The sequence below is a fragment of the Salmo salar genome, chromosome 07 (assembly GCF_965601325.2).
Source record: "Salmo salar chromosome 07, fSalSal1, whole genome shotgun sequence".
Taxonomy (NCBI): domain Eukaryota; kingdom Metazoa; phylum Chordata; class Actinopteri; order Salmoniformes; family Salmonidae; genus Salmo; species Salmo salar.
The window spans coordinates 28,706,201-28,778,289 of NC_138297.1; the positions used below are offsets into that span (position 1 = coordinate 28,706,201).

The window sequence follows — 72,089 nt, forward strand, 5'->3', positions numbered from 1 at the left end:
CCTATCTGCTGCTGGTTGTGTGGTTAATGGTCATGGTGTTTCACAGATACCGGTAGCTTTGTTACTTTATGAGCAGACCACTCAATGTTGCAGAGAAAGGGAAAGGAGGGAGATAGAGGGCTCGGAAGAAGAGAGAAAGACAGAGAGCGAGATTGAGAGAGAGACAGAGAGAAAGAAAGACAAAGAGCGAGGGGGAGAGAGACTGTGAGGGGGGGTTAGAGAGAGCGAGAGAGAGCAAAAATGTCATAACAGTGTCTGTGCAGTTTCCTCTTGGCTTCATATGCCTGCAGAAGTGTTTGCATGACTTCTTCTGCATGCTCATAGGTCAGTGTGGCTGAGGGACATGAAACACCTGCCAACCCTTTCGGAAGGTAGTGGGTCCCAGGTTACTGATAGAGGCCTCCCTTCTACGTTTCAGGTAACATCTCTTGGTGATGCCACTTCCTGTGACTGTTTCTCAGGAGCAGTGACAATGACCTGGCTGCCTGCTGTCTGTCTGACCACATAGACATAAACACATAAACACAGAAACCCCCTAACTGGAACAGTGACCTTCCTGACCATGCAGGGACACTGAAGATAGCAGTCAGAGTCATACACCACTAATGTCATTAATCGTTATGTCCTGTCTGTAGGATGAGCAGGTAATATGGGAGAACAGGTACTCATTCATACGTAGGTTACTAGATCCTCAGAACTCCTGCGGAGTATATGACATCACAAACCTGAGAAGAACTATTCTATTCAGACACACTCTTCCCCCAAAAGTCATTCTGAAAATACCAATAGGTCTTCAGCTGATGGGGTACGGCTTTTGAACTTTGCTCACGGGGCATTTATGTTATGTTCTTCAAGATTCAATGGGTAGATATAATTAAGTCCAAAAATGGATGCAGAAATAGCAGATTGCCTTTTAACTCACACATTGTGGAGCCTGAGATCTATACTAGGCTGAAAGGAGGTTTGACCAAATTAGGTTGTATGGAAAAGTTGATGATGACAATATCCATGTACTGTAAGAAAACACTCATACCATCTGGTGGATAAAAAATTGTTTATTAAAAAAGCACAATGCAAAGACATTGTTAAAGTACATTCCATTAGAAGGAAACATGAATAATACTTTTTGGAAATTCACATACAAATATGTTATTCTATGATCTGAATGACAGACATAATAAATCGAAGATAATACGTTTTAATAAATTTACAACAAAACACTACAATTCAATACACAACAAAAAGCAGATACAATTTCTGTTGCTGCAGATAAGATCCATCATCATTAATCCATGTAATTAAAAAAAGCTGTTAAAGTAATACACAATTAAACCATGCTTAAATAATATATCTGTTGGTAAATAAAATAAGTAAGAACTCTTTAATGTACAAGGTGTTATTGTGTGTGTGTTTGTGTGTGTTTGTTTGCTTGTGTGCGTTGAGAGTGCAAAATCCATGTTCCGGGTTCCTTCTACTCCTCCTCTAATGTTGTGTCCTTCCATCCCTCCATCCATCCATCCTTCCATGCCTCCATTCCTCCATCCCTCCATCCCTCCATTCCTCCATCCCTCCATCCCTGACCCCTCAAGTACCTGCAGCATATCACCACACAAAGTTGTTTAGGACACGCAGTCAAACAAACTCTTAAGAATCAAACAAAGATACATACTTTAAATAGATACAGTATACTTTGATATCAGAGCATTAGTTCCATATTAGTATCATATAAGTATCAATAGCTTATGGCTATTAGTCTTACCTGGGGCTGTACATGGCTTCACTTGAGAATAGACCGAATCTGCCTCAGGTGGGGTTGCTGTTTCTTTAAGGAGTGAGGATAAAACATCAGCATAATATAACAGTTATATACAGAGTATTATACAGCTAGTCAATATGGGGTCAGAGGTGTGATGTTATGATAGGGGGAATATGGAAGGAGGGATGTCCACATCCACGTCTTCGGCACCTGGGGAACAGTGGGTTAACTGCTTTGCTCAGGGGCTGAATGACAGATTTTTACCTTGTCAACTCAGGGATTAGATCCAGCAACCTTTCGGTTACTGGCACAGCAACCTTTTGGTTACTAACCACTAGGCTACCTGTATTTTAACTTTAGCATGAATACAGTATAGAGTTGTTGTTGCTTTTGTTCTTCATATGTTTAATATTACTAACATATTAACAGTAAGTAGAGATATTAGTGTATTACCTGTATATTTCAGATGCTGGTGCTGCTACTGCTGGATCAAGTGATGTGCGCACAGATTCAACTCAAAAAGTTGGACAAGAAAAAGAAAAGAAATTCTCAACTGTCACATAAATTAATACAAAATGTAGCAGTGTTTTTTACTCATCAAATTTGATAAAAATGAACAAATTCTCTCCTCCTCCTCAGAAATGACAGCTGATCCAGAAGAAAATCCAGTCTATTCTGAGGTCAAGACCGGGAAGACCAAAGGTGAGACCCATTCTACAGGTTGGCAGTCAGTGAAATCTAAATGTGTGTTTTTGGAGTTTCAAAAAAGATGCTGAATAATCTAATTCCTTAATTTATTGACTGGAAATGTCCATTTTCAGCAGCAACTGGATGTGATGTGACCTATGCTGAGGTTGACCTTAAACAGAAGGCCAAAGCCAAGAAGAAGAAAGGTAAGATTGGACATCCCTCCTTTCATTTTCCCACTATCATAACCACACACCTCTGACCCCAAATTGACTAGATGCATAATATTCTGTGTATAACTGTTATATTATGCTGATGTTTTATCCTCATTCCTTACAGAAACAGCAACCCCACATGACGTAGATTCGGTCTATTCTCAATTGAAGCCAGGTACAGCCCCAGTTAACCTCTCTGGGCCAGTGGGACGCTTGCGTCCCACCTACTCAACAGCCAGTGTAATCCCGTGGCGCGATATTCAAATACCTTAGAAATGCTATTACTTCAATTTCTCATAGATATGACTATTTTACACCATTTTAAAGACAAGACTCTCGTTAATGAATTTCCTTAGCCCCATCCCTCAGCCATATACAACAAAAAGTGTCAGGGTGGCCATTTTGTGGGAGTTTGAATTACGGACTGCAGCTTTAAATGGCCGCTGACTTCCCATGTTCTGCACACAGAGAGTGTACAGAGACCAAAAACACCAAAACACCACTCGTTAATCTCTTAACACAGTTTACTATAACTGTAGCAAAGGAACCCTCAACCATTTACAATAATCACAACTTGATACAACAACACATCCAACACATATTACATTTTATATTCATTGTCATTGACAGCACATTTTGCAACCACTGAGTTAGCACCACTCTTTAGTTCCTGAGTGATGACCTGGTTAAATGCACACCACACTAACCAGGTCTGCATGGCATCGGCTATACAAGCTCAGGTTCTCACAGTGTTGCAACATCGATGTAGTAGGGTGGTCACTTTCTTTCTTCATATCTACACCATATTTGCTGATATTTCCTTTGAGTGCCATTTACTAATATTTTCCCAATAAGGGCTAAAACACCATAAACAAAGCTAAAGCATGAAACTGTCTTCATTTCGATTAATGTCTTATTCCTTTTTCCCTTAAATTCTTAGTAAATCAGGTAATTAGTGTTCATAAACAAACACACTAACTCAGTACTTACATAGTAGCAAACAGAGCAAGGTGTGCTCCATTCTGTCCCCACAGACAAGTGACTTTCTCTACAACTACAGTCCTTCTAACAAACCTCTCTACTTCCTATATGATGACAGTCTGCTTAGATCACAAAAACTTCACCATACACAGAAAAACAGAGAGAAAGATTCTTGAGAAATTTAAAAATAGATATGTAAGTGTAGGACTTCCCTCAAACTTTCACTCAGTTGTCAGTTGGCAAGCCAAGCCAGCAAACCTCTGTTGGGGCACAATGGAAATGGACATCTCCAGCCACCCTTCACATCTCTCTCTCTCTCTCACACACACACACACACACACACACACACACACACACACACACACACACACACACACACACACACACACACACACACACCTCAGATGGTTCTGTTATAAGTAATACATTTAGTTAGCTACTGTCTACATATATATGTTTGTTATTGTGTTGTATTTCAATTTGTCTGTATACAGTATGTGATGTGTATCAGGTCTGTTGTTCATGTACTGTATTATGTGTGTGTTGTTTGTGTGTGTGTGTGTGTGTGTGTGTGTGTGTGTGTGTGTGTGTGTGTGTGTGTGTGTGTGTGTGTGTGTGTGTGTGTGTGTGTGTGTGTGTTGTGTGGTTTGTTTGTGTGTGTGTATATTGTTTGTTTGTCTATTGTTTATTTTAGTCATTATTTGTTTTACTTTTTTCACTTGATTTTCTTTTTGTAAATTATTTGCTTTACTTATTTAATAATACATTTTTATATGCATTATATATATATTTTTGTGTGTATTTTCTTAAAACCGCATTGTTGGTTAAGGGTTTGTAAGTAAGCATTTCACTGTTGTATTCGGCGCATGTGACAAATAACTTTTGATTTATTTGCGTTATTTATTACCACTGACCAGAGATGGGAGGAGTTTCAAAGCTGTAACTGGGGAACTGGGTTTCCAGGTTAAAGTCTAGAGTTTCATTCAGCTTCACATCATTACATGTTGAATACATGAATCTATTTTCTTTAACTATTTACCTCTAAAAATATCTAAGTGGTTTGTTGTAGAGTATGGGACACGTGTACAACATGTGTGAAGAAACCAAGAGAAAGGTTACAGGGGAAAGCAGTTACAGACTTCACCTTTAGTTGGTATCCTATGGTAAACATCTGGGGTTTCTTATCGCACCCTTCAGGGACATGCTTGTAACTACTCCACATTTTTTTGGATCACAATATCAAAACGAATCAATCAAATTTATTTTTAAAGCCCTTTTTAAATCAGCAGATGTCACCAAGTGCTTCACAGAAACCCAGCCTAAAACACCAAACAGCAAGCAATGCAGATGTAGAAGCACGGTGGCTAGGAAAAACTCTAGAGAGGAACCAGGCTCTGAGGTGTGGCCAGACCTCTTCTGCTGTGCCGGGTGGAGATTATAAGAGTACATGGCCATTAAGGGCTCAGTTCCTCCTGGGGGAGGGGAGGGGAGGGGGGGAGCGGGAACGAGAGAATTAGTGGTCAAAAAAAGTGAGGCCCGCATCCATAGAGACACATACCAGCTCTACTGGTATTACTAATACTACCAGCAGTACTACACCTGCACCTGTCAATGACACAAGTTGTTCTGCTTCCACGAGCACATCCAATGCTAGCATCAGTAATTCTACATTTATTGTTAGACCAGCTAGCATGGACACTGACAGTTGTGAATCTGATGCAGCCCGAAGAGCTACTGCCCCTTTACCCCGGGTAAGAACTGAACAGACAGGGACGTTGGATCCTCAAAGAGGCGCAAATATGATGAGATTTCCATTGTTTTGAGGTTCATTTATATTGGGAGTAGTGCCTTTGCTCAGCCACAGTATGTTATATGTGCAAAAGTACTATCTCACAACTCGATGAAACCTTCACTCTTGCACAGACATTTAGAAACAAAACATGCCAGTTTGAAAAATAAGCCACAGGAGTTTTTTGAGCGAGAATTAAGACGACTTTCGAGTAGTAAGACATGTATAAAAGCAACAGATACCATTAATAAGAACGGGCTACAAGCATCTTATATGGTGAGCTAAAGAGTGGCTAGGACAGGCAAGCCCCATACTATTGTGGAGGACTTAATTCTTCCTGCTACCGCGGATATGGCTGGAGCATTGCTGGGGGAAAAGGCCCAAAAAACTATACAGGCAATTGTCACGTCCTGACCAGTAAAGGGGTTATTTGTTATTATAGTTTGGTCAGGACGTGGCAGGGGGTATTTGTTTAGAGTGTTCCGTGGTTTTTGGTTATGTTATATGTTAGTATATTTCTATGTTCTGGTCTAGTCTTTTTAGTTTTATGTTTAGGGTTATTTAATGGACCTTCAATTGGAGGCAGCTGTTCCTCGTTGCCTCTGATTGAAGGTCCTATATAGAGGGGTGTTTTTGTAATGGGTTTTGTGGGAAGTTGTTTTTGCATAGCTGTGTGTAGCCTGCATTACTGTTCGTTCGTTCGTTCGTTCGTTCGTTTTCTTGTTTTGTTTTGTTTTTCAGTGTTCAAATAAAAGCAATCAACCCGCTGCGCCTTGGTCCATTACATACAACGACCGTTACAGCAATGCCTTAATCAAACAATACTGTTTCGCGCCGTATCAGTGACATGGCAAGAGATGTTTTGAAACAATTACAGCTTCGCATACAAGCCAGTGAATTCCATGCGTTACAGCTGGATGAGTCAACAGATGTGGCGGACCTGGCACAGCTCCTGATATATGTCCATTACATTTATGGGGGGGGTCAATACATTTTTTAAGTACTGGACAGCTTTGTGACATCAAATGGACTTTGGTGGTCAAGATGTGTTGGTATCTGTACTGATGGGGCAAAAGCCATGACAGGGAGACATAGTGGAGTGGCAACGCGAGTGAAAACAGTTGCTCCCGACGCTACTTGCGTACACTGCAGCATCCACCGAAAGGCTCTTGCTGCCAAGGGAATGCCTGATACCTTGAAAGACGTTTTGGACACTACAGTGAAAATTGTTAACTTTGTTAAAGCAAGGCCCCTGAACTCTTGTGTATTTTCTGCATTTTGCAATGATATGGGCAGCGACCATGTAACGCTTTTGCAACATAGAGAAGTGCGCTGGTTATTAAGGGGCAAAGTATTGACACATTTTTTAAAATTGAGAGACGTGCTTAAAGTTTTCATTACTGATCGTAATTTTCACTTGTCTGACCACTTGCATGATGAAGAGTTTCTCACACAACTGGCGTATCTGGGTGAGGTTTTTTCATGCCTGAATCTAGAAGTACAGGCTCTCAGCAACTATATTCTATGTGCGGAAGTTGGAGCTCTTCTCTGTCTGTATTAACAAGGACAGCACACAGGTCTTTCCACCGTTGTATGATTTTTTTGTGTGAAAATGAACTCAAGCTCATGGACAATGTCAAATGTGATATAGCGAAGCACCTGAGTGAGTTGGGTGTACAATTATGCAGGTACTTTCCCTAAACGGATGACACACACAGCTGGATTCGTTAGCCCTTTCATGCCCTCCCTCCCTCCCTTTCATGTCCACTTACCGATATCTGAACAAGAGAGACTCATCGAAATGCCAACAAGCGGTACTGTGAAAATTGTATTTAATCAGAAGCCCCTGCCAGATTTCTGGATTTGGCTGCGCTCAGAGTATCCTCCCTTGCCAAATCAAGCTGTTAAGATGTGAGAGGGGATTCTCGGCCCTCACTAGCAAGAAAACTAAATACAGGCACAGACTGTGTGTGGGAAATGATTTAATACAACCCAACATTGCAGAGTTATCCTTTCAAGCACAGCCTTCTCATTAACATGTGATGAGTTATTCACAATTTTTGATGAACAAATAAGGTTTTATATGTTTATATGGTTAAAGAAAGAGCAAAATCATTGATTATTATTATATTATTATTTGTGTCCTGGTCCTTTTAGAGCTCTTTGTCACTTCCTACGAGCTGGGTTGTGAGAAAAATGCACACTCATTCTTATGTTTAATAAATGTATCGTATAGTGTGTGTGGCAGGCTTACAATGATGGCAAAAAACAACATTTGAGAATGCGCTAACCCTGGTGCTAGAAGGGGCTACGCAGCTGGAGTTTGAATGTTTGAAGGGCTACGCGACTATAAAAAGTTTGGGAACCACTGGTGTAGACCAATTAGGGTTTCCAATCTCTCCAAAATAATGTGGTGATCGATGATGTCAAAAGCAGCACTAAGGTCTAGGAGCACAAGGACAGATGCAGAGCCTTGGTCTGACACCATTCAAATGTTATTTAGCACCTTCACGAGTGCAGTCTCAGTACTATGATGGGGTCTAAAATCAGACTGAAGTATTTCGTGTACATTATTTGTCTTCAAGAAGGCAGCGAGTTGCTGCGCAACAGATTTCTCTAAAATGTATGAGTGGAATGGGAGACTCGATATAGGCTGATAGTTTTTACACATTTTCTGGGTCAAGGTTTGGCTTTTTCAAAAGAGGCTTTATTACTGCCACTTTTAGTGAGTTTGGAACACATCCGATGGATAGGGCGCCATTTATAATGTTCAACATAGGAGGGCCAAATACGGGAAGTAGCTCTTTCAGTAGTTTAGTTGGAATAGGGTCCATTATGCATCTTGAGGGCTTAGAGACCATGACTATTTTCATAAATGTGTCAAGAGATAGGATTAAAAAACTTGATTGTCTCCATTGATCCTAGGTCCTGGCAGTTCTGTGCAGACTTAGGACAACTGAGATACGGAGAAATACGCAGATTCAAAGAGGAGTCCGTAATTTGCTTTCTGATGATCTTCATCTTTTCATCTAAGAAGTTCATGAATTCATCACTGCTGAAGCGAAAACCATCCTTTCTTGTTGAATGCTGATTTTTAGTTAGCTTTGCGATATTATTGAAAATACATTTTGGAATGTTGATTTTGTTTTTAGGGGTGCGACTGCATCTAGGGTATTACGGAAGGTTAAATTTAGATCCTCAGTTAGGGGGTTAACCGATTTTTGTATTCCGACTTCCTTGGGTAGGTGGAGGGAGTCTGGAAGGGCATTTCGGAATCTTGTGGTTGTCAGAGAATTTATAGCACGGCTTTTGATGATCCTTGGTTGCGGTCTGAGCAGATCACTTGTTGCGATTGCAAATGTAAAAACAGTACCTATAAAAAGTGATTGAGTATGTTCCATAGAGTTCAGTAGTTCAGAGTCTCACAACTCAACCAGCGATTGAGTTTTGAGACTCTGCTGTAGAGCTCATCACTCCCCTCAACTGGGAGGGGGCATTGGTCACATAGCAACAACATAACCCCTCAATCTACTGTGTCTGTCCTCTTATTCCTTCCTCTCTCCATGTCATCATATTAGTACAGACATGAAGCACTTCTGTATGGGTTCATATCAGTAGAAATCAAATCTAAATGTGGTTTACAGAAGACTGACAGCAATATGGTGCATAGAGATTTTGTTAGAAAGTGTTGCTTTACACATGTCACGCCCTGACCATAGAGAGCCCTCGGGGTTCTCTATGGTGTAATAGGTCAGAGCGTGACTAGGGGGGTTTTCTAGTTATTATAGTTCTGTGTTGGTGTGTGAGTATGGTTCCCAATTGGAGGCAGTTGAATATCGTTGCCTCTAATTGGGGATCATACTTAGTGTGTCCCTTTTCCCACCTGCGTTGTGGGATATTGTTTATAGTTAGTGCCTATGTGCGCTACGTATTGGCACGTTCGTTAAATCTTTGTTGTTGTTTTGTAAGTTGTAAGTTTCACTTTAATAATAATAAATATGTGGAACTCTACTCACGCTGCGCCTTGGTCCGCTTATTTATTCAATGAACGTGACAACATAATAACAAGTGTATAGGAATGTTCAAGATGTAAATGCATTGTTTCAACTCAGTAATACAGACCGTAAAAGGAATATGTCCTTAAATGTAATTATATTTTAAAGATATACAATGATGTTGGGAATCACTTTTTACTTGACATGTGAGAATTAATACAACATACAACACACCCCCCATATACAGTACCAGTCAAAAATTTGGACACATCTACTCATTCCAGGGTTTTTAGTTTTACTATCTTCTACATCTGAACTATGAAATAACTCATATGGAATCACCTAGTAACCAAAAAAGTGTTAAACAAATCAAAATATATTTTCTATTTTAGATGCTTCAAAGTAGCCACCCTTTGCCTTGATGACAGCTTTGCACACTCTTGGCATTCTCTCAACAAGCTTCATGAGGATTGCTTTTCCAACAGTCTTGAAGGAGTTCCAACACATGCTGAGCACTTGTTGGCTGCTTTTCCTTCACTCTGCGGTCCAACTCATCCCAAATCATCTCTACTGGGTTGAGGTCAGGTGATTGTGGAAGCAAGGTCATCTGACACAGCACTTCATCACTCTCATTCTTGGTAAAATAGTCCTTACACATCCTGAAGGTGTGTTTTTGGGTCATTGTCCCGTTAAGTGCAAACCATATGGGATGGAGTATCGCTGCAGAATGCTTTGGTCGCCGTGCTGGTCAAGTGTGCCTTGAATTCTAAATAAATCACTGACAGCGTCACCAGCAAATCACCCCCACACCTCGTCCTCCATGCTTCACAGGGGGAACCACACACGCGGAGATCATCCGTTCACCGTTTCCGCGTCTCACAAAAGACACGGCGGTTGGAACCAAAAATCTCAAGTTTAGACAGCTCAGACCAAAGGACTGATTTCCACCGGTCTAATGTCCATTGCTCTTGTTTCTTGGCCCAAGCAAGTCTCTTCTTCTTATCGGTGTCCTTTCGTAGTGGTTTCTTTGTAGAAATTCGACCATGAAGGCCTGATTCACTCTGATTCCTCTGAACAGTTGATGTTGAGATGTGTCTGTAAATTGAACTCTGTGTACCATTTATTTGCAGCAGAGGTAACTCTGTGTCTTCCTTTCCTGTGGCGGTCCTCACGAGAGCCAGTTTCGTCATTGTGCTTGATGGCTTTTGCAACTGCATTTGAAGAAACTTTTAAATTTCTTGAAATGTTCTGGATTGACTGACCTTCATGTCTTAAAGTATTGATGGACTGTCGTTTCTCTTTGCTTATTTGAGCTGTTCTTGCCATAATATGGACTTGGTCTTTTACCAAATAGGGCTATTTTCTGTATACCACCCCTACCTTGTCACAACACAACAGATTGGCTCAAACACATTAAGAAGGAAAGTAATTCTACAAAATAACTTTTAACAATGCTAACCTGTTACTTGAAATGCATTCCAAGTGACTACTTCATGAAGCTGGTTGAGAGAATGCCAAGAGTGTGCAATGCTTTCATCTCAAATATAAAATATATTTAGATTTGTTTAACACTTTGCCGTTAGAAATATATAATGGATGGAGAGTAGCGTTAGAGTTAAACTGATTCAACTGCTCGTCCAACTGCACAGCCCTAACATGTAATCCCTCAGAAGTAATGAAGGTTTGTTTGCCTTTTCGAGGGCTGAAGATTTCTATAGAAGAAATTTATCAGAAAAAGTTGTCCCTGGGCACTTTGTCTATTTACATTTGAAATGAACCATTTGAGTCAACATTACTTGATGACAAGGATATAAGAGAATGACATAAAGAACGAGAATATCAAGCTGGATAAGTTTATTGTAGATACACACTGAAAGAAAGTGGTCACCTCGAGCCCTGCAGCGTTACACCATAAGCATGATGGAAACCAGTAGAAAGGGAGACACCGCCAGCAGACCACACAGAAGCCTGGGCAGCAGAGAGATGGAGACAACAGAACCTGGAGGGACTAGCCTAACACATGTTTTACCATCTAGACACACACACACACAGCTCTTCGCACCTCTCACTGTCACCCAGCTTTCTGGTGATTCTCCATCTTCAGATTTGGCTGCAGGATTTTTCTTTCATAGTCAGTGTAGCTGTTGGGCAGGGCATTTAATTTGTTTTATTATTAATCCAATTATTTAAATTTCATTAGAGACTCTCAAAACCATCACACCAGAGCCAGTGTTGCCAATATGAGACAGATGCCCTATAGGTGTCACGCCTGCTCCCTCTTCCCCTCCCTGGAGCTCAAAGGCGCCAGGCTCCCCAGCATTACACACTCTGCCTTTCCCCCGTCACATGCATTATTTGACTCAGCTGGACTCAATCACTTCTGTCATTACCTCCCCTGTATCTATCTGGTTCCCCGCTCTATTCCCTGCTGCAGCATTGATTGTCATGTCCTTGTTTTCCCGTGTGCTGATGCTGTGCCTGTCTTGTTTCATGTCTGTTCTTCATTAAATGTTGAACTCCCCGTACCTGCTTCTCGACTCCAGCATCGGTCATTACAGAATGCTGCAGCCACTTAAGCCTTCTGTATTTTTTTTCAAAAGAGGATGACAATGGGGATACATTTTTAATCTTGTTTGTGTCATTCTCGTTGATGGTTGCATCGCGTTTATTTTGTATTTAAAATGTTTAAATATATAAAAATAGTAACGATACTTACCATACTGGAAGGTAGAGAGTAGGATAAGTAGTATTCCCTATTTAGAGAAGCAGGAGAAAGGACCACCGGACATCTCTTTAAGGTGTTGTATGACTGTTTCCTCTGGCTACATGTCCTTATCTATCACTGTCACTGATAGCTAGCAGTTGACTATCCAAAACACACAGAGAAGAAAGAGTAGAGAGGAGAAAGGACAGAGACTTCCTTTTTGATGAGGGCTGCTATTCTATAAATAATTCCTGTATATTAGCTGAAAAAGAAGTCACATTCTATAGTTGCTCTCTGAAAATAACCCTTCACTCAGCTTGAGCGTTAGACGATGAGACGTGGGTGTGTTTGCGGTGTGTCACTGTGTTGATGTCTGATGGTGGTGGTTTTGTAGCCTATGTTTCCTAGCTGCTGCTGGTTGTGTGGTTAATGGTTAATCGTTTTGTCACCAAAGCCCCATATTCTACCTACCACTGCGACCTGTACGCTCTCGTTGGCTGGCCCTCGCTTCATACCCGTCGCCAAACCCACTGGCTCCAGGTCATCTACAAGACCCTGCTAGGTAAAGTCCCCACTTATCTCCGCTCACTGGTCTCCATAGCAGCACCCACCTGTAGCACGCGCTCCAGCAGGTATATCTCTCTGGTCACCCCCAAAACCAATTCCTCCTTTGGCCATCTCTCCTTCCAGTTCTCTGCTGCCACTGACTGGAATGAACTACAAAAATCTCTGAAACTGGAAACACTTATCTCCCTCACTAGCTTTAAGCACCAGCTGTCAGAGCAGCACACAGATCACTGCACCTGTACATAGCCAATCTATAATTTAGCCAAAACAACTACCTCTTCCCCTTCTGTATTTATTTATTTATTTATTTTGCTCCTTGGCACCCCATTATTTCTCTTTCTATTTTGCACTTTCTTCCACTACAAATCTACCATTCCAGTGTTTTACTTGCTATATTGTATTTACTTTGCCACCATGGCCTTTTTTGCCTTTACCTCCCTTATCTCACCTCATTTACTCACATTGTACATAGCCTTATTTTTCTACTGTATTATTGACTGTATGTTTGTTTTACTCCATGTGTAACTCTGTGTTGTTTTATGTGTTGAACTGCTTTGCCTTATCTTGGCCAGGTCGCAATTGTAAATGAGAACTTGTTCTTAACTTGCCTACCTGGTTAAATAAAGGTGAAATAAAATTTAAAAAATGGTAATGATGTTTCACAGATACCGGTAGCTTTGTTACTTTGTGAGCAGACCACTCAATGTTGCAGAGAAAGAGAAAGTAGGGAGATAGAAGGCTTGGGAGATGAGAGAGAAAGACAGAGATCGAGATTGAGAGTGAGACAGAGACAGAGAGAAAGAAAGACAAAGTGCAAGGGGGAGAGAGAGTGTGTGTGTGGAGGTTAGAGAGAGTGAGAGAGCAAAAATGTTATAACAGTGTCGGTGCAGTTTCCTCTAGGCTTCATATACCTGCAGAAGTGTTTGCATGACTTCATCTGCATGCTCATAGGTCAGTGTGACTGAGGGACATGAAACACCTGCCAACTTTTTCAGAAGGTAGTGGGTCCCATGTTAATGATAGAGGCCCCCCTTCTACGTTTCAGGTAACATCTTGTGGTGATGCCACTTCCTGTGACTGTTTCTCAGGAGCAGTGACAATGACCTGGCTGGCTGTCGGCTGTCTGTCTGACCACATAGACATAAACACAGACACATAAACCCCCTAACTGGAACAGTGACCTTCCAGACCATGCAGGGACACTGAAGATAGCAGTCAGAGTCATACACCAATGTCATTAATCATTTTTACCTGTGTTGGAGTAAGCTAAACTTTGAACATTGAGATATTAAATAAATGACAGAGAAGAAGCCTTGAATAGAAAGAGTGGTAGAGAATGGGTTTTATGTCAGAAGTTAAGGATTCTCTGTAGAAAGCCAGAAGGCTTTGAAATGTGTTTGATGGAGGAGAGCAGAGTGACGTGTTGATATAGGGAAGACAGATGGATATATGTGGATTAGGTGAAGGAGGGGTTGAGGTCAGGAGGTGAGGGGTTGAGGTCAGTTCACCTTAAGGGAGTAATCAGGGTGTAGTATCTGGTTACCTTCTTCCTGTTGGGCATAAACTGTAAGGATTGGAGAGAGGGAGTGTCTTAAGTAGGATGTATATAACTGTGATGGAGAGAAATGTTTTGGTGTCTGATTACAGCTGTACAGAACCTTTGGGAAGAATTAAACTTGGTTAAAGCTTCTCTAGTATCCGTGAGTGATTTACTCTGAAAAATACATTTTACATTTTTTTTTTTACATTTTAGTCATTTAGCAGACGCTCATATCCAGAGCGACTTACAGTAGTGAATGCATACATTTCATACATTTTTTCTCCGTACAGGTCCCCCGTGGGAAAATAAGAATAAAATAAAGAAAAAATAAAAATAAGAACCTAACACCTGTCTGTAGGATGAGGAGGCAATATGGGAGAACTGGCAGTCATTCATATGTAGGTTACTAGATTCTCAGAACTCCTGCAGAGTATATGACATCATCAAACTGAGAAGAAGTTATTTTCAGGCACACTCTTCCCCAAGAAGCAATTCCAAAAATCTCTAAGGGTCTTCAGCTGATGGGGTGCAGCTTTTGAACTTTGTTCTTGGGGCATTTATGTTATATTCTTCAAGATTCAATGGGTAGATATAATTAAGTCCAAAAATGGATGCAGAAATAGCAGATTGCCTTTTAACTCACACATTGTGGAGCCTGAGATCTATACTAGGATGAAAGGAATTTTAACCAAATTAGGTTTTATGGAAAAGTTGACGATGACAATATCCATTTACAGTAAGAAAGCACTCATGCCATCTGGTGGATAAAAAAATAGTTTATTAAAAAGCACAATGCAAAGACATTGTAAAAGTACAGGCCATTAGAAGAAAATGTGAATAATATACAAATATGTTATTCTATCATCTGAATAAATCAACAATAAAACTCAAAACACAATACAAAGCAGATACAAATGCTGTAGCTGCAGATAAGATGCATCATCATTGCACCATAAGGCAAAGAAAAAAGCTGTTACAGTGAAACACAATTAAACCATGCTTAAATACAATAAAATAAGTAAATAAAATAAGTAAGAACTCCTTAATGTACAAGTTGTTTTGGCATGTGTGTTTGTGCGAATTGAGCGTACAAAATCCATGTTCCGGGTTCCTTCTGCTCCTCTGATGGTGTGTCCTTCCATTCCTCCGTCCCTTCATCCTTCCATCACTCCAACTTTCTATCCCCCCATCCTTCCATCCCTCCATCTCTGACCCCCTCAAGGACCTGCAACATATCACCGCACAAAGTTGTTGTGGACATGCAGTCAAATAAACTCTTAAGAATTAAACAAAGAGACATACTTTAAATAGATACATTATACGTTGATATCAGAGAATTAGTTCCATATTAGTATCATATTAAGTATCAATAGCATATGGCTATTAGTCTTACCTGGGGCTGTACCTGGCTTCAATTGAGAATAGACAAAATCTGCCTCAGGTGGGGTTGCTGTTTCTGTACGGGGTGAGGATAAAACATCAGAATAATATAACAGTTATATTCAGAATATTATGCAGCTAGTCAATATGGGGTCAGAGATGTGAGGTTATGATACAGGGAATATGAAAGGGGGAATATGGAAGGAGGGATGTCCAGTCTTACCTTTCTTCTTCTTGGCTTTGGCCTTCTGTTTAAGGTCAACCTCAGCATAGGTCACATCAACAGGTCCAGTCGCTTCTGAAAATGGATATGTCCAGTCACAAATTAAGGAATTCGATTATTCAGCATCTTTTTTGAAACTCCAAAAACACACATTTAGATTTCACAGACTGCCAACCTGTAGAATGGGTCTTGCCTGTGGTCTTCCCTGTCTTGACCTCAGAATAGACTGGATTTTCTTTTGGATCAGCTGTCATTACTGAGTAGGAGGAGAGAATTTTTTGTTTTATTCAAATTTGATGAGTAAAAAACACTGCTACATTTTGTATTAGTTTATGTGACAGTTGAGAGTTACTTTTCTTTTTCTTGTCCAACTTTTTGAGTTGAATCTTGGCGTACATCACATCACTTGATCCAGCAGTAGCAGCACCAGCATCTGAAATATACAGGTAATACACTAATATCTCTACTTTCTGTTAGTATGCTAGTCATATTAAACATATGAAGAACAACTGCAACAACAACTCTATACTGTATTCATGCTAAACGTAACATACAGTGTACAGTACCACTGTCATTACTGTCTGAGGGAGTGATTATATCATAGATGTTAGTGCCACCTGTTGGTCAAAGAAGAGAGAGAAAGATTAATAGGTTGGTTTTCCCTCAGCTTGCCTAGGGACATAGAGTACGGTAACATGTATGTAAAGTGAATAGTGAAAAGCCAGTATGTGAAGTTACAGAGAGAGGAGAGTGACAGTGGTCTGGGATGAGAGACTGACCATGCTGCAGATTATTATACCCAGCATCAGGAGCCTGGCCCTGGGTACATTATTGGTCCTGTAAGGGGTCCAGGTTGATCCTCTGGGGCTGGGGGGACTGCAGGGAGAGAGATACTCATGAAACACACAGATTATATTTTACTGTATGAAAAGGAACATGGTTGAATGACAGGTGTACTCACCAGAATATTCTGTTGCAACAGGAATCTGATATGAGAAATGCATACTATTATACTGTATCAAGTCGTTACTGTTTTAAACTTTTGTAATTAGACGTCTTTCTCCTAAACATGAACCAAAAAGTTAAATGAGAATTTATAAAAGCCTCACCTTTGGCTTTTTATATCGACACAGCAGTACCAGAAGAATGGCCAGTAGAACACCAGCAACAACCAGGCCCACAACCACTCCTACTAGGACTGATGTAGAGGGTCCAGGAGTTACGCCAGCAAATCGCCATCCGACACTGAGGTAGTTGTAGAAAATAAATAAAGTAGTGGACAAAGTGAATATATACTGCTCAAGAAAATAAAGGGAACACTTAAACAACACATCCTAGATCTGAATGAAAGAAATAATCTTATAAATACTTTTTTCTTTACATACTTGAATGTGCTGACAACAAAATCAAACAAAAATAATCAATGGAAATCCAATTTATCAACCCATGGAGGTCTGGATTTGGAGTCACACTCAAAATTAAAGTGGAAAACCACACTACAGGCTGATCCAACTTTGATGTAATGTCCTTAAAACAAGTCAAAATGAGGCTCAGTAGTGTGTGTGGCCTCCATGAGCCTGTATGACCTCCCTACAACGCCTGGGCATGCTCCTGATGAGGTGGCGGATGGTCTCCTGAGGGATCTCCTCCCAGACCTGGACTAAAGCATCCGCCAACTCCTGGACAGTCTGTGGTGCAACGTGGCGTTGGTGGATGGAGCGAGACATGATGTCCCAGATGTGCTCAATCAGATTCAGGTCTGGGGAACGGGCAGGCCAGTCCATAGCATCAATGCCTTCCTCTTGCAGGAACTGCTGACACACTCCAGCCACATGAGGTCTAGCATTGTCTTGCATTAGGAGGAACCCAGGGCCAACCGCACCAGCATATGGTCTCACAAGGGGTCTGAGGATCTCATCTCGGTACCTAATGGCAGTCAGGCTACCTCTGGCGAGCACATGGAGGGCTGTGCGGCCCCCCAAAGAAATGCCACCCCACACCATGACTGACCCACCGCCAAACCGGTCATGCTGGAGGATGTTGCAGGCAGCAGAAAGTTCTCCACGGCGTCTCCAGACTCTGTCACGTCTGTCACGTGCTCAGTGTGAACCTGCTTTCATCTGTGAAGAGCACAGGGCGCCAGTGGCGAATTTGCCAATCTTGGTGTTCTCTGGCAAATGCCAAACGTCCTGCACGGTGTTGGGCTGTAAGCACAACCCCCACCTGTTGCCGTCGGGCCCTTATACCACCCTCATGGAGTCTGTTTCTGACCGTTTGAGCAGACACATGCACAATTGTGGCCTGCTGGAGGTCATTTTGCAGGGCTCTGGCAGTGCTTCTCCTGCTCCTCCTTGCACAAAGGCGGAGGTAGCGGTCCTGCTGCTGGGTTGTTGCCCTCCTACGGCCTCCTCCACGTTTCCTGATGTACTGGCCTGTCTCCTGGTAGCGCCTCCATGCTCTGGACACTACGCTGACAGACACAGCAAACCTTCTTGCCACAGCTCGCATTGATGTGCCATCCAGGATGAGCTGCACTACCTGAGCCACTTGTGTGGGTTGTAGACTCAGTCTCATGCTACCACTAGAGTGAAAGCACCGCCAGCATTCAAAAGTGACCAAAACATCAGCCAGGAAGCATAGGAACTGAGAAATGGTCTGTGGTCCCCACCTGCAGAACCACTCCTTTATTGGGGGTGTCTTGCTAATTGCCTACAATTTCCACCTGTTGTCTATTCCATTTGCACAACAGCATGTGAAATTTATTGTGAAATTTATTGTCAATCAGTGGACAGTTTGATTTCACAGAAGTGTGATTGACTTGGAGTTACATTGTGTTGTTTAAGTGTTCCCTTCATTTTTTTGAGCAGTGTATATCTTTTTTGTGTGTATTTTCTTAAAACCGCATTGTTGGTTAAGGGCTTGTAAGTAAGCATTTCACTGTTGTATTCGGCGCATGTGACAAATAACTTGATTTATTTGCGTTATTTATTACCACTGACCAGAGATGGGAAGAGTTTCAAAGCTGTAACTGGGGAACTGGGTTTCCAGGTTAAAGTCTAGTTTCATTCAGCTTCACATAATAACATGTTGAATACATTAATCTATTTTCTTTAACTCTTTACCAATAAAAATATCTAAGTGGTTTGTTGTAGAGTATGGGACACATGTACAACATGTGTGAAAAAACCAAGAGAAAGGTTACAGGGCAAAGCAGTTACAGACTTCACTTTTAGTTGGTATCCTATGGTAAACATCTGGGGTTTCTTATCGCCCCCTTCAGGGACAGGCCTGTAACTACTCCACATTCTTGTGGATCACAATATAAAAACTAAGCAATCAAATGTATTTATAAAGCCCTTTTTACATCAGCAGATGTCACCAAGTGCTATACAGAAACCCAGCCTAAAACACCAAACAGCAAGCAATGCATTTGTAGAAGCACGGTGGCTAGGAAAAACTCTAGAGAAGAACCAGGCTCTGAGGTGTGGCCAGACCTCTTCTGGCTGTGCCAGGTGGCGATTATAAGAGTACAAGGCCATTAAGGCCAGACTGTTCTTAAAGATGTTCAAACGTTCATAGATGACCAGCAGGGTCAAATAATAAGGACAGTGGTTGTAGAGGGTGCAACATGTCAGTACTACAGGAGTAAATGTCAGTTGACTTTTCATAGCCGAGCATTCAGAGGTAGAGACAGCATTCAGAGGTAGAGAGAGTTGAAAACAGCAGGTCCGGGACAAGGAATTGAACAGGTCAGGGTTACATAGCCGCAGGCAGAACAGTTGAAACTGGAGCAGCAGCACTACCAGGTGGACAGGAGACAGGCAGGAGTCACCAGGCCAGGTAGTCCTGAGGCATTATCCCAGGGCTCAGTTCCTCCTGGGGGAGGAGGGGGGGGGGGAGCGGGTATGAGAGAATTAGTGGTTAACCTGTTGGGGATAGGGGGCAGTATTTACACGGCTGGATAAAAAACGTACCCGATTTAATCTGGTTACTACTCCTGCCCAGTAACTAGAATATGCATATAATTATTGGCTTTGGATAGAAAACACCCTAAAGTTTCTAAAACTGTTTGAATGGTGTATGTGAGTATAACAGAACTCATATGGCAGGCAAAAACCTGAGAAGATTCTGACCAGGAAGTGGCCTGTCTGACAAGTTGTTGTCCATCTTGGCTCTTTTTATTGAAGACTGGGGATCTTTGCTGTAACGTGACACTTCCTACGGCTCCCATAGGCTCTCAGAACCCGGGAAAAAGCTGAATGACGTAATTCAAGGCCCAGGCTGAAACACACTAGCGCGTTTGGCAAGTGCTCTATCAGAGGGCCTTTAGACTGAGGCTCGTGCATGAGGGGATAGCATGCTTTTACTTTCTCTCTCGTTGAATGTAAACAGGCTTTGCCGGTCGGAATTTTATCGCTTTTTTTTACGAGAAAAGTGGCATAAAAATTGATTTTAAACAGCGGTTGACATGCTTCGAAGTACGGTAATGAAATATTTAGAAATCTTTTGTCACGAAATGTGCCGTGCTTGTGACCCTTATTTACCATTCGGATAGTGTCTTGAACGCACGAACAAAACGCCGCTGTTGGAACATAACTATGGATTATTTGGGACCAAACCAACATTTGTTATTGAAGTAGAAGTCCTGGGAGTGCATTCTGACGAAGAACACCAAAGGTAATCAAACTTTTCTAATAGTAAATCGGAGTTTGGTGAAGGATAAACTTGCTAGGTGTCTAAATAGCTAGCCCTGTGAATATTGCAAAATGTGCTTTCACCAAAAAGCTATTTTAAAATCGGACATATCGAGTGCATAGAGGAGTTCTGTATCTATAATTCTTAAAATAATTGTTATGCTTTTTGTGAACATTATTTAGTAAATTGTTAGTAAATTCGCCGGTAGTTTGCGGGGGGTATGCTTGTTCTGAACGTCACATGCTAATGTAAAAAGCTGGTTTTTGATATAAATATGAACTTGATTGAACAAAACATGCATGTATTGTATAACCTCTATGGGCTAGGCGGGACGAATTCGTCCCACCTACGTAACAGCCACTTGAAGCCTGTAGCGCGATTTTCAAAACCTTAAAAATCCTATTACTTCAATTTCTCAAACATATGACTATTTTACAGCTATTTAAAGACAAGACTCTCGTTAATCTAACCACACTGTCCGATTTCAAAAAGGCTTTACAACGAAAGCAAAACATTAGATTATGTCAGCAGAGTACCAAGCCAGAAATAATCAGACACCCATTTTTCAAGCTAGCATATAATGTCACCAAAACCCAGAAGACAGCTAAATGCAGCACTCACCTTTGATGATCTTCATCAGATGACAACCCTAGGACATTATCCTGTTAGGGCTAGGGGGCAGTATTGACACGGCTGGATAAAAAACATACCCGATTTAATCTGGTTACCACTCCTACCCAGTAACTAGAATATGCATATACTTATTACATATGGATAGAAAACACCCTAAATTTTCTAAAACTGTTTGAATGGTGTCTGTGAGTATAACAGAACTCAAATGGCAGGTCAAAACCTGAGAGATTCCTTTACAGGAAGTGGCCTGTCTGACCATTTGTTGAACTTCTTTTCCATCTCTATCATTTACTAAGGATCTCTGCTCTAACGTGACACTTCCCACGTCGTCCATAGGCGCTCAGAGCCCGGGAAAAAACAGAATGTCGTCATTCCAGCCCCAGGCTGAAACACATTATCGCCTTTCTCAAGTGGCCGATCAAGGGACACGGGCTTATGCGCGTGACCCCGACCGCCCCCGCCTTTGGGATTTTTTCCTCTGTTTGCCGAAAAGGAGATTCCCTGTCGGAATATTATCGCTTTTCTACGAGAAAAGTGTCGTAAAAATTGATTTTAAACAGCGGTTGACATGCTTCGAAGTACGGTAATGGAATATTTAGAATTTTATTGTCACGAATTGCGCCATGCGCGTGACACTTCTTTACTATTTCGGATAGTGTCTGGAACGCACGAACAAAACGCCGCTATTCGGATATAACGATGGATTATTTTGGACCAAACCAACATTTGTTATTGAAATAGCAGTCCTGGGTGTGCATTCTGACGAAGACAACAAAAGGTAATCAAACTTTTATAATAGTAAATATGATTATGGTGAGTGCTAAACTTGCCGGGTGTCTAAATAGCGAGCCCGTGAAGCCTGGGCTATGTACTTAGAATATTGCAAAATGTGCTTTCACCAAAAAGCTATTTTAAAATCGGACATATCGAGTGCATAGAGGAGGTCTGTATCTATAATTCTTAAAATAATTGTTATGCTTTTTGTGAACGTTTATCGTGAGTAATTTAGTAAAATGTTAGCGAATTCCCCGGAAGTATGCTAGTTCTGAACGTCACATGCTAATGTAAAAAGCTGGTTTTTGATATAAATATGAACTTGATTGAACAAAACATGCATGTATCGGGTACGTTTTTTATCCGGCCGTGAAAATACTGCCCCCTATCCATAACAGGTTAAGGGTACTCTGTAGAAAGCCAGAAGGCTTTGGAATGTGTTTGATGGAGGAGAGGAGAGCGACGTGTTGATATAGGGAAGACAGATGGATATATGTGGATTAGGTGAAGGAGGGGTTGAGGTTAGGAGGTGAGGGGTTGAGGTCAGTTCACCTTAAGGGAGTAATCAGTGTGTAGTATCTGGTTACCTTCTTCCTGTTGGGCATAAACTGTAAGGATTGGAGAGAGGGAGGGTCTTAAGTAGAATGTATATAACTGTGATAGAGAGAAATGTTTTGCTGTCTGATTACAGCTGTACAGAACCTTTGGGAAGAATTAAACTTGGTTAAAGCTTCTCTAGTGTCCGTGAGTGATTTACTCTGAAAAATAAGAACCGAACACTTGTCTGTAGGATGAGGAGGCAATATGGGAGAACTGGCAGTCATTTATATGTAGGTTACTAGATTCTCAGAACTCCTGCAGGGTATATGACATCATAAAACTGAGAAGAACTGTTCTTTTCAGACACACTCTTCCCCCATAAGTCATTCTGAAAATCTCAATGGGTCTTCAGCTGATGGGGTACGGCTTTTAACTTTGCTCTTGGGGAATTTATGTTATATTCTTCAAGATTCAATGGGTAGATATAATTAAGTCCAAAAATGCATGTAGAAATAGCAGATTGCCCTTTAACTCACATTGTGGAGCCTGAGATCTATACTAGGCTGAAAGGAGGTTTGACAAATTAGGTTTTATGGAAACGTTGAAGATGACAATATCCATTTACTGTAAGAAAACACACATGCCATCTGGTGGATAAAAAATGGTTTATTAAAAAAGCACAATGCAAAGTTATTGTAAAGGTACAGGCAATTACAAGAAAACATGACTAATATGCAAATATGTTATTCTATCTGAATAAATCAACAATAAAACTCAAAACACGATACAAAGCAGATACAAATGCTGTAGCTGCAGATAAGATGCAACATATCACCACACAAAGTTGTTTAGGACATGCTGTAACAGCTGTCGAAGGGAGTAGACCAAGGCGCAGCGGGTTGAGTGCTCATTTTTAACTTTTATTGAACACGTAAACAAAACAAGAAACGAACGACAGCTTAACAGGTCCGTCAGGTACAAAACACTAGACTGAAAACAACCACCCACAAACACAAGCTGAAAAAACTCTACTAAATAGGACCTCCAATCAGAGGCAACAAGAAACAGCTGCCTCCAATTGAAGGTCAAACAAAAACCCTAAACATAGAAATAGAAAACTAGACATAGATATATACTAACATAGAACATATACCAAAACCCCCGAAACACATAAAACAAACACCCCCTGCCATGCCCTGACCAAACTACAATAACAAACAACCCCATTTACTGGTCAGGACATGACACATGCAGTTAAATAAACTCTTAAGAATTAAACAAAGAGACATACTTTAAATAGATACATTATACTTTGATATCAGAGCATTAGTTCCATATTAGTATCATATTAAGTATCAATAGCATATGGCTATTAGTCTTAACTGGGGCTGTACCTGGCTTCAATTGAGAATAGACCGAATCTGCCTCATGTGGGGTTGCTGTTTCTGTAAGGAATGAGGATAAAACATCAGCATAATATAACAGTTATATACAGAATATTATACAGCTAGTCAATTTGGGGTCAGAGGTCTGTGGTTATGATAGGGGGAATATGGAAGGAGGGATGTCCAATCTTACCTTTCTTCTTCTTAGCTTTGGCCTTCTGTTTAAGGTCAACCTCAGCATAGGTCACATCAACAAGTCCAGTTACTGCTGAAAATGGAAATTTCCAGTCAATAAATTAAGGAATTAGATTATTCAGCATCTCCTTTGAAACTCCAAAAACACACATTTAGATTTCACTGACTGCCGACCTGTAGAATGGGTCTCACCTTTGGTCTTCCCTGTCTTGACCTCAGAATAGACTGGATTTTCTTCTGGATCAGCTGTCATTTCTGAGGAGGAGGAGAGAATCTGTTGGTTTTTATCAAATTTGATGAGTAAAAAACACTGCTACATTTTGTATTCATTTATGTGACAGTTGAGAATTACTTTTCTTTTTCTTGTCCAACTTTTTGAGTTGAATCTGTGCGTACATCACATCACTTGATCCAGCAGTAGCAGCACCAGCATCTGAAATATACAGGTAATACACTAATATCTCTACTTACTATTAATATGTTAGTAATATTAAACATATGAAGAACAAAAGCAACAACAACTCTATACTGTATTCATGCTAAATTTAAAATACAGGTAGCCTAGTGGTTAGTAACCAAAATGTTGCTGGGCCAGTAACTGAAAGGATGCTGGATCGAATCCCTGAGTTAACAAGGTAAAAATCTGTCATTCGGCCCATGAGCAAAGCAGTTAACCCACTGTTTTCCCTCAGCTTGCCTAGGGACATAGAGTACGGTAACATGTATATAAAGTGAATGGTGAAAAGTCAGTGTGTGATGTTACAGAGAGGAAAGTGACAGTGGTCTGGGATGAGAGACTGACCATGCTGTAGATGTGTATACCCAGCATCAGGAGCCTGGCCCTGGGTAGATCCTTGGTCCTGTTGGGGGTCCAGGTTGGTCCTCTGGGGCTGGGGGAACTGCAGGGAGAGAGATATTCATGAAACACAGAGATTATATTTTACTGTTTGATAAGGAACATGTTTGAAAGACAGGTGTACTCACCAGAATATTCTGTTGCAACAGGAACCTGTAATGAGAAATGTATAATATTATACTGTATCAAGTCGTTACTGTTTTAAACTTTTGGAATTAGATATTTTTCTCCTAAACATGAACCAAAAAGTTGAATGAGAATTGATAAAAGTCTCACCTTCTGCTTTTTTATATCGACACAGCAGTACCAGGAGAATGGCCAGTAGAACACCAGCAACAACCAGGACCACAACCACTCCTACTAGGACTGATGTAGAGGGTCCAGGAGTTACGCCTAGAGAGAGAACAGCAAATCACTATCAGGTTCTGAGGTAGTTGTAGAAAATAAATAAAGTAGTGGACAAAGTGAATATATATTTGATAACTGACTTGATATCAGATGACCAGCCTGAGTTTGCAACTCCAAACCTACAGTATGCTTTTTAACAATACAAATGACTGATGACCACAGATATTATGAAAAGGTCATGTGATCATGACCATTTTCTCACCTCTCACTGTCACCCAGCTCTCTGGTGATTCTCCTTCATTAGATTTACACTTATAGGAGCCTTCATCTGACTTGGACACTACAGGGATGGTCATCTCTCCTGTGGTCTCATTCCTGATGAGTACTCCATCTTTGTAGAAATCAACCTTAGGGATCGGGTTTGTTTGCTGATATCTATTTGTACAGTTCAGAGTCACAGTCTCCCTCAGTTATGGGATAGGGAGGGCTGTCCAGGATCAGAGGGCCATCTGTGTAAAATAATATATAAATAATACGGTAAATCTGGAGTAATCATTCACATGAGCTTGTATTTTATGAGATGCAACCATTCAGTTACAGAATTGAACATCATTATCATAAATTATAATGTAAAAAAGGTTAGTGAATGTATTCAACAGACGTACCATCCACTGTGATGTTGACAGCATTACTGTACTCTCCTGATCCAGACTCACACCAGTACACTCCACTGTCCTTTTTACGTGTTGACCTGATGGTACATGTTGACCCTGCTATTGATGCCCAGTTAGAGCCACACTCTGACTCCACTGCTTTCTCTCTGTATCTCTTCAGTCTCCATCCAGTAGAGTTCCTCTTCTCCTCACAGCTTAGTGAGAGAGACTTTGATGTAAAGTGTTGAGTTCTGTTAGGTCTTATTTTTAGAGACACTGAAGGTTGCGGATCTGAAACAAAAAGTTACAGAGACAAACGTATTCAGTAGTTATATATACACATGAGGGTGACTTAAATAGGATTAAATGCAGTTTCAATGCAGTTAGTGATAAGAGAATGATCTAATAAAGGTAAATGAATCAATAAACCATGATGAATTATTAGTCATACAGCAGGGTTAATGAATAATCAATGTAATGATCAATGTAGGGATCGATTAGTCTGATTAGTTCCGGAAAGTCCAGGAACCACTGGAGAGGGAAAGAAATGTGTGTATGCAATTAGTATAGAGAGATAGAGAAGCAGATGGTCAAGGGAGTAAAATCTCAGAGAGTTCCTAACCTTGAAGGAAAGGAACAGGTTGAGCCAGAAGGTGATAAACAGTGTGAGAAGTTTATGGGGGTTGCAGGTCACCAACGGATTGTGTGTAAATGCATGTGCATAAGTAAGCAAGAACTATATAATGACTGTTTTGTTATCCTGACGGCAGAACGTTCTCATGAATAAAGCTACAGAAACCTTTTGCAGAAAGCTGAGTCCTTGCCTACCTATTTTAACCCATTGTCTTACAAACCTTGGGCATTAGTCAAGGCGAATTGATTATTGATTATTATCATCAGGATATAAAATTCCTTTAACAGTTAGTTACCTCCTGACCAGAGAAACTGAGGTTCACTGTAGAATGTGTCATAGACTGGGTCTCCTCTCCCAGCTCTACACACATATCCTCCTGTGTGACTTGGACCAGCAGGGATCAGAGTGAAGGAGTCTTCAGTAGTCAATTAGATGTCAATTTAACCCCACAGCTCAGAGTAACTGAGTCTCCAGGGTTCAGCCACTGAGGAGAGACACTCAGGACAGCTTGGGGTCTATCTGTTATGAAGGAAATGACACAAATCGAATGTTCAGTCTTTTAAATGTTTACCCATTTTGTTATTATGGTATTGTACCTTAACCCAAAATCAAACTATAGTTTTGTTCCATCATTGATCTCACTGTCTGCTATTTGACCTCATCCCTTCTGTCTTTCTCTTTCAATCCCATAAAAACAGACTTACCTAACACCATCAATTGTATACCATTACTTGTCTGGGAGTGTTTTAAGCCATTTCTTTTCTGAAGACCTTCACAGGTATATAGACCATTCTTTGCAGGACTGATTCTGTACTCAGGCTCTGTTTTGGTGTAGACCGACTTCCCACTCTTATAAAAAACATACTCAATCTCTTCTCCCCCCTGTATGTCACAACTGAGAGTGACAGTCTCCCCACGGAATATCTGGGGCCAGTTGGGTTGGAGGGTCAGAACAGCCACAGGTCTCTCTGCACAGACACAATACAGAAAATAAACATTATCACATACCTTAAAATGTAAAATAATGTTGATCAGCATTCAGCACAACATGACCATATCATAAGTTGTCATTTCTGAACAAACAGTATGAACTGTCTGACTTACCAAGATCTATCAGAATACTGACATATACAGTGATGTCTACACACACACACACACACACACACACACACACACACACACACACACACACACACACACACACACACACACACACACACACACACACACACACACACACACACACACACACACACACACACACACAGTTACTCACCTTTCACAGTGATAGTGACAGGATCACTGATGATTGATGATATGGATCTGGACTGGATCTCTCCCTGACACCAGCAGAGACCCTGGTCAGACTCAGCAGCTCTACTGATGGTGAAGGTGGCTCCTGTTGTAGTGTGTCTGTCAGACAAGGTCACTACTTTCTTTGTGTTGTCTTTGTACCATGTGTAGCTCCAGCCACTGTCAGACCCCACTGAACATGTCAGAGTTACTGTCTCTCCAGTGTATGCAGGGTTTGGTGTTATGATCAGTGTAGCATTGGGCAGGGCTGTAAGAAAATAGCATAATTTAAAGATCTGGATACATGCTTAGCAACATCCAAAGATTTAGCTGTTGTTGGAACGTTTTCTTACTATAAAAGTCCATTATAGGTGTATGTTGACTTGATTTGGTTTGAATTAAATGTATACATCTATTTTTGTTTAAAAAAATACATTCACTGTGTAGAATGGTATGAAGATCTTATCCTTCTTAACATTTAAGTAAGCGATGGTTATGTTATTTAACTCACAGGCAACAATGATGGTGAGAGATGAGCTGAGATATGTCCTCTTGGGCTGTCTTGTCCTTCTCCCCTCACACTGGTACTGACCAGGCTGGTCAGGGAGAGAGATGGGGGTGGTTTTACTGGGCGGATTGGGAAGCAGTTGGTTGTCTCTGTGCCAGAGGTACGTCCAGTCTCTGTTGTCTGATATGTCACACTGCAGAGTGACCGTCTCTCCAGAATAGAGGGGACCCCGTGGAGAGGCTTTCACTGAGGCCGTGGGCAGAGCTGTGGAAACACAGTTATATATGAAGGCAAATGCAGTCAGAGCACAAATCTCTCCAACGTATGATCTTACTTCTGTAGGTAGTATTGTAACTATTCATTTTTCCATTCATACTAACACACAGACCACATCTACATGATTGACTCAAAATTGGCTCAAAATTCAGAAAGTCCAGATAGGGATTGAAGGTTCATAGCGAGCTCACCGGTGACGCTAATGTGGAGAGATGAGCTGAGATATGAATTTTGGGGCCGTCTTGTCCTTGTCCCCTGACAATGGTACTGACCAGCCTGGTCAGAGAGAGAGATGGTGGTTGTTTTACTGGTTTGACTGGAAAGCCGTTCTTTATTTATTAACCAGTGGTACGTCCAGTCTCTGTGGTTTGATATGTCACACCGCAGCTTGACTGTGTCTCCGGAATACAGTGTCTCCTGGTTAGTGACCATCTTCACTGAGGCTGTAGGCAGAGCTGTGGAAACAGTTTGTCATCAATCAGTTAAAAGTATGATCTTAGTACCATACACCATATTTCTTCAATTATTACTTGAAAGGAGAATTAATTAAAGTAAGAATCTCAACTGCAATAGTAGACAGATCTTTTTAAAACGACAAAATAGCGTCCTTAAAATGGGCCCAATGTCAAGTGGTTATGGACAAGTGGTTATGGACAACTGGTTATGGACAAGGAGGCAGTGATGTGAATGAGAGATAAGATGACTTACCTGTCACTGTCAGTCTGACTGCATCACTCCACTTAGAATACATCCCATTATCAATATGTTTACCCAGACACCTGTAGTCACCCCTGTTTGAAATATTAACCTCAGTGATCTCATATTCATGCTCCCTACTGATTGATTCTACATCATCCTTGCGCCATGTATATTTCCAGTCAGTGACTTCTCCCCTCTGTATGTTACATCTGAGAGTGACAGATTCTCCCCTGAATATCTGGGAGGATTTGGGGTGTATGGTCAGAACAGCCTTTGCCTGTCCTGCAAAAAATAAAACCAGCATGAAAAAATTACTTTACACATGTTATTTTGAGACACTCAAAACACAAAATATGTCTATCCAAAAGCAGCTTTAAAAATGACAAATAAAACATTTGATGAAGCATTAAGAGATGAAGGCTTGATCAAGTGTACAAATATCTACCATCATCATCTTCAGAGTGTCCAGAGTAGATGTGTGTACTCAGCACTACAACAAAGAAAGTCACATTGCTCCAATATTTGGTTGTAATAAATAACAACATGTCATATTCATCTTACTGATTACCAAATCCATCCTGTAATTTATTTTAAAGGTGCCAGCTATGATTTCTACACACATTTTTTATCATTAAATTAATCACAGGCATTTATTCTTGAAGAGTATAACTTTTAATTACCTCAAAACTGTCTCATCCCATCATAAACCAAAAAATATGGTTATTTTATGTCAATTATTGTAAACAATGTAGATGAATTAATTTCCTTAGCCCCTTCCCTCAGCCATATACCCCAACAAGTGTCAGGGTGGCCATTTTGTTGTAGTTTGAATTACGGACTGCAGCGTTAAATGGCAGCTAACTTCCTGTGTTCTGCACACAGAGAGTGTACAGAGACCAAAAACACCAAAACACCACTCATTAATCTCTTAACACAGTTTACTATAACTGTAGCGAAGGAACCCTCAACCATTTACAATAATCACTTCTTGATACTACAACACATCCAACAAATATTGCATTTTATATTCATTGTCATTGACAGCACATTTTGCAACCACTGAGTTAGCACCACTCTTTAGTTCCTGAGTGATGACCTGGTTAAATGCACACCACCACACTAACCAGGTCTGCATGGCATCGGCTATACAAGCTCAGGTTCTCACAGTGATGCAACATCAATGTAGGGTGGTCACTTTCTACACCATATTTCCTGCAATTTCCTTTGAGTGACATTTACTAATATTTTCTCAATAAGGGCTAAAACACCAAAAACAAAGCTAAAGCATGAAACTGTCTTCATATCGATTAATGTCTTATTCCCTTTTCCCTTAAATTCTTAGTAAATGAGGTAATTAGTGTTCATAAACAAACACACTAACTCAGTACTTACATAGTAGCAAACAGAGCAAGGTGTGCTCCATTCTGTCCCCACAGACAAGTGACTTTCTCTACAACTACAGTCCTTCTAACAAACCCCTCTACATCCTATATTATGACAGTCTGCTTAGATCACACCACTTCACTCTTAGATCACACCTCTTCACCATACACAGAAATGACGACAAATATTCTAGAGAATTGTAAAAATAGATAGATAGTGTAGGCCTTCCCACAAACCTTTGCTCAGATGGTTCTGTTATGGGTAATACGTTTAGCTACTGTCTACATAGATATGTTTGTTATTGTGTTGTTTATGGTTGTATTTAAATTTGTCTGTATATGTGATGTGTATCATGGCTATTGTTCATGTACTGTATTGTGTGTGTCTTGTGTTTGTGTGTGTGTGTGTGTATATTGTTTGTGTTTGTCTATCGTTTTTTTTTAAACTTTTTTCACTTGCTTTTCTTTTTGTAAATTATTTTTTGACTTATTTACTTATTTATTTTTATATACATGATTTTTTACTTATTTGGGGGTATTTTCTTAGAACTGCATTTTTGGTTAAGGGCTTGTAAGTAAAGTGTAGAGCATAGAATGTGGGACACATGTACAACATGTGTGAAGAAACAACCATGGGGAGAGAAAGGTTACAGGGGAAAGCAGTTACAGACTTCACCTTTAGTTGGTATGTTATGGTAAACATCTGGGGTTTCTTATCGCCCCCTTCAGGGACAGGCCTGTAACTACTCCACATTCTTGTGGATCACAATATCGAAACTAATCAATCAATCAATCAAATGTATTTATAAAGCCCTTTTTACATCAGCAGATGTCACAAAGTGCTATACAGAAACCCAGCCTTAACCTGTTAGGGCTAGGGGGCAGCATTTGCACGTCTGGATAAAAAAAATGTACCCGATTTAATCTGGTTACTAATCCTACCCAGTAACTAGAATATGCATATACTTATTATATATGGATAGAAAACACTCTAAAGTTTCTAAAACTGTTTGAATGGTGTCTGTGAGTATAACAGAACTCATTTGGCAGGCAAAACCCTGAGACATTTTCTGACAGGAAGTGGATACCTGATGTGTTGTATTGACTTTAAACCTATCCCATTGAAAAACACAGGGGCTGAGGAATATTTTGGCACTTCCTATTGCTTCCACTATATGTCACCAGCCTTTACAAAGTGTTTTGAGTCTTCTGGAGGGAGATCTGACCGAACAAGAGCCATGGAACGATGATGTCCCATTAGACACCTGGCGCGCGAGTTCATGTTGGGTACCCTCGTTCCAATACGTTATAAAAGAGTATGCATTCGTCCACCTTGAATATTATTCATGTTCTGGTTAAAAAAGGCCCTAATGATTTATGCTATACAACGTTTGACATGTTTGAACGAACGTAAATATATTTTTTCCCCTCGTTCATGACGAGAAGTCCGGCTGGCTTAGATCATGTGCTAACAAGACGGAGATTTTTGGACATAAATGATGAGCTTTTTTGAACAAAACTACATTCGTTATGGACCTGTGATACCTGGAAGTGACATCTGATGAAGAGAATCAAAGGTAATGGATTATTTACATAGTATTTTCGATTTTAGATCTCCCCAACATGACGTCTAGTCTGTATCGCAACGCGTATTTTTCTGGGCGCAGTGCTCAGATTATTGCAAAGTGTGATTTCCCAGTAAGGTTATTTTTAAATCTGGCAAGTTGATTGCGTTCAAGAGATGTAAATCTATAATTCTTTAAATGACAATATAATATTTTACCAATGTTTTCTAATTTTAATTATTTAATTTGTGACGCTGACTTGACTGCCGGTTATTGGAGGGAAACGATTTCCTCAACATCAATGCCATAGTAAAACGCTGTTTTTGGATATAAATATGAACTTGATAGAACTAAAAATGCATGCATTGTCTAACATAATGTCCTAGGAGTGTCATCTGATGGAGATTGTAAAAGGTTAGTGCATCATTTTAGCTGGTTTTATGGTTTTGGTGACCCTGTCTTTGACTTGACAAAACATTACACACAACTCTTGTAAATGTACTGTCCTAACATACTCTAAATTTATGCTTTCGCCGTAAAACCTTTTTGAAATCGTAAAACGTGGTTAGATTAAGGAGATGTTTATCTTTCAAATGGTGTAAAATAGTTGTATGTTTGAAAAATTTGAATTTTGACATTTATTTGGATTCAAATTTGCCGCTCTTGAAATGCACCTGCTGTTGATGGAGTGCACCACGGGTGGCACGCTAGCGTCCCACCTAGCCCATAGAGGTTAAACACCAAACAGCAAGCAATGCAGATGTAGATGCACGGTGGCTAGGAAAAGCTCTAGAGAGGAACCAGTCTTTGAGGGGTGGCCAGTCCTCTTCTGGCTGTGCCGGGTGGAAATTATAAGAGTACATGGCCATTAAGTCTAGATTGTTCTTCAAGATGTTCAAACGTTCATAGATGACCAGCAGGGTGAAATGACAGTGGTTGTATTGGGTGCAGCATGTCTGTACCTCAGAAGTAAATGTCAGTTGGCTTTTCATAGCTGAGCATTCAGAGGTCAAGACAGCAGGTGCGGTAGAGAGAGAGTCGAAACAGCAGATCCGGGACAAGGTCAGGATTCCATAGCCGCAAGAAGAACGGGGGGGGGGGGGGGGGGGGGGGGGGTGGGGGGGGGATAAGGGGAATGCGCAATGCACCAAAAAAATGTGATTCACATAATTATTTAAAAATATATTTTATTTTATTTGACATTTTCAAACAGTCTAGAAGCGTCTTATATGTTGAGCTACCGAATGGCTAGGACAGGCAAGCCCCATACTATTGTGGAGCACTTCATTCTGCCTGCTGCCGCGGATATGGCTGGGACAATGCTGGGGGAAAAGGCCCAAAAAACTTTACAGACAATGTCTTCATCAAACAATACTGTTTCATGACGCATCAGTGACATGGCAAGAGATGCTTTGAAACAATTACTGCTTTGCATACAAGCCAGTGAATTCTATGCGTTACAGCTGGATGAGTCAACAAACGTGGCGGGCCTGGCACAGCTCCTTTTAATCCACTGATGCATAGGCTGAGAATCGAACCCGAGCCTCTCGCATGGCAGGCGAGAATTCTAACACTGTACCACTAACACGCTCTCTAGCAAATGTGACAGCTTGTGACAGTTAAACTTCTTGGGGATAGGGGGCGGTATTTACACGGCCGGATAAAAAACGTACCCGAATTAAACTGGTTACTACTCTTTTCCAGAAATGAGAATATGCATATAATTAGTAGATTTGGATAGAAAACACTCTAACGTTTCTAAAACTGTTTGAATGGTGTCTGTGAGCATAACAGAACTCATATGGCAAGCAAAAACCTGAGAGAAATCCTACCAGGAAGTGGAAATCTGGATGTGTGGGCTCTATTCAAGTCATTGGCTATTGAACACACAGTGACGTGGTAATCATTGTGCACTTCCTAAGGCTTCCACTAGATGTCGACATTCTTTCTAAAGTTGTTTGAGGCGTCTACGATAAACAGAGACCTAATGAGAGGGCTGGGAAGTTGGTGACCCAGGGAAGGCCATCGCCTCATTGGCGCTCATTCACGCGAGATGTAGCTCCGTTCCAAAGCTTTTTTCAAGACACAGGAACCGTCCGGTTGAAATATTACTGAATCTTCACGTTCTCAAGGCCCTAAAGATTGATGCTTTACAATGTTTGACATGTTTGAACGAACGTAAATATATATTTTTTGACTGTTCGTCCTGAGATTTTCGGCCCGCTACCGACATTTTGAGTAGCTGAACGTAACGCGCAAACAACATGAAGTTATTTGGACATAAATTATGGATTATATCGAACAAAACAACATTTGTTGTGGACCTGGGATCCCTGGAAGTGCCTTCTGATGAAGACTACTAAAGGTTAGTGAATATTTATAATGCTATATAATATATTAGATGCTCCAAGATGGCGGCTAACTGTATTGTGTAGTGTATTTTTCTGAGCTCACTACTCAGATTATTGCAAAGTGTGCCTTCCCAGTAAAGTTATTTTCAAATCTGTCAATGCGGTTACATTCAAGAGATGTTCATCTATAATTCTTTGAATGACAGTTTAATATTTTATAAATGTTTTTGCCGAGTAATTTTGTAAATTGTAGTGCTGATTCACCGAGGGAAAATATATTATGAACGTCACGTCCCAATGTAAAATGCTGTTTTTATATATAAATATGAACTTTATCGAACAAAAATGCATGTATTGTATAACATGATGTCCTAGGAGTGTCATCTGATGAAGATTATCAAAGGTTAGTGCTGCATTTAGCTGGGGTTTGATTTTTTGTGATGCATGCCGTTGCTTGGAAAATGGATGTGTGATTATTTCTGGCTGGGTACTCTAGTAACATAATCTAATGTTTTGCTTTCGCTGTAAAGCCTTTTTGAAATCGGACAACGTGGTTACATGAAGTACAGTCTTATCTCTCGAATGGTGTAAAATAGTCATATGTTTGAGAAATTGAAGTTATAGCATTTTTAAGGGTTTTGAATCTCACGCCACGCACTGCCACTGGCTGTTGAGTAGAGTGGGACGCTGATGTCCCAGGTGTTCCAGACAGGTTAACCTGTTATGGCTAGGGGGCAGTATTTTCACGGCTGGATAAAAAACGTACCCGATTTAATCTGGTTACTACTCCTGCCCAGTAACTAGAATATGCATATAATTATTGGCTTTGGATAGAAAACACCCTAAAGTTTCTAAAACTGTTTGAATGGTGTCTGTGAGTATAACAGAACTCATATGGCAGGCAAAAACCTGAGAAGATTTCATGCAGGAAGTGGCCTGTCTGACAAGGTGTCGTTCTTCTTGTCTCCGTTTATTGAAGAGTGAGGATCTTAGCTGTCCCGTGACACTTCCTACGGCTGCCATAGGTTCTCAGAAGGCGGCAAAACGCTGAATCGTGGCTTTGCAGGCTCTGGCTGAAACAAAGTAGCGCGTTTGGGTAGTGGCTGGTTACAGTATTGTGAGACTCAGGCTCGTGCCCGCGTCGACCGAAAGCTTTGTTTTCTTTCCTCTGTTTAGCTAAATGGACATTCCCGGTCGGAATATTATCAATTTTTTACGAGAAAAATGGCATAAAAATGGATTTTAAACAGCGGATGACATGCTTCGAAGTACGGTAATGGAATATTTAGATTTTTTTTGTCACGAATTGCGCCATGCGCACGACCCTTCTTTACCATTCGGATAGTGTCTGGGACGCACGAACAAAACGCTGCTATTCGGATATAACGATGGATTATTTTGGACCAAACCAACATTTGTTAGTGAAGTAGCAGTCCTGGGAGTGCATTCTGACGAAGACAACAAACTTTTATAATAGTAAATCTGATATTGGTGAGTGCTAAACTTGCCGGGTGTCTAAATAGCTAGCCCGTGATGCCTGGGCTATGTACTTAGAATATTGCAAAATGTGCTTTCACCAAAAAGCTATTTTAAAATCGGACATATCGAGTGCATAGAGGAGTTCTGTATCTATAATTCTTAAAATAATTGTTATGCTTTTTGTGAACGTTTATCGTGAGTAATTTGGTAAATTGTTAGCAAATTCCCCGGAAGTTTGCGGGGGGTATGCTAGTTCTGAACGTCACATGCTAATGTAAAAAGCTGTTTTTTGATATAAATATGAACTTGATTGAACAAAACATGCATGTATTGTATAACATAATGTCCTAGGTGTGTCATCTGATGAAGATCATCAAAGGTTAGTGCTGCATTTAGCTGTCTTCTGGGTTTTTGTGACATTATATGCTAGCTTGAAAAATGGGTGTCTGATTATTTCTGGCTTGGTACTCTGCTGACATAATCTAATGTTTTGCTTTCGCTGTAAAGCCTTTTTGAAATCGGACAGTGTGGTTAGATAAAGGAGAGTCTTGTCTTTAAAATGCTGTGAAATAGTCATATGTTTGAGAAATTGAAGTTTTTGTATTTTTGAGGAGTTTGTAATTCGCGCCACGCCTATCATTGGATATTGGAGCAGGTGTTCTGCTAGCGGAACGTCTAGATGTAAGAGGTTAAAGCATCTATTTCCCCCTTTTTTTGACCGTCTCTATCAACTTTTCTCAACTTCCTCCCTTTCTCCCCCTCTATCCACTTTCTCAATAAGTTTACTAAATCCTGTTCTCCTTTCTGTGTCTCTGTGGGGGCTTTGGGAGTCCTCTACGTCTGAGAGGATTTTACTACTCATGTTCGTTAGTTATTATGCTTCTTCTCACAATCTGTGTCTACTTGCTATTAATCTCTATGTGTGTGCTGTCTACCGCTATTATCATTAACCTAGAATTTTAGAATAATTATTTGTCTTCTATGTGTATCTCTTACCTACTGGTAATTTCCTCTAGGATCCCAGAACAATTACTTTTATGACTTTTGATAGATCCATTAGGTCTCACATGTATATAGCTTTTGACCCTCTTATCTATCTCACACGCAATTATCCTCTTACCCCTGCGAAACTTCCCAATGTGCCTATGTGTTGCTATTTACCGTTGTTAACCTAGAATTGAAGAATAATTATTCGTATGGATCCTGACACACCGCTCATATCTCCCACATTGACTGAACAATATATTCACCTCTCACGCAACGAATTAACTTCCAATTCTATGTGTGTGTTTTTAAGTCAATTTAAAACTTCTATGTGTATCATTACCCGATGTATTTCCTTCTCACAATATAGAATTTTGTTTTTAGAATGATCATTCGTATGGACCCTGACACACTCTTTATATCTCACGCATAGACAAACCTATCTTTCCCCACGACTGAACAATATATTCACCTCACACGTGACCAATCATCCCAGCATAATCATTCTATCTCTCTCAAAACTTTTTCTATAGAATTGTTTGATCGGACATTAGGTCACATAGGTATGCAATTATCAGCTACTTTCCAGGGGTCGTAAAGCCCTAGTTAATGGCCTATTTATCTATTGCTCCCTTGTAACAATAATATCTCTTATCTCACTCCGCCATATTAGGTTTCCCTTCACCCATGGATATCAGACCTAAATGGACTCCCCCTTAAAGATCTGACTATCCCTTTATGTCTGTTGACCTTTTTTTTACGTTTTCAGGTCTCACCATAAGCGCTAGTTTAGTTTTATGCAGTGGCCACAGTTGCACAGGGTCATCACGGACCCTGTTTCGTCGTTTTGAATTTACAACTAATTCCTGTCTTCCATTTGCATAGAATACTTGGTTGCCTTTAAAACATTTTTTCTCTACCCAAACTTATATAGACAGGTCACCAGCTATAAACTTCGTCCGGTTTCAGCGTCTAACACCCAGAGTACATTAAAATCCTTTAATTGCTCCCGCCTTTCACTCTCCTATCAATCGCTTTGCCTTTCACTCTCACATCAATCGTTTCATCATTTAATGCCAACATACAGGTGTATCACTCATTTCATCATGTAATGCAGACATACAGGTGTATTACTCATTTCACTATGTAATGCAGACATACAGGTGCTATCACTCATTCATCATTTAATGTAATCATACAGGTGCTATTCCCCAAAACAATGAATAAAGCGCACTGACCTTGTTATTTGCAGCTGAGGTTTCAATGTTGGTAGAATCTCGTCACCGCCCCTGTCGCATACCAGTTTGCCACCGGCCTGTAAAGAACCCTCAGCAAGGGGCCAGGTCTTTAATCTACGGATGTTTCATCCGCCCATGCACGGTTTCGGTGTCTCCCTGGACCGACAGGAGCAGATTTTGAGATCCGGCTCGAAAAGGACCAATTGTTAAAGGAATTTTATATCTTAATGATAATAATTAGCAATCAATAAGCCTTGACTAATCCTCAGGGTTTGTAAGACACTGGGTTAAGAATAATTAGGCAAGGACTCAGCTTTCTGCAAAAGGTTCATACGGCTTTATTCAGAGAACGTTCTGAGGTCCAAATAACAAAGACATTTATTTTATAGTTCCCTCCCTGCTAACGCACATACATTTACACAAACAGTAGATATATGAAACACTCCCCGGATTTCTTACAACCGTTAATCACTATCCAGCACTGTCTGTACTCTTCCCCCCTCTACATCTCTACACAACTTCCTCTTACTGTAAAAGTAAATGGACACATCAGTACTGTGGTCTTTCTGTGGAAGAGAGACCTGTTGTATATATCAGAGAAAGAAACTTAGTGGATAAAACATAGTTGTACAAAAAGTGAAGTCAATATTGCATTTATCATACCTGGTCATGTTCACATGTTCAGTACAATCTTTAATGTCGCTAGGAGAGGTGTCAAAGGTTTGACGTCATGGCATGTTTATCATTTGGTTTATGTTGTAGCTATTTGGAGGTCAACTGCATGTAGATGTTTTTGAGTTACAGTCTGTCAACTGTTCAAAGTAATAACCCAGGAATGTAGTGATCACAGTGATAGATTGAATGTAAAAGAGAAATGAATAAGTGAGCTACAGATAATGTATGCTGCAAGAACATTGTCATTCTTCTCTCTGAAAAGGACATAAATCCCTGCACAACTTTTCATGTTGTGCAGGGATAATCAGCCCAGCAACTAGGTTTTCACAGGTTTTTGCATATGATTACAACCAATTCTCTATGTGACTCTCTCTGATCACGGTGGGAAAAGACAGCTTCACACAGTGCCTTCCTTCACAAACCCACACTGCTAAAGATGAAGAGAGCAAACCATGACCACTCAACTATGAAAAACAAGTGACCTAATGTGAAGTTCCTCAGCCTTTTAATTTCATACACTGTCCGCTGGAAAAAGTAAAACTTAACCATTTTCTTAATTAGCATTATTATGCAAGTTGAGTGGACGTAAAAATGACAAGAATTTGAACCAATGTGTTAGTCTTTAATCAACAAACTCTGCTTGAAGTCAGTTGTATTTGAAAAAGCTTGTTGAGTAAAATACAAAATTAATGTTTGCTCAAAACAACTCAAAACAACTCAAAACAACACCAATAATCATCATTATCATTATTCCAGCATGATCTCTTGCAGTTGATTTTCATAATGGTTTGTTTCAATACCTGTGTTTTTGTAAGTACTATGATTGGTTGACTAATCTTATGCTACACAAACATAGATAACATACATGTTTCTAAACTAATCCAATCTGTTAGTAGTTGGTGTCACGGCTGTCGGAAGGAGCGGACCAAAATGCAGCAAGGGTGTAGTTCCACATCTTTATTTGGAATGTGAAACTTAAATGCAATACATAAATACACTGAACTACAAACCATGACGCAGAGGTGCCACAAACACTACTCAACAAATAATCACCCACAAAAACAGGTGGGACTAACATCAGCTTAAATATGACCTCTATTAGAGACAACGACGACCAGCTGCCTCTAATTGGAGGTCATACCAAACAAGCCCAACCTAGAAATATAAAACTAGAAACTGAACGACGAAACACAAAACACCCCCTGTCACGCCCTGACCAACTCTACCATAGAAAATAACAACTTACTATGGTCAGGACGTGACAGTTGGACTTATTTCACCCATTACTGATATGTTTGTTCCAGTTTATATAATTTAGATTGATTATTGAGACTATCTTCTCTACCCCAGCAGTCATTCTGAATGCAGGTTGCGTGTGACTGAAAGTTTCAATTGTTGGATATCCTAACTTTGGCTGGATTCCAATAGAAATGACACATCCCTTTGCAAGCCGGCATAATTTGACTAAACCAGGAGTTTCAGACCAGTGTGTTAGGGTGTAACTAGGCCCTCAGGGGCTTTATGATATATGTAATGTGTTGTCATAATGAGTTTAATTTTAAAGATAACATATTCACTTAGACATTCACTTGGTGAAGGCTACAGTACTGAAAACCATTCAATACAACAATCATGTCTCTGTCGCTAACAAATACAGTCGTGAGTGGAAATTACAATTCACTCTAAATGCAAGGCACTCAAGGTATGCAAATAAGGTAGAATTATTTTTGATTCTCTGAACAGAATATTTTTTTAGAATGAACTGAATTCCATCTGGTTATTGGAACAGACATGAATGCCATTTTGGACATGCGGACAAACCAAATAAGACCATCTACAATTCACACGCAACCAAGGCTCTCCAGCATATACTCTCTGATTACAACCTCATCAATGCCTGGCGAGCACATAATCCTAATGAAAAAAAGTGTACACTTTCTATTCACAGGCATAAATCAACCTCACTAATCAATGTCTTACTAGTATCTACAAAAAGTTTCTTTAATCTAGAAAAAAGAAATTCGACATATGAGCTCGTCTGATCACCACACCTTCTCCTGCCTATTACACCTTTCAGAATCTTCTAATTGTATCTAGGCCTTCAAAGAAAGGTATAAGGCCTGATGATATACTGTATATATGAGAATCATCAACGGGAGAAGGAAATAAAGCAAATAGTGTAGAATGTGATGAAATTTAACAGTAACATCTACGCCTATCTACAGAATATACACGTGTAAGATGCAGAGGATGCAGAGGGTTACATATCTATGGAATGCCCAGCCTATGACCACATCCTGCTCAGCTCACAGTACTTTCTGGTAGGGAGAGGAGGGTGCCTTCTGGAAGTCCAAATGTAATCTTGTCATACAGAGTCTACAGCTACATGTGACAGATAATCAAGAAGAAACTGTTTCAGCATCAAGAAAGGTAGTGACTCTTCTCAAAGTAGACTACATAGTCTTCCATTCAACCACAGACATTTTACCATTATGACCATTTATATCTTACCTTGTTCAATCTTGGGACAACCAGATCATTGACAGTTTCATAGATGGATATTGGGTTTACCTGACTATTTGATCTTATCTGGAATCAAAATACAGCCCATTACAATACATACAGCTTCCACACATTCAGATACATAATAAAGACAATGCATACTTACATCTCTAATTCTTGTGTTGTCCATAATATCAGCATATATTGCATTATCATTTTGATCTGCTGTGTTTTATAAGAACAAAATATCAACCAATCAGAAACATTTTATACAGGATATCAACAAACATACCCAGGAAATAATGAGGGGTCTCACAATTTTTCTAATTTCTAGAAAATCCCCCCGAAAATCCTATCAGCTGAGGAATACTTCTAGAACCACCTGAAATGTCACTTTAAGTATAGTGGAGGCCCCTAAGCTGTACATACCTATGTTTCTTCGGCCCCTGCAGTAGCACACTGCCACAGCTACAGAGAGGATCAGCACCACAGCGCCCCAAACTGATATTCTGATGTAGATGGTATACCACACCAGTCCTGTCACATATTGTACAACACACATGATTAGACTATACAATATGATAAACACTAAATGGCTCTATATCATATACATCCATTGTAATCACATGCATTATATATTATGTTTGACAACATAAGCGTACAAGCACACTGAAAAGTGTATAGAAGGGTTATTATGATATATATGTACCTGGGGTGGTTGTGTCATTACTACACTTTACTGTCGTAGAGGCAGTTTTCCAACTGACTAGGTTGGAGGCGTTGCACTTTACACTGATGTCTCTCTCTGCTGGTAAGAGAGAGAAGTGAATCTGCTGGGCGTCCCCGTAGACTCTCTCCCAGGTGTAGGTAATGTTGGGGTAGCAGGACACCGTTGCACACCAGCCGTACCGTACAGGAGTGGTTGGCCAATCGCTTGATGTCTGTCTGGATCGCCACCGTGGATATAGGCTCTGACCAACCAGGAGAGAGATAGAGACTCATTATCAGTCTTCTAAATGAACCCTACCATAGCCATACCACCAGGAGAAAGACGACTTGAAAATGTGATGGTTATTTAACAAAGCATGGTGAGTAAGGTCAGTATGAAACCATAAAACCTGTGTTATAGTTTAAAGATCATCAGCCATGATTATGGATATAAATAAGAATGATATCAAAATAAGATACAAAAATGGTGATAACAGCCTACCGTGGACCTTCAGAGTGATGGTCTTACTGCCAATCTGACCTTTGTCCCCTTCTCCTGTAAGTAGAAAATCCCCTGAGTCTTGCAGTGTCAGTTCTCTGACTGTTAAACTGAAGTTTTTGGTGTTCATCTTTAGTCTCCCCTCAAACTGGGATTCAGGTGAATATACAACTTCTGAGTTGAATTCTGCAATATCCTTTCCCATATACTTCCACTCCAAGGATTTGAAATGTCCCCTCTCTAAGCCTGCCAGCAGCTCCACGGAGTCCCCCACTCCCCTGTTGATGATCAGAGGAACACCTACACCTGAAACACACAAATACACACGTTATTCTGACATCAGTCAATGGTTGCACACTACATTACAATGATCTTATTACTGTGCTATTATTCATGTAGTACGATGTAGCAAGTGTTATAATTACTCATTTTTACGCTCTAATATTTGCTACAGTGTGACTGTAATACTTGTTACAGTTTACCTATGTGAATAATTACACAATAATAAACTGCAACGCAAAGTCCTACCTAATCAATTATAGATTATAATGGATTGGATTTATATAGCACATTTCCAGGTTTCATTTATGCTGTACGTGGCACTTTGCATATTTTCATTTTATATCTTTACGTATCTTAGTGTGTGGGTCCTTTTTTTACTTCATTAAAGTCCACTCCTCCCCCACATTCAGTAGAACAGGATGAGATGACAGGAAAAGAGAAGTGGGGGTGGATCTGATAACCCCTCCTCAGCTCACAAGTACAAATACCACTGTGTTTACTGTGTAATTATTCACCAGAAATGCATCATATATTGCATGGGCAACATTATAATTACATACCAGTCTAAAGTAATATTTTATTAACCCTTACACAAAAAAATTTAATTCATGAATACAGTTACAGGAAAATACAGTTACAGTTCATTGAAGAATTGAAGACATAACTGCAGATATCCTAGTCTGGCAATGATGTAATAGAAGCAATAATTTGATTCAGTCCCATATCGCCTTAAATTTAATGAATGACATGCATCTAGCACAGGGTCGTAAGATCTGTTGCGTTCTGGAAGCACTTGTCACGTCCTGACCATAGTAGGAGGTTATTTTCTATGGTAGAGTAGGTCAGGGTGTGACAGGGGGTGTTTTGTGTTTTTGTTCTATGTTTTCTATTTCTATGTTGAGTTCTAGTATTATATTTCTATGTTGTTGTTTTTTGGTTTGATCTCCAATTATAGGCAGCTGGTCCTCGTTGTCTATAATTGGAGATCATACTTAAGTAGGGGTTTTTTCCACTTGTGTTTTGTGGGTTGTTGTCTTCTGTGTAGTTTATGTTCCTTACAGAACTGTGTGCGCTCCGTTTCCCTCTTTTGTTATTTTTTCTTTAGTGTTCTAAGTTTAAATAAATATTGATTATGAGCACTCAACACGCTGCGCTTTGGTCCTCTCCTTCCGACAGTCGTTACAGCACTGCAACAGCTGCTGACCCAACCACACCATTGGAACTCATTCAAAACTGCAGAATACATACATGATGATATGTTCCTGAATATAGGTATTATGTAGGTGTTATCAAACAGTAATAAAGCAAACGTTTCAAGATATCCAACCAATCACTGATGAGTAGGCATTCTACAGGCAACACACACCATGCAAAGACCAACAACGATGTTAGAGAAAGCTGACGGTTTTCCTTACTTTATCATGCAAGCAAGCACATGCAATCGATCCTGTTTGGGGATGATTCTACCTTCTTGGTTTCACATTAGAATAAGGAGACCGTTGAAAAGACCCTAAGCAGCCAACTGACTAAAGTCAGTAGGTGGTTATTCGTTTAGGCAAGACAGAATGTATCCTGTTTGGTTCCAAACACAAAGTGAAAAACTCTCCAACTTCTCAGACAAGTTTAATGGTGTGGCGATGAAGGAAACATTCACTGTTACATACATTGGGATGTGAACTGGACCAACACATGACATGTGAACTTGTGCCTCTGAAGGCCATTGGGAATGTTCACTCCAGGACAAAGTTCCTGGGAAGGGTAGCCAAGTTCCTGGATAGAGAGACTATGAGGACCCTGGCAACATCTCTGATACAGTGCCACTATGACTATGCTTGTATCTCATGGTTCAGTGGCATAACAAAAAATCTGAAGGACAAACTTCAAAGGGCCCAAAACAAACTAATGAGAATTATACACAAGCTCAGCCATAGAGACGCATGTTGGTCCTAATCATTACAGGGAACTGAACTGGCTTCCAGTTGATCTGGTGGTGGTGAAGATTAAACTGTTGAAATAGCTATTTCCTTAACACTGGTGCAGAGGAATGGAATGGTGTACCAAACCATATAAAATCTATCAATACGCAAGGGAGATTTAACCCCTGTGCGGCCTCCGTCCCATCCAGCGAAAAATCCTATCGCCATTAGCATAACAACATTTAATTTAAAAAAAAAAACATTTTTTTTTCCAAATTATATCGTTTTATAGATACACCTCTCCTGAATCGAACCACGTTGTCCGATTTCAAAAAGGCTTTACAGCAAAAGCAAAACATTAGATTATGTTAGAGGAGTATATCGTAAAAGTAGCCACATAGCCATTTTCCGACCAACCACATTGTCATGACGTTGGCCTCTTTTGGTACAATTTTGTGATACTCAGAAGAGACAATATAGCCATATTACCATAAAACTGTTTATATAATAGACTCAGTTTAAGACTTGCCTCATATGGGTGTATGGAATGTATTAATAAGGATAAAGCTTTTGTAAGACATTGAGATGCTATGTACTGATGTAATGTGATAGAATTGTATTTCTGTAACCAAATCTAACTCAGTCATAGGCACGCCCCAGGGACATATACAGGACCAGGCGTCATTTGACCAGCCTGTTCGATGGGCACTATAAAACACTCCCTGATTTACATTTCTCCAGACCAGGCCTACACTCCGTGGGCACATAGGTTCTACCTTCCAATTCCTCTACTGAAAGTGAACCATACCACGTGGTTAACTTTTAGACTATTGATACCGACAGAATAAGAACAAGTCTTTGATATTAATTATTAGTCTGCAGCTAAGTAAATTATATCATCGAACGCGAAGACCAACGAAACCACCATTCTATGACGACATTAATGAATGTCGCTCTGAAAGATCCATTCTAACCGAGAGAGAGAGAGAGCGAACGCGGACAAAACTCCCCAACAGAACTACTCTCCAACAAGAATCAGAACGACACACTGAGCGTAAATATATATATTGATTGCAATTGTTCCCGAATGAGTGAGCCTTCAATTGTCAATTGTTAATGAACTCTGTGTAAACTTCTCAGCTGATCATTTATGACCCATTGTTCAACAGGCCGACCAGCCTGTTTAGCCCACAAGGGCACATTCCGATACCAATCCTTTGTTGACGATAATTACTGTTTGTATGTTTTTCTGTTAATTACTTAGTGTAGTAAATAAATGATTTTAAGACAATTGATGTATGGATGATTTTAGTAAAGACTGGGTTCGTGCAGATACAACAATTTACGACGTTTTGGAATGAGACTGGACTAGAGGTAAATACACCATTTAAACTTAGAAGATAATCGACCTATACTATAATAGAATATAATATTATAGTACAGGAAAGTTATATTAGGAAAATTATAGCTTTGTAATCTGAATATTCTCCTTGGTGCCCCGACCTCCTAGTTAATTACAATTAAACGATTAATCAGTTTAATCGCGTGATAATAATTACAGGGAGCTAATTGATAAACATATCTTCAGTTTAATGGTACCCCCAAAGACACGACATATTGGTGCCCCCGTGTGAGGACTCAAACTAAAACGCATGTTGGTTCAATTTGATAATACATATTGGAGCCCCCGTGCGAGGAATCTAAGATAGAATTGGACTTTGCTGTGAAATTCTATATATCAATTGTGCAAACAGAATTGTACAAACAGCCTGCTATGTAAACAAAGTGATTGTGCATTTTCCATTGAGAGAAGCTATTTAGAGTAACTCCGGTCTTATGTCGATAGCAGGGAGGATTAAATTCCAGATTTAGTCCGTTAGGCCAAACGGTACTATTTCTGTCGGTAAATATTAACTTCTAGAGTAAGGTTACAAATTAGAAGTTAACTGTCCGGTCACCGAGCCAAATAATTTGCCTACCACACTAAGACTGTGGGCAGACTGTATGCGTATTTGTAGTTAAGTACCGTGTCGCTCCGGTCAACATAAACGCTAGCAGAATATGCTGAATGGGGTTAAGGTGAGACATCACTAGAAAACCCACCCTTTCCATAGCGAAAGGATCCTATTTTGGTGCTTGGAAGGATACTCCTGAACCAAGAAGCAATAGCTTAGCATTACGGGCAAGCTAACAGAGAGGGAACATTTCCTCTCCCTGTTCCACGTTTTAACAGATTACAGTTTGAATAGGACAGCAGCCGATTAAATTGTGCCAGCTGGGAAAAAGTTGTGCGTGGCAGTGCAGAGGAACATCGGCGGATGAATTCAGATGGAGCCCTTGGAAAGATGATACCCAAAATTATTGTTTTCGGATATAAAGACGACACTGTATCAACAAAAAACGGATTGCAACTTGCAAAACATGCGGGAAGAAAATTACAGACCGAGGCGCAACAATTTCCAACTTTGTTTGACATTTGAATCTGCACAAAGATCGGTAACTCGTGGCTAATATAGCCGACAGCTATATAATTTATAACTTTGCTAGTGTTGCATGTAGGCTAACGTAACGTTAAATCAATGAGCCTCCACACAGTCAGTCACTGCGAGAACGTGATCATTGCACCCTAGATTGAGCTACAACTGACAGAGTGTGTGTGTGTGTGTGTGTGTGTGTGTGTGTGTGTGTGTGTGTGTGTGTGTGTGTGTGTGTGTGTGTGTGTGTGTGTGTGTGTGTGTGTGTGTGTAAGTTTGGGCGATTGTGTACAAGCCTATATTGCCCGATTGCGCCCCTTAGCAATCCTCGATAGTCAATCACTATTGGGGGGCGGGGGGGTGTCTTTCTCATGGCTACACATATATTTCCATGGAAATATAACATTTATTTGGAAAGTAATAAATATAGAGATATTTTTAAAAGCATTCATGATTTGCATGAAGGTAATATACTAGCTATTTCTCTTGTCAAAAAATATTAAATGGTATTACATTTGGTGAAGCGCACATTAGGACTTCTTTAGGACTCGAAACTCAAAGTTTAGGACTTGACTTGATACTTGTCGGTCCTGACTTGAGACTTGACTCGGACTTGCCTGTCTTGACTTCGGACTTGACTTGTGACTTGAGTGCTAAGACTTGAGACTTACTTGTGACTTGTAAAACAATTACTTGGTCCCACCTCTGGCTATTAGTCTTACCTGGGGATGTGCCTGGCTTCACATCAGAATAGACTGAATCTGCCTCAGGTGGGGTTGCTGTTTCTGTAAGGGGTGAGGATAAAATATCAGAGTAACATAACCAGTTATATACAGAATTATCACGTTTCAGGTAAGACCCAGATGCAGACAATGTCGAGGTAACAGCAGTTTATTAATATAACAGGGGCAGGCAAAAGACAGGTCAAGGGCAGGCAGTGGTCAGGAATCCAGATAGGTGGGGCAAAGGTACAGGACGGCAGGCAGGCTTCACCGAGACGTGGCTGAACAAAGAAACTGACAATATAGAGCTGGCGTGATTTTCCATGCACCGGCAGAACAGAGACGGTACCTCTGGTAAGACAAGGGGTAGGGGTGTGTGATGTCTAATATTAAAGAAGTCTCGAGGTATTGCTCGTCTGAGGAAGAGTACCTTATGATAAGCTGTCGACCACACTATCTACCAAGAGAGTTCTCATCTGTATTATTTGTAGCCGTCTATTCACAATGCGAAGCTGGCACTAAGACTGCTCTTAACCAACTCAAGGCCATAAGCAAGAAGAAAATGCTCACCAAGAAGCGGCACTCCTAGTGGCCGGGGACTTTAATGCAGGCAAACTTGAATCAGTTGTACCAAATTTTTACCAGCATGTCACATGTGCAACCAGGGAAAAGAAATCTTAGACAACCTTTACTCCACACAAAGAGATAGACACAAAGCTCTCCCCCGCCCTTCATTTGGCAAATCTGACCACAATTATTACCTCCTGGTTCCTGCTTACAAGCAAAAACTAAAGCAGGAAGTACCAGTGACTCGCTCAATACGGAAGTGGACAGAACACGCGGATGCTACACTACAGGACTGTTCTGCTAGCACAGACTGGAATATGTTCCAGGATTCATCCAATGGCATTGAGGAATACACCACCTCAGTCATCGGCTTCATCAATAAGTGCATCGATGACGTCGTCCCCACAGTGACTGTACGTACATATCCCAACAAAAAGCCATGGATTACAGGCAACATCTACATCGAGCTAAAGGCTAGAGCTGACGCTTTCAAGGAGCGGGAGATGAATCCGGACGCTTATAAGAAATCCCGCTACGCCCTCAGACCAAACATCAAACAAGCAAAGAGTCAATACAGGATTAAGATTGAATCCTACTACACCGGCTCTGATGCTCGTTGGATGTGGCAGGGCTTGAAAACTATTACGGACTACAAAGGGAAACCCAGATGCGAGCTGCCCATTGATGCGAGCCTTCGAGGCAAGCAACACTGAACAATGCACAAGAGCACCAGCTGTTCTGGATGACTGTGTGATAACGCTCTCGGTAGCCGATGTGAACAAAATCTTTAAGCAGGTCAACATTCACAAAGCCGCTGGGCCAGATGGATTTCCAGGACGTGTACTCAAAGCATGCACTGACCAACTGTAAAGTGTCTTCACTGACATTTTCAACCTCTCCCTGACCGAGTCTGAGTCTGTAATACCTACATGTTTCAAGCAGACAATCATAGTCCCTGTGCCCAAGGAAGCGAAGGTAACCTGCCTAAATGATTACCACCCCGTAGCACTCTCCTTGGTAGCCATGAAGTGCCTTGTCCTCCCGGACACCCTAGACCCACTCCAATTCGCATACAACCCCAACAGATCCACAGATGACGCAATCTCAATCGCACTAAACACCACCTTTTCTCACCTGGACAAAAGGAACACCTATGTGAGAATGCCGTTTATCGACTACAGCTCAGCGTTCAACACCATAGTGCCCACGAAGCTCATTACTAAGCTAAGGACTCTGGGACTAAACACCTCCATCTGAAAACTGGATCCTGGACTTCCTGACAGGCCGCCCCCAGGTGGTATAACTAGGCACCAACACATCTGCCACGCTGATCCTTAACACTGGGGCCCCTCAGGGGTGTGTACTTAGTCCCCTCCTGTATTCCCTGTTCACACACGACTGCATGGACAAACACGACTCCAACACCATCATTAAGTTTGCTGATGACACAACAGTGGTAGGCCTGATCACTGACAACAATGACATGGCCTATAGGGAGGAGGTCAGAGAACTGGTGTTGTGGTGCCAGGACAACAACGTCTCCCTCGTGATCAAGACAAACAAGATGATCATGGACTACAGGAAAAGGCGGGCTGAACAAGCCCCCCATTAACCTCTTACGGACAGACGTGGACAGACGTTCCGCTAGCGGAACGCCTCGCCAATATCCAATGGCAGACCGTGGCGCAAAATACGAAACCCTTAAAAATGCTATAACTTCAATTTCTCAAACATATGACTATTTTACACCATTTGAAAGATAAGACTCTTGTTAATATAACCACATTGTCCGATTTCAAAAAGGCTTTACAGCGAAAGCAAAACATTAGATTATGTCAGGAGAGTACCCAGCAGAATGTAATCACACAGCCATTTTCAAACCATGCATATATGTCACAAAAAGCCAAACCACAGCTAAATGCAGCACTAACCTTTGATGATATAAATATGAACTTGATTGAACAAAACATGCATGTATTGTATAACATAATGTCCTAGGAGTGTCATCTGATGAAGATCAAAAGTTAGTGCTGCATTTAGCTGTGGTTTTGTTTTTTGTGACATTATATGCTAGCTTGAAAAATGGGTGTCTGATTATTTCTGGCTGGGTACTCTGCTGACATAATCTAATGTTATGCTTTCGCTGTAAAGCCTTTTTGAAATCGGACAACGTGGTTACATCAAGGAGAGTCTTATCTTTTAAATGGTGTAAAATAGTCATATGTTTGAAAAATGGAAGTTTTCAGATTTTCGAGGAGTTTGTATTTCGCGCCACGCCTATCATTGGATATTGGAGCAGGTGTTCCGCTAGCGGAACGTCTAGATGTAAGAGGTTAATCCAACAGGGGCAGGCAAAAGACAGGTCATGGGCAGGCAGGGGTCAGTAATCCAAATAGGTGAGGCAAAGCTACAGGACGGCAGGCAGGCTCAGGGTCAGGGTAGGCAGAGGTCAGTAATCCAGAAAGGTGGGGCAAAGGTACAGGATGGCAGGCAGTCTCAGGGTCAGGGCAGAGAAAATGGTCAACACCGGGAAAACAAGAACAATCGAGAGACAGGAACAGAGGGAAAACCGCTGGTAGGCTTGTAGAAACAAAACGAACTGGCAACAGACAAACAGAGAACACAGGAATAAATACACAAGGGATAATGGGAAAGATGGGTGACACCTAGAGGGGGGTGGAGACAATCACAAAGACCGGTGAAACAGATCAGGGTGTGACACAGAATATTATACTGCTAGTCAATATGGGGTCCGAGGTGTGGGGTTAGGATAGGGGGAATATGAAATGAGGGCTGTCCAGTCGTACCTTTCTTCTTCTTGGCTTTGGCCTTCTGTTTAAGGTCAAGCTCAGCAAAGGTCACATCAACATCAAGTCCAGTTGCTCCTGAAAATGGAAATTTCCAGTCAACAAATGAAGGAATTAGCTTATTGCATGTTCTGCATCTTCTTTAAAACTCAAAAATCGCACATTTAGATTTCACTGATTGCCAACCTGTAGAATGGGTCTTACCTGTGGTCTTCCCTGTCTTGACCTCAGAATAGACTGGCTTTTCTTTTGGATCAGCTGGCATTTCTGAGGAGGAGGAGAGAATTTGAAAGTTTTTATCATCTTTTATGAGTAAAAAACACTGCTACATTTTATATTCATTTATGGGACAGTTGAGAATTACTTTTTTTTTTTCTTGTCCAACTTTTTGAGTTGAATATGTGCATACGTCACCTCACTTGATCCTGCAGGAGCAGCACCAGCATCTGAAATATACAGGTAATACACTAATATCTCTACTTACTGTTAGTATGCTAGTTATATTAAACATATGAAGAACAACTGCAACAACAACTCTATACTGTATTCATGCTAAACTTAATATTGTGTACAGTACCACTGTCATTACTGTCTGAGGGAGTGATTGTATCATAGATGTTAGCGCCACCTGTTGATCAAAGAAGAGAGAGAAAGATGAATTGGTTGGTTTTCTCTCAACTTGCCTAGGGACATAGAGTACGATAACATGTTGTATACAAAGTGGATGGTAAAAAGTCAGTTCGTGAAGTTAGAGAGAGAGGAGAATGACAGTGGTTTGGGTTGAGAGACTGACCACGCTGCAGACGTGTATGCCCAGCATCAGGAGCTCAGCCCTGGGAAGATCCTTGGTCCTGTTTGGGGTCCAGGTTGGTCCTCTGTATCTGGGGGGGCCTACAGGGAGAGAGTCATGATACACACAGATTATTTTTTACTGTATGAAAATAACATAGTTGAAAGACAGGTGTACTCACAAGAATGTCAACAGGTGTACTCACAAGAATGCAATGAGAAATGTACACGATTATATCAGGTCTTTACAGTTTTGACGTTTTTATATCGACACAACAGTACCAGGAGAATGACCAGTAGAACACCAGCAACAACCAGGCCCACAGCCACTCCTACTAGGACTGATGTAGACGGTCCAGGAGTTACACCTGGAGAGAGAACAGCAAATCACTATCAGGTTCTGAGGTAGTTGTAGAAAATTTATGAAGTAGTGGACAAAGTGAATATATACTTGACAACTGACTTGAGATAAGATGTCCAGCCTGAGCTTGCTACTCCAAACATACAGTATGCTTTTAAACACTACAAATGACTGATGACCACAGATATTATAAAAAGGTCATGTGATCATGACCATTTTCTCACCTCTCACTGTCACCCAGCTCTCTGGTGATTCTCCTTCATTAGATTTACACTTATAGGACCCTTCATCTGACTTGGATACTACAGGGATGGTCATCTCTCCTGTGGTGTCATTCCTGATGAAAACTCCATCTTTGTAGAAATTAAGGTCCTGCTCATCAGATGACACTCCTAGGACATCATGTTATACAATACATGCATTTTTTGTTCGATAAAGTTCATATTTATATATAAAAACAGCATTTTACATTGGGGCGTGACGTTCATAAAATATTTAGACCTCGGTGAATCAGCACTACAATTTACAAAATTACTCGGCAAAAACGTTTATAAAATATTAAACTGTCATTCAAAGAATTATAGATGAACATCTCTTGAATGTAACCGAATTGACAGATTTCAAAATAACTTTACTGGGAAGGCACACTTTGCAATGATCTGAGTAGTGAGCTCAGAAAAATACACAATACAATACAGTTAGCCGCCATCTTGGAGCATCTAATATATTATATAGCATTATAAATATTCACTAACCTTTAGTAGTCTTCATCAGAAGGCACTTCCAGAAATCCCAGGTCCACAACAAATGTTGTTTTGTTCGATATAATCCATAATTTATGTCCAAATAACTGCATGTTGTTCGCGCGTTACGTTCAGCTACTCAAAATGTCGGTAGTGGGCCGAAAATCTCAGGACGAACAGTCCCAAAAAATATATTTACGTTCGTTCAAACATGTCAAACGTTGTAAAGCATCAATCTTTAGGGCCTTGAGAACGTGAAGATTCAGTAATATTTCAACCGGACGGTTCCTGTGTCTTGAAAAAAGCATTGGAACGGAGCTACATCTCGTGTGAACGAGCGCCAATGAGGCGATGGCCTTCCCTGGGTCACCAACTTCCCAGCCCTCTCATTAGGTCTCTGTTGATCGTAGACGCCTCAAACAACTTTAGAAAGAATGTCGACATCTAGTGGAAGCCTTAGGAAGTGCACAATGATTACCACGTCACTGTGTGTTCAATAGCCAATGACTTGAATAGAGCCCACACATCCAGATTTCCACTTCCTGGTAGGAATTCTCTCAGGATTTTGCTTGCCATATGAGTTCTGTTATACTCACAGACACTATTCAAACAGTTTTAGAAACTTTAGAGTGTTTTCTATCCAAATCTACTAATTATATGCATATTCTCATTTCTGGAAAAGAGTAGTAACCAGTTTAAATCGGGTACGTTTTTTATCCGGCCGTGCAAATACTGCCCCCTATCCCCAAGAAGTTTAAGACAACTTTCGAGTAGTAAGACATGTATAAAATCAACATATACCATTAATAAGAAAAGGCTAGAAGCGTCTAATATGTTGAGCTACCGAGTGGCTAGGACAGGCAAGCCCCATACTAATGTGGAAGACTTAATTCTTCCTGCTGCCGCGGATATGGCTGTGACAATGCTGGGGGCAAAGGCCAAAAAACTATACAGACAATTACTTCATCAAACAATACTGTTTTACGACGCATCAAGGACATGGCAGGAGATGTTTTAAAACAATGAATGCTTCGCATGCTGCCAAGAGAATGCATGACAGCTTGAAAGACATTTTGGACACTACAGTGAAAATTGTTAACTATGTTAAAGCAAGGCCCCTGAACTCTAGTGTATTATCTGCACTATGCAATGATATGGGCAGCGACCATGTAACGCTTTTGCAACATACAGAAGTGCGCTGTTTATCAAGGGGCAAAGTATTGACATGTTTTTTTTAATTGAGAGACGAGCTTAACGTTTTCTTTACTGACCATCATTTTCACTTGTCTGACCGCTTGCATGATGATGAGTTTCTCACACGACTGGCCTATCTGGGAGATGTTTTTTCTCACCTGATTGATCTGAATCTAGGATTACAGGGACTCTCCGCAACTATATTCAATGTGCGGGACAAAGTTGAGGCTATGATTAAGAAGTTGGAGCTCTTCTCTATCTGCATTAACAAGGACAACACACAGGTCTTTCCATCATTGTATGATTTTTTGTGTGCAAATAAACTCAAGCTTAAGGATGATGTCAAACATGATATAGCGAAGCACCTGAGTGAGTTGGGTGCGCAATTACGCAGGTATCTTCCCGAAACGGATGACACAAACAACTGGATTCGTTATCCCTTGCATGCCCTGCCTCCAGTCCACTTACCGATATGTGAACAAGAGAGCCTCATCGAAATTGCAACAAGGGGTTCTATGAAAATGTAATTTAATCAGAAGCCACTGCCAGATATCTGGATTGGGCTGCTCTCAGAGTATCCTGCCTTGGCAAATCGCGCTGTTAAGACACTGATGCCCTTTGCAACCACGTACCTATGTAAGAGTGGTTTCTCTGCCCTCACTAGCATGAAAACTAAATATAGGCACAGACCGTGTGTGGAAAATGATCTAATACAACCCAACATTGCAGAGTTATGTGCATCCTTTCAAGCACACCCTTTTCATTAACCTGTGGTGAGTTATTCACAATTTTCGATGAACAAATAAGGTTTTATATGTAAGATGGTTGAATAAGAGCAAAAGGATTGATTATTATTATTTTATTATTTGTGCCCGGGTCCTATAAGAGCTCTTTGTCACTTCCCATGAGCCGGGTTGTGACAAAAACTCACAGTCATTATTATGTTTAATAAATGTATCGTATAGTGTGTGTGTGTGTGGCAGGCTTTCAAGGATGGCAAAAAACGGAGATCATCCGTTCACCTACTCTGGAACCAAAATTCTCAAGTTTGGACTCATCGGACCAAAATACCGATTTCCTCCAGTCTAATGTCCATTGCTCGTGTTTCTTGGCCCAAGCAAGTCTCTTCTTCTTATCGGTGTCCTTTAGTAGTGGTTTCTTTGCAGCAGTTCGACCATGAAGGCCTGATTCACTTTGATTCCTCTGAACAGTTGATGTTGAGATGTGTCTGTTACTTGAACTCTGTGAAGCATTTATTTGCAGCAGAGGTAACTCTGGGTCTTCCTTTCCTGTGGCGGTCCTCACGAGAGCCAGTTTCATCATAGCGCTTGATGGCTTTTGCGACTGCACTTGAAGACACTTTTAAAGTTCTTGAAATGTTCCAGATTGACTGGCCTTCATGTCTTAAAGTATTGATGGACTGTCATTTCTCTTTGCTTATTTGAGCTGTTCTAGCCATAATATGGACATGTTTTTTTACCAAATAGGGCTATCTTCTGTATACCACCCCTACCTTGTCACAACACAACAGATTGGCTCAAACACATTAAGAAGGGAAGTAATTCTACAAAATAACATTTAACAATGCTCACCTGTTACTTGAAATGCATTCCAAGTGACTACTTCATGAAGTTGGTTCAGAGAATGCCAAGAGTGTGCAATGCTTTCATCTCAAATATAAAATATATTTAGATTTGTTTAACACTTTTTTGGTTACTACATGATTCCGTGTGTGTTATTTCATAATTTTGATGTCTTAACTATTATTCTACAATGTAGAAAATCGCAAAAATAAAGAAAAACCCTTGAATGAGTAGGTGTGTCCTAACTTTTGACTGGTACTGTATATAAAACACAGCAAAATAACGCTTTTTCCTGAGCTGGGCTTTTAAACAAAAACAGACAATACACTCTTGTTTAATTAACAAACTGAAATCAAAGAGAGGTAATGTGTAATATTTAGTTTCCTCGTCTTGAGCAGATTTGGCTTTTGAACACATGCCTTTAGAAATATATAACGGATGGAGAGTAGCGTTAGAGTTAAACTGATTCAACTGCTCTTTCAACTGCACAGTTCTAACATGTAATCCATCAGAAGTAATGAAAAGGTTAGTTTGCCTTTTTTGAGGGTAGAAGATTTCTATAGAAGACATTTATCAGAAATTGCTGGCCCTGGACACTTTGTCTATTTACATTTGAAATTAACCATTTGAGTCAACATTACTTGATGACAAGGATATAAGAGAATGATATGTAGAAGGAGAATATCAAGCTGGATAAGTTGGTTGTAAATACACACTGAAAGAAAGTGGTCACCTCGAGCCCTGCAGTATTTCACCATAAGCATGTTGGACACCAGTAGAAAGGGAGACACCACCAGCAGACCACACAGCAGCCTGGGCAGCAGAGAGATGGAGACAACAGAACCTGGAGGGACTAGCGTAACACCTGTTTTACCATCAAGACACGCTTACACACACACACACACACACAGCTCTTCGCACCTCTCACTGTCACCCAGCTTTCTGGTGATTCTCCATCTTCAGATTTGGCCACAGGTGTAAATGTCATCGTATATACTGGACCAAGGCACAGCGGGTTGAGTGCTCATTTTATCTTTTATTGAACACTTAAATAAACAAAACGTACAAACAGTATTGCATGCTAACACAGCAGTGCAACAACAACTTCCCACAAAGGGACAGGTGAAACAGGGCTACCTAAGTATGACTCTCAATCAGCAACAACGATGTACAGCTGTTCCTGATTGAGGGCCATACCAGGCAACACAAAGAAATACACAACATAGGAAACCATAGAAATACAAAACAAGAACATAACCCAAAAACCCCGGAACACATAAATCAAACACCCCTCTTACATAAATACATATACCAAAAACCCCAGAACACATAAAACAAATACCCCCTGCCACATCCTGACCAAACTACAATAAACAATAACCCCTTATACTGGTCAGGACGTGACAACAGGATTTTGCTTCATAGTCAGTGTAGCTGTTGGGCAGGGCAATTTTTTATTATTTTTATTATTAATCCAATTATTTCAACTTTATTTGGATACATTTCCACATTTGAGCTGTTATTGGATAAAAAAGTCCTTATTTTGATAAAAGTCCTTTTTAGGTGTATGTAATTAGTCTCAAGCTCACCAACTGACCCGATGAGGATGGTTCCACTGAGTTGAGACTGCTGGGGCCAACCTTTGTACTGACCAGCCTGGTTAGACATTGTGGTGATGGTTTTACCACGTGTACTAGAACTCTGCTGACTGTTTTTGAACCAGTGGTACGTCCAGTCTGTGCAGTCTGATGTCACACAGCAGTGACTTTCTCTCCAGAGTAGAGGGGACCCTAAGGATATATACTCACTGTGGCCATGGGCAGAGCTGTGGAAACACAAATGCAATTAGATGATTCATACGTAAGATTTTTATTTATACTGTGGGTAATACAGTCACTATTATTTAAAACATACTTACACACAGACCATGTCTACAAGATGGACTCAATATAAATAGTGTTTGTCAAAAAAGAGACACACAACAAAATAACTCACCTACAGCAGTGAGAGTAATAGCATCACTTGGTTGTGAAGATGGGGTTCTAGAGAATCTGTGTCCTTCACACCAGTACTGACCTTGGTCAGACACAGCAGCTCTACTGATGGTGAGAGTGTCTCCTGTTAGTGTATTTATATTGGGACAAACTAATCTCACTGCTGTACCAATGATAGCTCCAGCTACTTTCAGACCCTGTTGAACCAGTTAGAGTTACTGATGAATAATGGGTTCAGCACTAAAACACAGAGCGGGAGAGAGAGGTAGAAAGACAGAGTGAGAGAGAAAGGGAGTGTGTGTGTGAGAGAGTGAGAGAACTGACTACATGACATTGACAGACTGAGAACAGTATGTCCAAAATTATTGGCACCCTTGCTAATGATGAGTAAAAAAGACTGTAGAAAATAAACAAAACAAATACTGAGCTACAGGAGTATTTTTTCTCTCAAAAAGATACAGGTGAAAATTATTGCCCCAGGACCAGCGGAAGCAAACTAGCCCCATCTTTCTTTCGACACAAAACCCAGGACTGGCATGCGTGGCCAAAGAGATCTATTTTCATGTCATCTGACCATCACACCAGTTCCAATCCAAGTGCCAATGCCTTTTAGCAAATTCCAGGTGTTTACATTTATTGGATGACATTAAAATATTACTATTTTGCGTTGAAATAAAGATGCATATGCAAAATGAACCCCATATTTACTGTAAGTTATGCTGGTTGAACTTTGATGTTATTTGGCTATTTTGAAACTTAGCCGCAAGTGGATCATTCATCAAGTCAATAACCCTGAGCACACATCACATTCCACGAAGAAATGGTTAATTGACCTAAAAAACAACATTTTGCAATGGCTCTTGAACCCCATTGAAAATCTGTGTTTTGAATTGAAGAGGGCAGTCCATAAGCGCAGAAGAATAATATCAAGGATTTGGAAAGATTCTGTATGAAGGAATGGTGTAAGATTCCTCCCAATGTGTTCTCCAATCAGCAGGTAGCCAAGCGGTTATAGTGCTGGGCCAGCAATCGAAAAGTTGATCGTTCGAATCGCTTGCTAAAAATCTGGTAACGTGCCCTTGAGCAAGGCACTTAACCCTAATTTCTCCAGGGACGCTGGACAACTGTGACCCTGGCTGTGACCCCACTCTCCGAGGTTGTCTCAGGGGGATTTGGGATATCCCCAAAATAATCACATTGCGAAATGTGTATAATACATGTGTGAAAAAGAAAAAATATAAGCACCCACCCAAAATGTTTGTTTTTTTACTTTTTGGAGGAAGGCTCAGTGCCGTTATTCTTGCATAGTGAGGTATTGGGGTGCCAATACATATTTTTTTTTAAATACTTTAAAATGAATTGTTTAACAAAATCTCTTTCTCTAAGCAATTTTCTTTGTAAAAAATAACATAATTTTGACACACAAAAAATCATACAATATAGCTCAGAATTTGTATTATTTATTTTAGAGGTCGACCGATTAATCGGAATGGCCGATTAATTGTGGCCGATTTCAAGTTTTCATAACAATCGGTAATCGGCATTTTGGGATACCGATCATGGTCGATTACATTACACTCCACGAGGAGACTGCGTGGCAGGCTGACTACCTGTTATGCGAGTGCAGTAAGGAGCCAAGGTAAGGTGCTAGCTAGCATTAAACGTATCTTATAAAAAACAATCAATCTTAAGATTTCCCTTCACCGGAACTAAGGGGCCTAGCCCGAACCATGAAAAATTATTCATTTGGGTACGTAGAGTTGTCCTGGCATCCGCCAAACCCAGATTTCTGGGTCGGACTGCCAGATCGTGAAGCGTTATTCATCACTCCAGCGAATCCGTTTCCACTGCTCCAGAGTCCAATGGCGGCAAGCTTTACACCAATCCGGTCGACGCTTGGCATGGTGATCTTAGGCAGGTGTGCGACTGCTCGGCTATGTAAACCCATTGCATTAAGCTCCCAACGAACAGTTCTTGTTGCTGACGTTCCTTCCAGCGGAAGTTTGAAACTCGGAAACCAGTTTTCCAACCGAGGACAGACGATTTTTACACGCTATGCACTCCAGAACTAGGTGGCACGTTCTATGAGCTTGTCTGACCTGTATTACTTCGTGTCTGAGCCATTATTGCTCCTAGATGTTTCCAATTCACAATAACAGCACTTACAGTTGACCGGGGCAGCTCTAACAGGGCAGAAATTTGACAAACGGACTTGTTGGAAAGGTGGCATCCTATGACGTTGACATGTTTAAAGTCACTGAGCTCCTCAGTACTGCCATTATACTGCCAATGTTTGTCTATGGAGATTGCATGGCTGTGTGCTCCATTTTATACAACTGTCAGCAACTGGTGTGGTTGAAATTGCCAAATCCACTCATTTGAAGGGATGTCTACATACCTTTGCATATATAGTGTAGATAGATAGATAGCACCTGTTTTTTTAGAACCTGAAAGAGTCATATGGATGTCCCCATAGTAGAACCTTTTGACGAACCCTATTTTTTACAGTAGAAACTTTTTGGATTCCACGTGGAACCCTATCCACAGAACCATTTCTCTGTGTCTCTATGATCACAGTGGGAAAAGACAGCTTCACACAGCGCCTTCCTTCACAAACCCACATTGCTAAAGACGAAGACAGCAAACCATGACCACCCAACTATGACAAACAAGTGACCGAATGTGAAGTTCCTCAGTCTTTTAATTTCATACACTGTGCACTGGAAAAAGTCAAACTTAACCAATTGCTTAATTAGCATTATTATGCAGGTTGAGTGGACTTAAAAAAGACAAGAATTTGAGCCAATGTGTTAGTCTTTAGTCAACAAACTCTGCTTGAAGTCAGTTGTATTTGAACAGGCTTGTTGAGTAAAATAAAAAAGTTATGTTTGCTAAAAACAACTCAAAACACCAATCATCATCATTATTCCAGCATGATCTCTTGCAGGTTGATTTTCAGAATGGTTTGTTTCAATAACTGTGTATTTGCATGTACTATGACTGGTTGATTAATCTGATGCTACACAAACACAGATAACATACATTTTTCGAAACTAATCCTGTTACTAGTTGGACTTATTTCACCCATTACTGATATGTGTGTTCCAGTTTATATGATGTAGGTAGTCTCAATAATCAATCTTCTCTACCCCAGCAGTCATTCTGAATGCAGGTTGCGTGTGACTGAAAGTTTAAATTGTTGGATATCCTAACTTTGGCTGGATTCCAATAGAAATAACACATCACTTTGCAAGCCTGCATAATTTGACTAAACCAGGAGTTTCAGACCAGTGTGTTAGGGTGTAACTAGGCCCTCAGGGGCTTTATGATATATGTAATGTGTTGTCGTAATGAGTTTAATTTTAAAGACAACATATCCACTTAGACATTCACTAGGTGAAGGCTACAGTACTGAAAACCATTCAATACAACAATCATGCCTCTGTCGCTAACAAATACAGTTGTGAGTGGTAATTAAAATTCACTCTAAATGCAAGGCACTCAAGGTATGCAAATAAGGTAGAATTATTTGTTTTTCTCTGAACAGCATTTTTTTTTTTTAAATGAACTGAATTCCATCTGGTTATTGGGACAGACATGAATGCCATTTTGGACATGCCGACAAATTAAATAAGTGTCATGGTTGTCGTAGGAATGAGCGGACCAAAGTGCAGCGTGTGTGTCGTTCCACATTTTATTTACACTGTGATACTATGCAATACATATAAATAAACTGAATAACAAAAACAACAAACCGTGGCGCAGAGTTAACATGCACTAACTCAAAGACAATCTCCCACAAACCCAGGTGGAAAAAAACCCTACTTAAGTATGATCTCCAATTAGAGACAACGAGGACCAGCTGCCTCTAATTGGAGATCATCCCAAACAACACCCAACATAGAAATACAAAACTAGAACCTGACAACATAGAAAAACGAAACTAGAAAACCCCCCAGTCACGCCCTGACCTACTCTACCATAGAAAATAACAGCTTTCTAAGGTCAGGACTTGACAATAAGACCATCTACAATCCACACGCAACCAAGGCTCTCCAGCATATACTCTCTGATTACAACCTCATTGATGCCTGGCGAGCACATAATCCTAATGCAAAAGAGTACACTTTCTATTCACAGGCATAAATCAACCTCACTAATCAGTGTCATACTAGTATCTAAAACAATTTTCTTTAATCTAGAAAATAGAAATTCGACATATGAGCTTGTCTGATCACCACACCTTCTACTGCCTATTACACATTTCCGAATCTTCTTATTGTAACTAGGCTCTCAAAGAAAGGTATAAGGCCTTATACAAACCCAGGAATTAGTGAGGGGTCTCTGTAGAAAAAGCCCATGGAGTTGGTGGAATAATCCTTTAATTCATTGCCACTTACTCAGCTGGGCCAGGGGCGCTTTAATTAGGTCAGGTGGAAATGTCCGACAGATCTCCACTCCATAAAAGGAGGAAATCACCATCGTGCTGCTTTCTCTTCCTTCACTCTGTCAAATCCAGAAGTTCTGTGCGTCCATGAATCCACACTACTCAGTAAATATACCACATTATGGTTAAAGGAATTCCTGCCTCAGTCTCATCCATTCCTCTGTCACCTGACCCGTGACCACCTGTTCACCCTCACTGTCAGTCATCCTACCTGTCCAGCTACCCACACAGATTCCACTAATCTTTCAGTCTCACTCTTTTCTAATTTCTAGCAAATCCCCCCAAAAATCCTATCAGCTGAGGGATACTTCTAGAACCACCTGAAATGTAAATTCAAGTATAGTTGAGGCCCCTAAGCTGTACATACCTGTGTTACTTCGGCCACTGCAGTAGCACACTGCTACAGCTACAGTGAGGATCAGCACCACAGTGCCTCCCACTGTTACTCCGATGTAGATGGTAAACCACACCAGTCCTGTCACATATTGTACCTATTGTGCCTATTACACATTTCCGAATCTTCTTATTGTAACTAGGCTAAACAGGATTAGACTATACAATATGATAAAGACTAAATGGCTCTATATCATATACATCCAATGTAATCACATGCATTACATATTATATTTGACAACATAAGTGTATAAGCACACTGAAAGTGTATGGAAGGGATTATTATGTTATCCAGGTACCTGGGGTGGTTGTGTCATTACTACACTTTACTGTCATAGAGGCAGTTTTCCAACTGACTAGGTTGGAGGCGTTGCACTTTACACTGATGTTTCCCTCTGCTGGTGAGAGAGAGAAGTGAATCTGCTGGGCGTCCCTGTAGATCTCATTGTCTCTCTCCCAGGTGTAGGTAATGTTGGAGTAGCAGGACACGTTGCACACCAGCCATACCGTACAGGAGTGATTGGCCAATCGCTTGATGTCTGTCTGGATATAGGCTCTAACCAACCAGGAGAGAGACAGAAACTCATAATCAGTCTTCTAAATTTACCCTACCATAGCCATACCACCTGGAGAAAGACGACTTGAAAATGTGATGGATATTTAACAAAGCATGGTGAGTAAGGTCAGTATGAAACCATAAAACCGGTGTTATAGTTTAAAGATCATCAGCCATGGTTATGGATATAAATAACAATGATATCAAAATAGGATGCAAAAATGGTGATAACAGCCTACCGTGGACCTTCAGAGTGATGGCCTTACTGCCAATCTGACCTTTGTCCCTTTCACCTGTAAGTAGTCAGTTTTCTGACTGTTAAACTGAAGTTTTTGGTGATCATCTTTAGTTTCCCCTCAAACTGGGATCCAGGTGAATATACAACTTCTGAGTTGAATTCTGCAATATCCTTTCCCATATACTTCCACTCCAAGGATTTGATTTGTCCACTCTCTAAGCCTGCCAGCAGCTCCACGGAGTCCCCCACTCTCTTGTTGATGATCAGAGGAACACCTACACCTGAAACACACAAATACACACGTTATTCTGACATCAATCAATGGTTGCACACTATGTTACAGTGATCTTATTACTGTGTAATTATTGATGTAGTTCGATGTAGCAGTGCTGTAATCACTCATTGTTACACTGTAATACTTGTTACAGTGTGCCTACATGAATAACTACACAATAATAAACTGCAATGCAGAGTCTTGCCTAATCAATAATGGATTTGGTTTTATATAGCACATTTCCAGGTTTCATTTACATTTACATTTACGTCATTTAGCAGACGCTCTTATCCAGAGCGACTCACAAATTGTTGCATTCACCTTTACAATAGTACATCTATATCTTTTTTTTGGGGGGGGGGGTTAGAAGGATCACTATATCCTATCCCAGGTATTCCTTAAAGAGGTGGGGTTTCAGGTGTCTACGGAAGGTGGTGATTGACTCCGCTGTCCTGGCGTCGTGAGGGAGCTTGTTCCACCATTGGGGTGCCAGAGCAGTGAACAGTTTTGACTGGGCTGAGCGGGAACTGTGCTTCCGCAGCGGTAGGGGGGCCAGCAGGCCAGAGGTGGATGAACGCAGTGCCCTTGATTGGGTGTAGGGCCTGATCAGAGCCTGAAGGTACGGAGGTGCCTTTCCCCTCACACCTCCGTAGGCAAGCACCATGGTCTTGTAGCAGATGCGAGCTTCAACTGGAAGCCAGTGGAGTGTATGGAGGAGCGGGGTGACATGAGAGAACTTGGGAAGGTTGAACACCAGACGGGCTGCGGCGTTCTGGATGAGTTGTAGGGGTTTAATGGCACAGGCAGGGAGCCCCGCCAGCAGCGAGTTGTAGTAATCCAGATGGGAGATGACAAGTGCCTGGATTAGGACCTGCGCCGCTTCCTGTGTGAGGCAGGGTCGTACTCTGCGAATGTTGTAGAGCATGAACTTACAGGATCGGGTCACCGCGTTGATGTTAGCGGAGAACGACAGGGTGTTGTCCAGGGTCACGCCGAGGCTCTTAGCACTCTGGGAGGAGGACACAATGGAGTTGTCCACCGTGATGGCAAGATCATGGAAAGGGCAGTCCTTCCCCGGGAGGAAGAGCAGCTCCATCTTGCCGAGGTTCAGCTTGAGATGGTGATCCGTCATCCACACTGATATGTCTGCCAGACATGCAGAGATGCGATTCGCCACCTGGTTATCAGAAGGGGGAAAGGAGAAGATTAATTGTGTGTAGTCTGCGTAGCAATGATAGGAGAGACCCTGTGAGGATATGACAGAGCCAAGTGACTTGGTGTATAACGAGAATAGGAGAGGGCCTAGAACTGAGCCCTGGGGGACACCAGTGGTGAGAGCACATGGTGCGGAGACGGATTCTCGCCACGCCACCTGGTAGGAGCGACCTGTCAGGTAGGACGCAATCCAAGAGTGAGCCGCGCCGGAGATACCCAACTCGGAGAGTGTGGAGAGGAGGATCTGATGGTTCACAGTATCAAAGGCAGCAGAAAGGTCTAGAAGGATGAGAGCAGAGGAGAGAGAGTTAGCTTTAGCAGTGTGGAGAGCCTCCATGACACAGAGAAGAGCAGTCTCAGTTGAATGACCAGCCTTGAAACCTGAATGATTTGGACCGAGAAGGTCATTCTGAGAGAGATAGCAGGAGAGCTGGCCAAGGACGGCACGTTCAAGAGTTTTGGAGAGAAAAGAAAGAAGGGATACTGGTCTATAGTTGTTGACATCGGAGGGATCGAGTGTAGGTTTTTTGAGAAGGGGTGCAACTCTCGCTCTCTTGAAGACGGAAGGGACGTAGCCAGCGGTCAAGGATGAGTTGATGAGCAAGGTGAGGTAAGGGAGAAGGTCTCCGGAAATGGTCTGAAGAAGAGAGGAGGGGATAGGGTCAAGCGGGCAGGTTGTTGGGCGGCCGGCCGTCACAAGACAGGGGAGGGGAGAAAGAGGTCAAAGCATAGGGTAGGGCAATGTGAGCAGGACCAGCGGTGTCGTTTGACTTAACAAACGAGGATCGGATGTCGTCGACCTTCTTTTCAAAGTGGTTGACGAAGTCATCCGCAGAGAGGGAGGAGGGGGGGGAAGGGGGAGGAGGATTCAGTAGGGAGGAGAAGGTGGCAAAGAGCTTCCTAGGGTTAGAGGCAGATGCTTGGAAGTTAGTGTGGTAGAAAGTGGCTTTAGCAGCAGAAACAGAGGAGGAAAATGTAGAGAGGAGGGAGTGAAAAGATGCCAGGTCCGCAGGGAGGCTAGTTTACCTCCATTTCCGCTCGGCTGCCCGGAGCCCTGTTCTGTGAGCTCGCAATGAGTCGTCAAGCCACGGAGCAGGAGGGGAGGACCGAGCCGGTCGGGAGGATAGGGGACATAAAGAGTCAAATGATGCAGAAAGGGAGGAGAGGAGGGTTGAGGAGGCAGAATCAGGAGATTGGTTGGAGAAGGATTGAGCAGAGGGAAGAGATGATAGGATGGAAGAGGAGAGAGTAGCAAGAGAGAGAGAGCGAAGGTTGCGACGGCGCAATACCATCTGAGTAGGGGCAGAGTGAGTAGTGTTGGAGGAGAGCGAGAGGGAAAAGGATACAAGGTAGTGATCAGAGACTTGGAGGGGAGTTGCAGTGAGATTAGTAGAAGAACAGCATCTAGTGAAGATGAGGTCAAGCATATTGCCTGCCTTGTGAGTAGGGGGGACGGTGAGAGGGTGAGGTCAAAAGAGGAGAGGAGTGGAAAGAAGGAGGCAGAGTGAAATGAGTCAAAGGTAGATGTAGGGAGGTTAAAGTCACCCAGAACTGTGAGGGGTGAGCCATCCTCAGGAAAGGAACTTATCAAGGCGTCAAGCTCATTGATGAACTCTCCAAGGGAACCTGGAGGGCGATAAATGGTAAGGATGTTAAGCTTGAATGGGCTAGTGATTGTGACAGCATGGAATTCAAAGGAGGAGATAGACAGATGGGTCAGGGGAGAAAGAGAGAATGTCCACTTGGGAGTGATGAGGATTCCAGTGCCACCACCCCGCTGACCAGATGCTCTCGGGGTGTGCGAGAACACGTGGTCAGACGAGGAGAGAGCAGTAGGAGTAGCAGTGTTTTCTGTGGTAATCCATGTTTCCGTCAGCGCCAAGAAGTCGAGGGACTGGAGGGTAGCATAGGCTGAGATGAACTCTGCCTTGTTGGCCGCAGACCGGCAGTTCCAGAGGCTGCCTGAGACCTGGAACTCCACGTGGGTCGTGCGCGCTGGGACCACCAGGTTAGAGTGGCAGCGGCCACGCGATGTGAAGCGTTTGTAAGGCCTGTGCAGAGAGGAGAGAACAGGGATAGACCGACACATAGTTGATAGGCTACAGGAGAGGCTACGCTAATGCAAAGAAGATTGGCATGAAAAATGAACTAAACAACTGGGGATGCGAGAGAGCAGGGCCTCCCTCACTAACAATTCACTGAAACACTAAAACGCTAAAATATAACTTTTCTAGGTACCACTAGAAATTAAAATTGATGTAAACTACAGTGGTTCAATGTTTCCAGGAATAGGCTCAAACTAAGTTTATTCCGCTAGATAGCTTGGTACAGTATTCTTCCGTGAAAACCCACCTAGTGCGCCGTGTCCTATGACGCCGTTTATGCTGTACTTGGCACTTTACATATTTTCACATTATATCTTTATGTATCTGAGTGTGTGGGTCCTTTTTTACTTCATTAAAGTCCCCTCCTCCCCCACATTCAGTAGAACAGGATGAGATGACAGGAAAAGAGAAGTGGGGGTGGATCTGATAACCTCTCCTCAGCTCACAAGTACAAATCCCACCGTTTACTGTGTAATTATTCACCACCAGAAATGCATCATATACTGCATGGGCAACATTATAATTACATATCAGTCTGAAATAATGTTTTATAAACCCTTACAAAACAAATGTCAGTCATGAATTAAGAAAAAAATACAGTTAGAGTTCATTGAAGTATTTAAGACATAACTGCAGTTATCCTAGTCTGGCAATGTATCATATTATGTAAAATAAACAATAATTTGATACAGTACCATATGACCTTAAATCTAATGAATGACACCCATTAGGCACAGGGTCGTAAGATCTGTTGTGTTCTAGAAGTACTACAACAGCTGCTGACCCAACCACACCATTGGCACACATTCAAAACTGCAGAATACATACATCATGATATGTTCCTGAATATAGGTATTATGTAGGTGTTATCACACATTAATAAAGCAAACACTTCGAGATATCCAACCAATCACTGATGACTAGGCATTCTACAGGCAACACACACCATGTAAAGACCAACAACGAAGTTAGAGAAAGAAACGGTTTTCATTAGTTTATCATGCAAGCAAGCACATGCAATAGATCCTGTTTGGGGATGATTCTACCCTCTTGGTTTCACATTAGAATAAGGAGACCGTTGAAAAGACCCTAAGGAGCCAACTGACTAAAGTCAGTATGTGGTTATCCATTTAGTCAAGACAAAATGTGTCCTGTTTGGTTCCAAACACAAAGTGAAAAACTCTCCAACTTCTCAGTCAAGTTTAATGTTGTAGCGATGAAGGAAAAATGCTCTGTTACATACATTGGGATGTGAACTGGACCAACACATGACATGCAAACTTGTGGTTCTGAAGGTCATTGGGAAGGTTCTCTCCAGGACAAAGTTACTGGGAAGGTTAGCCAAGTTCCTGTATACAGAGTCTAAGAGGACCCTGGCAACATCTATGATACAGTGCCACTATGACTATGCTTGTATCTCATGATTCAGTGGCATAACAAAAAATCTGAAGGACAAACTTCAAATGGCCCAAAACAAACTAATGAGAATTATACTCAAGCTCAGCCATAGAGACGCACGTTGGTCATAATCATTTCAGGGAACTGATTGGCTTCCAGTTGATCTGATGGTGGTGCAGATTAAACTGTTGATAGTTTTTAAAGTGATACATGACCCCCCCAATTACCTGTCTGGTTATTTCAATTTCATTAGAGACCCTCATAGCCATCACACCAGAGCCAGTGTTGCCAATATGAGACAGATGCTCTATAGGTGTCACGCCTGCTCCCTCTTCCCCTCCCTGGAGCTCGAAGGCGCCAGGCTCCCCAGCATTACGCACTCCTACCTTTCCCCTGTCACACGCATTATTTGACTCAGCTGGACTCAATCACTTCTGTCATTACCTCCCCTGTATCTATCTGGTTCCCCGCTCTATTCCCTGCTGCAGCATTGATTGTCATGTCCTTGTTTTCCCGTGTGCTGATGCTGTGCCTGTCTTGTTTCATGTCTGTTCTTCATTAAATGTTGAACTCCCCGTACCTGCTTCTCGACTCCAGCATCGGTCATTACAGAATGCTGCAGCCACCACACGAAGCATTGGGGAGTGCTGGCTTTCCGGTTGGTGGTGACGTCGGTTCCGGGGCCGCCACCGATGGAACCGGGGGTGCCTAAGCCTTGTGTATATTTTCTTTCAAGAGGATCACAATGGGGATACATTTTTAATCTTGTTTGTGTCATCCTCGTTGATGGTTGCATTGCGTTTATTTTGTGTTTAAAATGTTTAAATAAATAAAAATAGTTACAAAACTTACCATACTGGAAGGTAGAGAGTAGGATAAGTAGTATTCCCTATTTGGAGAAGCAGGAGAAAGGACCACCGGACATCTCTTTAAGGTGTTGTATGACTGTTTCCTCTGGCTACATGTCCTTATCTATCACTGTCACTGATAGCTAGCAGTTGTCATGTCCTGACCCTGGTATGAGGTCATTTTCCCCTGGTAGATTGGTCAGGGTGTGACAGGGGGGTGTTATTGTCTACGTGTTTTGGGTTTTCTGTTTTCTATGTGGGTTGTTTTGAGTTTCATTCTATGTTGTCATTTTCTACGTTGTGGCCAGGTATGGTTTCCAATCAGAGGAGGCTGTCTATCATTGTCTCTGATTGGAAGCCATACTTAGGCAGACTGTTTTCCTTTGGGGTTTGTGGGTGGTTGTTTCCGTTTAGTCATGTGTACCTGACGGGACTGTTGTTGTTCTGTTGTTAAAGTGATTTCATTAATCTGTTGGGGTTAGGGGCAGTATTTTCACGGCCGGATAAAAAACGTACCCGATTTAAACTGGTTACTACCCTTGCCCAGAAACGAGAATATGCATATAATTAGTAGATTTGGATAGGAAACACTCTAACGTTTCTAAAACTGATTGAATGGTGTCTGTGAGTATAACAGAACTCATATGGCAGGCCAAAACCTGAGAAGATTCCATACAGGAAGGCCCTGTCTGACAATTTGTTGTCCTTCTGTTGCATCTCTATCGAAAATACAGCATCTGTGCTGTAACGTGACACTTTCTAAGGCTTCCATTGGCTCTCTAAAGCTGCCAGAAATTGGAATGGGGTGTCTGCTGTCTCTGGACAAAGTACAGCAGCAGAGTTTGTAAGTGGTCAGCCTGGGGACAGTGAGACTGAGATGCGCATTCACGAGACTTCTCCATTTTTTCTTTCAGCCTTTGAATGAATACAACGTTGCCCGGTTGGAATATTATCGCTATTTTACGAGAAAAATAGCATAAAAAAATGGATTTTAAACAGCGTTTGACATGCTTCTAAGTACGGTAATGGAATATTTTGAAAATTTTTGTCACGAAATGCGCTCGCGCGTTACCCTTCGGATAGTGACCTGAACGCACGAACAAAATGGAGGTATTTGGATATAACTATGGATTATTTGGAACCAAAACAACATTTGTTGTTGAAATAGAAGTCCTGGGAGTGCATTCTGACGAAGAACAGCAAAGGTAATCCAATTTTTCTAATAGTAATTCTGAGTTTAGTGAGCCCCAAACTTGGTGGTTGTCAAATTAGCTAGCCTGTGATGGCCGAGCTATGTACTCAGAATATTGCAAAATGTGCTTTCGCCGAAAAGCTCATTTAAAATCTGACATAGCGTTTGCATAAAGGAGTTCTGTATCTATAATTCTTAAAATAATTGTTATGTATTTTGTCAACGTTTATCATGAGTAATTGAGTAAATTCACCGGAAGTTTTCGGTGGGTATGCTAGTTCTGAACATCAAATGCTAATGTAAAAAGCTGGTTTTTGATATAAATATGAACTTGATTGAACAAAACATGCATGTATTGTATAACATAATGTCCTAGGAGTGTCATCTGATGTAGATCATCAAAGGTTAGTGCGGCATTTAGCTGTGGTTTGGGTTTTTGTGACATATATGCTTGCTTTGAAAATGGCTGTGTGATTATTTTTGGTAGGGTACTCTCCTGACATAATCTAATGTTTTGCTTTCGCTGTAAAGCCATTTTGAAATCGGACAATGTGGTTAGGTTAACGAGAGTCTTGTCTTTAAAATGGTGTAAAATATTCATATGTTTGAGAAATTGAAGTTAGAGCAGAGCTATTTGTATTTCGCGCCACACGATTCCACTGGCTGTTGACTAGAGTGGGACGCAAACGTCACACCTAGCCCATAGAAGTTAAATACAAAGAATGAGAACTGTACACGCTGCACCTTGGTCTCCATTCAACGACCCCTGTGACAGCAGTTGACTATCCAAAACACACAGAGAAGAAAGAGTAGAGAGGAGAAAGAACAGAGACTTCCTTTTTGATGAGGGCTGCTTTACTATAAATAATTCCTGTATATTAGCTGAAAAATAAGTTACTTTCTATAGTTGCTCTCTGAAAATAACCCTTCACTCAGCTTGAGCGTTAGATGATGAGACGTGGGTGAGTTTGCGGTCTGTCACTGTGTTGATCAGTCTGATGGTGGTGGTTTTGGAGCATGTGTTTCCTAGCTGCTGCTGGTTGTGTGTTTAATGGTCATGGTGTTTCACAGATACCGGTAGCTTTGTTACTTTGTGAGCAGACCACTCAATGTTGCAGAGAAAGAGAAAGGAGAGAGATAGAAGGCTCGGGAGATGAGAGAGAAAGACAGAGAGCGAGATTGAGAGCGAGACGGAGACAGAGAGAAAGAAAGACAAAGTGCAAGGGGGGTGAGAGTGTGTGTGGGAGGGTGAGAGAGAGCAAAAATGTCATAACAGTGTCGG

The 72,089-nt window shown here is 41.1% G+C and overlaps 2 protein-coding genes and 1 long non-coding RNA gene across 3 annotated transcripts; all 3 read right to left on the reverse strand.

Annotated features, from left to right (window-relative positions):
* Positions 1-1,040: 1,040 nt before the first annotated feature.
* On the reverse strand, positions 1,041-3,756 carry LOC106609010 (uncharacterized). Its single transcript, XR_001329624.3, has 3 exons — positions 2,210-3,756; positions 1,760-1,822; positions 1,041-1,592 (listed from the first exon to the last, which is right to left on the reverse strand). It is a non-coding gene; the product is annotated as an uncharacterized LOC106609010 (long non-coding RNA).
* A 19,380-nt stretch (positions 3,757-23,136) lies between these two features.
* LOC145879973 (low affinity immunoglobulin gamma Fc region receptor III-B-like) lies at positions 23,137-26,972 on the reverse strand (the record flags this gene model as incomplete). Its single annotated transcript, XM_082977253.1, is given in 11 exon segments — positions 23,137-23,924; positions 24,058-24,132; positions 24,252-24,314; positions 24,412-24,492; positions 24,862-24,958; positions 25,044-25,068; positions 25,192-25,308; positions 25,526-25,722; positions 25,724-25,772; positions 25,929-26,207; positions 26,846-26,972. Coding segments are annotated over 8 exon segments (927 nt in total), but the record flags the coding sequence as incomplete, so codon positions are not given.
* LOC145880021 (Fc receptor-like protein 3) lies at positions 26,966-31,658 on the reverse strand. The gene is made up of 5 exons (XM_082977524.1): positions 29,336-31,658; positions 28,819-29,082; positions 28,355-28,615; positions 27,827-28,111; positions 26,966-27,518 (listed from the first exon to the last, which is right to left on the reverse strand). Exons 1-5 carry the CDS (start codon positions 29,628-29,630, stop codon positions 27,199-27,201), a joined length of 1,425 nt encoding a protein of 474 aa, XP_082833650.1. The 5' UTR covers positions 29,631-31,658; the 3' UTR covers positions 26,966-27,198.
* Between the last annotated feature and the right edge of the window lie 40,431 nt (positions 31,659-72,089).

Coding starts and splice junctions, on each gene's coding strand:
- LOC145880021 (XM_082977524.1), bottom strand. CDS start 29,630: ATGCTGGTTTTATTTTTTGCAGGACAGGCAAAGGCTGTTCTGACCATA. Junction 28,616..28,818: donor TCTCCACATTAGCGTCACCG/GTGAGCTCGCTA, acceptor GTGTTTCCACAG/CTCTGCCCACGGCCTCAGTG. Junction 27,519..27,826: donor TGTCACTATCACTGTGAAAG/GTGAGTAACTGT, acceptor GTGTCTGTGCAG/AGAGACCTGTGGCTGTTCTG.